The sequence below is a fragment of the Solanum stenotomum genome, chromosome 1 (assembly GCF_019186545.1).
Source record: "Solanum stenotomum isolate F172 chromosome 1, ASM1918654v1, whole genome shotgun sequence".
NCBI lineage: Eukaryota > Viridiplantae > Streptophyta > Magnoliopsida > Solanales > Solanaceae > Solanum > Solanum stenotomum.
The window spans coordinates 13,365,439-13,423,950 of NC_064282.1; the positions used below are offsets into that span (position 1 = coordinate 13,365,439).

At 31.3% G+C, this 58,512-nt stretch overlaps 6 protein-coding genes across 6 annotated transcripts; 3 read left to right on the plus strand and 3 right to left on the minus strand.

The window, feature by feature from the left end:
• The first annotated feature begins 10,896 nt into the window (after window positions 1-10,896).
• On the plus strand, window positions 10,897-13,537 carry LOC125867693 (ETHYLENE INSENSITIVE 3-like 1 protein). The gene is made up of 2 exons (XM_049548263.1): window positions 10,897-11,081; window positions 11,521-13,537. Exon 2 carries the CDS (start codon window positions 11,531-11,533, stop codon window positions 13,343-13,345), a length of 1,815 nt encoding a protein of 604 aa, XP_049404220.1. The 5' UTR covers window positions 10,897-11,081; window positions 11,521-11,530; the 3' UTR covers window positions 13,346-13,537.
• Window positions 13,538-16,571: 3,034 nt separating this feature from the next.
• LOC125867806 (peter Pan-like protein) lies at window positions 16,572-20,892 on the minus strand. The gene is made up of 7 exons (XM_049548387.1): window positions 20,640-20,892; window positions 19,782-19,961; window positions 18,550-18,780; window positions 18,292-18,384; window positions 18,021-18,208; window positions 17,038-17,231; window positions 16,572-16,877 (listed from the first exon to the last, which is right to left on the minus strand). The coding sequence occupies exons 1-7, from the start codon at window positions 20,655-20,657 to the stop codon at window positions 16,747-16,749; spliced, it is 1,035 nt and encodes a 344-aa protein (XP_049404344.1). The 5' UTR covers window positions 20,658-20,892; the 3' UTR covers window positions 16,572-16,746.
• Window positions 20,893-22,180: 1,288 nt separating this feature from the next.
• On the plus strand, window positions 22,181-23,232 carry LOC125856855 (putative B3 domain-containing protein At5g66980). The gene is made up of 2 exons (XM_049536540.1): window positions 22,181-22,339; window positions 22,915-23,232. The coding sequence occupies exons 1-2, from the start codon at window positions 22,181-22,183 to the stop codon at window positions 23,230-23,232; spliced, it is 477 nt and encodes a 158-aa protein (XP_049392497.1).
• A 1,171-nt stretch (window positions 23,233-24,403) lies between these two features.
• LOC125867798 (SUN domain-containing protein 1-like) lies at window positions 24,404-30,696 on the minus strand. The gene is made up of 2 exons (XM_049548376.1): window positions 29,496-30,696; window positions 24,404-24,990 (listed from the first exon to the last, which is right to left on the minus strand). Exons 1-2 carry the CDS (start codon window positions 30,588-30,590, stop codon window positions 24,694-24,696), a joined length of 1,392 nt encoding a protein of 463 aa, XP_049404333.1. The 5' UTR covers window positions 30,591-30,696; the 3' UTR covers window positions 24,404-24,693.
• A 1,599-nt stretch (window positions 30,697-32,295) lies between these two features.
• On the plus strand, window positions 32,296-35,887 carry LOC125867816 (uncharacterized). The gene is made up of 5 exons (XM_049548398.1): window positions 32,296-32,400; window positions 32,492-32,711; window positions 32,951-33,039; window positions 33,929-34,042; window positions 35,395-35,887. The coding sequence occupies exons 2-5, from the start codon at window positions 32,510-32,512 to the stop codon at window positions 35,608-35,610; spliced, it is 621 nt and encodes a 206-aa protein (XP_049404355.1). The 5' UTR covers window positions 32,296-32,400; window positions 32,492-32,509; the 3' UTR covers window positions 35,611-35,887.
• A 1,634-nt stretch (window positions 35,888-37,521) lies between these two features.
• On the minus strand, window positions 37,522-43,945 carry LOC125867825 (protein argonaute 4A-like). Its single transcript, XM_049548410.1, has 23 exons — window positions 43,860-43,945; window positions 42,323-42,488; window positions 41,995-42,200; window positions 41,679-41,894; window positions 41,461-41,597; window positions 41,290-41,387; window positions 41,122-41,219; window positions 40,862-41,024; window positions 40,671-40,787; window positions 40,488-40,595; window positions 40,270-40,332; window positions 40,075-40,188; window positions 39,811-39,979; window positions 39,573-39,685; window positions 39,347-39,484; window positions 39,129-39,259; window positions 38,969-39,034; window positions 38,796-38,859; window positions 38,601-38,712; window positions 38,419-38,492; window positions 38,234-38,328; window positions 38,104-38,135; window positions 37,522-37,987 (listed from the first exon to the last, which is right to left on the minus strand). Coding segments are annotated over exons 1-23 (2,658 nt in total). The 5' UTR covers window positions 43,862-43,945; the 3' UTR covers window positions 37,522-37,811.
• Between the last annotated feature and the right edge of the window lie 14,567 nt (window positions 43,946-58,512).

The window sequence follows — 58,512 nt, forward strand, 5'->3', positions numbered from 1 at the left end:
GCATAACTGCTTATATGTACACTTAAATGACCAATTTGAACCTACTTTTAAACTAAATGGACCATTTTCATTATATTTGTCACTATGACAATGGTTTATTTATACTCTTTAAGCTCATTTTTTTTGCAAAAATAGTCAACCGAGTTCGGTTTGTTTCTTTAATGAAAAATAAAAAATAAAATTGATCGAATTATGTAGATTTCTAAAAAAAAATATTTACATGATATTATTACCATTGAACTCGGTCAGCTTTACATTTTCTAGATCTTTGTGTTGAAATCAAGCCGTGCTTGATCGGTATTAGTAGAAAGTACAAAAATATGACGAATTTAAATCGGTTGTTGTTGGTTAATTTTTACTTTTTTTAATAATTTAAATAATTGTCATTTCTTTGAATTCTTTCCGACTAAACTTTTAGCATTAAAGAAGTTTTTCATGTATCCAAGAGTAAAGTGCATTTTGTATTTATTATTTTTCTTAACGAGAAAAAGAACTAAAACGACATCAAAAATTGAACTCATAAGATATTTGACATATATTAAACACATCTACTTATCACAAACATAAAAGTGAGTATTACCCGAATTAATAGCAAGTTTAGCTAATAATAATTATTATTTTCAACATTTGGAAACGGTTTCTCTATCTCACGAAGTAGTGATAAAATTTATTGTTATAACTATTTCTAACACTATTAAGAAAGATGAAAATGGACGTCTAAAACTAACCGCATTCGTTTAAATTTTGAGAAAATCTATCAAAAATTGATCAAAAATTCTTGATTGCTATATAAATAATAATTGAAAATACTGCTCGATTTGATTGATTTTTATATTACACGGTTTTAAAATGCATCATTGGGGTCAAGCCTTGATCTTTACCACCCACTAAACCATTGTTATTTGTTGGTTTAAGATTTTCATTTTATTTTTATTTCTACTCTTTAAGCTCATTTTTTGTTTTTGCAAAAATAGCCAACTGAATACAGTACATTTCTTTAATAAAAGATAAAAAAGATTTTGAAAAAAAAATGATCGAATTCTCTAGATTTAAATTTACATGATATTTTAAACGGTTGAACCAAATTGATTTCACACTTTCTAGATCTATGTGCTAAAAATTCAATCATGCTTGATCGGAATTAGTAGAAAAAAATGACGTATTAGATCGGTTGTTGTCAGTAAGTTTTCACTTTTTAAAATAATTTAAATAATTGTAATTTTTTTTAATTGTTTCCAACTAAACTCTTAACATTAAAGAAGTATATCATGTATTCAAGAGTAAAGTACGTTTTCTATTTATTATTTTTCTTAAAACGAGAAAAAAAATTGAAACGACGATTAAAATAAAACGCATGAAATATTAGACATATACTAAACATACTTTTCACAAACTTAAAAGAGCATAACTGCTTAAATGTACACTTAAATGACCAATTTGAACCTACTTTTAAACTAAATGGACCATTCTCATTATTTTTGTCACTATAACAATGGTTTATTTATACTCTTTAAGCTCATTTTTTTTGCAAAAATAGTCAACCGAGTTCGGTTGGTTTCTTTAATTAAAAATAAAAAATAAAATTGATCGAATTTTGTAGATTTCTAAAAAAACAAATATCATGATATTATTATCATTGAACTCGGTCGGCTTTACACTTTCTAGATCTTTGTGCTGAAATCATGCCGTGCTTGATCGGTATTAGTAGAAAATACAAAAATATGACGAATTTAAATCGGTTGTTGTCGGTTAATTTTTCCTTTTTTTAATAATTTAAATAATTGTCATTTCTTTGAATTCTTTCCGACTAAACTCTTAGCATTAAAGAAGTTTATCATGTATTCAAGAGTAAAGTGCATTTTGTATTTATTATTTTTCTTAACGAGAAAAAGAACTAAAATGACATCAAAAATAGAACTCATAAGATATTTGACATATACTAAACATACTTACTTTTCACAAACTTAAAAGTGTGTATTACCCAAATTAATAGCAAGTTTAGCTAATAATTATTATTATTTTCAACATTTGAAAACGGTTTCTCTATCTCACGAAGTAGTGATAAAATTTGTTGTTATAACTATTTCTAACACTATTAAGAAAGATGAAAATAGACCACCGAAGTCTAAAACTAACCGCATTCGTTTAAATTTTGAAAAAATCTATCAAAAATTGATCAAAAATTCTTGATTGGTATATAAATAATAATTGAAAATACTGACCGATTTGATTGATATTTATATTACACCATTTTAAAATGCATCATTGGGGTCAAACCTTGATCTTTACCACCCACTAAACAATTGTTATTTGTTGGTTTAAAACTTTCATTTTATTTTTATTTCTACTCTTTAAGCTCATTTTTTGTTTTTGCAAAAATAGCCAACTGAATACGGTCCATTTCTTTAATGAAAGATAAAAAAGATATTGAAAAAAAAAAGATCTAATTCTCTAGATTTCTTCAAAAAAATAAATTTACATGATATTTTAAACGGTTGAACGAGATTGATTTCACACTTTCCAGATCTATGTGCTAAAAATGCAATTGTGCTTGATCCGTATTAGTAGAAAAAAATGATGTATTTTAGATCGGTTGTTGTCAGTCAGTTTTCACTTTTAAAATAATTTAAATAATTGTCAATTTTTATAATTATTTCCAACTAAACTCTTAACGTTAAAGAAGTACGACATGTATTCAAGAGTAAAGTATGTTTTCTATTTATTATTTTTCTTAAAGCGAGAAAAAAAACTGAAACGACGATTAAAATAAAATGCATGAAATATTTGACATATACTAAACATACTTTTCACAAACTTAAAAGAGCATAACTGCTTAAATGTACACTTAAATGACCAATTTGAACCTACTTTTAAACTAAATGGACCATTCTCATTATTTTTGTCACCTATAACAATGGTTTATTTATACTCTTTAAGCTCATTTTTTTACAAAAATAGTCAACCGTGTTCGATTGGTTTCTTTAATTAAAAATAAAAAATAAAATTGATCGAATTATGTAGATTTCTAAAAAAACAAATTTACACGATATTATTAACATTGAACTCGGTCGGCTTTACACTTTCTAGATCTTTGTGCTGAAATTATGTCGTGCCTGATCGGTATTAGTAGAAAATACAAAAATATGACGAATTCAAATCGGTTGTTGTCGGATAATTTTTACTCTTTTTAATAATTTAAATAATTGTCATTTATTTGAATTGTTAGCATTAAAGAAGTTTCTCGCGTATTCAAGAGTAAAGTGCATTTTGTATTTCTTATTTTTTTAACGAGAAAAAGAACTAAAACAACATCAAAAATAGAATTCATAAGATATTTGGTATATACTAAACATACTTACTTTTCACAAACTTAAAAGTGAGTATTACCCGAATTAATAGCCAGTTTAGCTAATAATTATTATTATTTTCAACATTTGGAAACAGTTTATCTATCCCACGAAGTAGTGGTAAAAATTGTTGTTATAATTATTTCTAACACTATGAAGAAATATGAAAATGGACCACCAAAGTCTAAAACTAACCGTATTCGTTTAAATTTTGAGAAAGTCTATCAAAAGTTGATCAAAAATTCTTGATAGGTATATAAATAATAATTAAAAATAATGACCGATTTGATTGATTTTTATATTACACAGTTTTAAAATACATCATTGGAGTCAAACCCTGATCTTTACCACCACTAGACCATGATTATTTGTTGGTTTAAGACTTTCACTTTTTTTATTTCTACTATTTAAGCTCATTTTTTATTTTTGCAAAAATAGCCAACAGCATACGGTCCATTTCTGTCACGATCTAGACCACCGTGATTGGCACCCACACTAACCCTCCGGTGGGAGAACTACTACTACAACCCAAACCAAGCAACTAAACCAAAAACTAAAGCATTTAAGGATACGAAACAAGTTAAATACTAAGGAAAGAAATAGGGAGTTCCCATAAACTCCAAACAAAAGTCTATCAACTAAACAAATGCGGAAGTAACACCTAGAACCTGAAAGTCAATGTACCAAAACATCTAAAGTTCAACAAGTCTAAATAAGAAGGGATACAACCCCAAACTAATGCACTAATAACTAACTAGAAAGTCTAAATCTAAAATGGTGGACATAGACGAAAGAGAACCCATGGTAGCCCGGAAGAATTGACTCACTCTTGAATTCGAACGATCACTGATCTTCTAAGCAAGGTCTGTCACTAGCCGCTTGAAAATGCCCTGTACTCAACAAAGAAAGAGCAAGTGCGGTATCAGTACACAACTACAGTGTACTGGTAGGATCACACGGTTATCCCACTAAGTGTAACATACATAAGTCAATACAACAATATAATCACATGCATATATATTGAACATATACAATATTATCAACATTTACGAACAATGAAAATTTACAAATTTCTCAAGATACACAATTATGACAAGTCATTGGTCCTCTCATGGAATCCAACCCAAACAGTTAGCATACCGGAACGTGGTACCCGAACCAATGATTATGTCGAAACGTGGCAATCGATCCCATAATTATGCCAGAACGTGGCAATCGATCCAAGTTAAGTTAGTGTGTCGGAACACAACATCCGATCCATTCAACAAGCCACAATCACAATTACAAGTATATTCTCAAGATCATACATTTAAGTCATGATTTCATGGCAATTCTCATTTACAACAAGGGTGATCAATAATGCAACATTCATATACATACATGTATCATAATGAAGAAAGAACAAACATACATCACACAATCATAGAATCACAACCATCACCTACCTCGAAACAAGTTTTAAACCCTAAGAAACTTGATCTTTCCTTTTTTGGATTCGTTCCACTTGTTCTTGGTCTACAAACAATCAATATAATACTGGAATTAATAAACAATCACTAATTACCCGAATTACTTACAATTCTAACAACGCTAGATCATACCCATGATCCCACGCACTCAAAATAGGGTTGCTTCCACCATAGAATCTAGATCAAAACCTTCCCCCATCGATAATTACCCATTCTGTTACGTTTAGACGGATCGAAAAATGGATTCGGGGAGTGAAAAACTTACTTTTTAGCCTCAAGAATGGTGGAAAACTGTCACGAGTCGTTTGGGGTTCGTTCCTTAGTTCTAAAAATTGAAAAATGCAGAATAAAATCATTTTGGGTTTATTTACGACTTAAAGTCGCGTCTGGCCCGCTACAACGGTCCTCACCTCAATACAGCGGCCCCGCCAAAGCGACCAAAACCACCGCCAAAGCGGCTTGCACGAAACATTGAGCTATTTTAATAATTCCAAGATCCCTATTTTACAACACACCTTTAACCAATGACGCTCAGGAAATACCGTTCACGCTAAGATCGATTCCAGAAGTTCTACTCATCCGAATTCAATTTCGTAAAGTCGTACGGATTCCTTAATGACTTATCTAACTACTCATGTAATCAAAATCATAAATAAATCACCCGATTGTTACCAAATTTTCCTACACCTTAATGACTTCGATTTCGTCTAAATTTGGACTAGGTTGGAAAAATCCAAGTTACTACGAAAAAGTTTTTCGGCCCAAAAATTTTCCCCGTTAATTTTTCTATAACAACGGAAACCGGTCGTTACAATTTCTTTAATGAAAATAAAAAATATTTTGAAAAAAAATGACCGAATTCTCTAGATTTCTTCAAAAGAAAAAATTACATGATATTTTAAACGGTTGAACCACATTGATTTCACACTTTCTAGATCTATGTGCTAAAAATTCAATCGTGCTTGATTGGTATTAGTATTAAAAAAATGACGTATTTTAGATCGATTGTTGTCAGTCAGTTTTCACTTTTTTAATTAATTTATATAATTGTCATCTTTTTGAACTGTTTCCGACTAAACTCTTAACGCTAAAAAAGAATATCATGTATTCTAGAGTAAAGTACGTTTTCTATTTATTATTTTTCTTAAAATGAGAAAAAAAATTAAAATAAAACGTAGAGGATATTTAACATATACTAAGCATACTTTTCACAAACTTAAAAGAGCAAAACTGCTTAAATCACCATTTTGAACCTACTTTTAAAGTAAATGGACCATTTTCATCATTTTTTGTCACTATGACAATGGATAAGCTCAAGAATTGAAGGATGGGACCAACTTTACCTTAAAATAGAAATACAAGGACCAGTTTCTATTGTAAGGGCCCACCAAATTGTACCTTGCACGTGACAAGGTTAAGTTTGGTGGGTGAAAATATAATAATTGAAAATTAGGCAAAGGTAAAATCAGAATCAAAAATGGCGGCTGAATCCCTTTACTTCAACTTCGTATAGGTACTCAAAGTTTTCGTAATGATACAATCGCCCTCAAAATAATTTGTTACTGTGTCTTTGTAGTCCTAGAGAATGGAAATTTTGGGGTTATTCGATCTTCCGAAAATAATTATTATTATAGAGTTTCAAATTTCTCCTGTGGTTTTACTTTGTATAATATGTAACTCTAGGATAATATCTATTTTTAATTACGAGCGCTTGGAAATGTCTATTTTATAATTATGATTTTTTTGACTTTAAGTATATTATGATATTTGTGTGATTATAGAAGCTTCTTGTTAAGCGTAAAATAGAAGTTTAAAATTGAATTATTTATATAGTTCCTTTTTAGTTAGATTAATAAGATAATTGATTTGTGAACTGACACAACGATATAATATTCACATCAAATGGGCATTGAATTAGCTTGAAAACGAATTCCTAATTAGTAACAAGATGTTTTATGAACAAATACCTTCAGAATATTCTATATTTACTTCAACCCTTTAAACTAGATAAAAGATTTTTCTTGAAGCAGAATCTTTCTTGAACAGGAAATTCTATTAGTATATTAAATTTACTACTACAATAAATACACAAAATCATATTTTTATTATATGTCCATATCCATGTTTGTTCAATATTCTTTTTCGTACTAAATATGCAACAAAAGCTCTTATACAATTATAGAGAAGATGTCCTAAAATATACAAATAGCTTTGTTGGTACAAAATTATCCTTCATCCACCTATCGATCCTAAAATATCCTTGACGTCTACCTTTCGGCTCAAAAATACCCTTATGTCTAACGGATCATACTCATTAGGTGGATGGAGGGTAAAATTGTACAAAATCTCATAGTTTAAGGGCAATTTAGGCCCTTTTCTCTTAAAATAATTTGAAATTACTTAATATATAAGCTCACATGATTGACTTGGTTTTGAATTTCGTAGTAAATTTAAAATTATAAAAAGGTTAGGAATCTACTCTCTACACTTCTCCCTCCCCGGCCCTTCACGTCCTATCTCTTCCATTTTTTTCCTATTTGGATCTTGTCCACAATTTTAATTTTTTTTTAAATTTGTGATAAACAAGAGAGAGAGAAAAGGAGGGAAATAATGATGCATTCATATAGAAATAATTAGTTTAATAAAAGATGACTTAATTAAGAAAATATGTACAAATATTACATTTTTCTTTTGTGTGTACCCAAAATTAAATATAAAAGAATAAAAATAATCATTTCTCTTATCCCTACCCTCATCCCATCATGACAATAATACTAATTAAAGAAATATAAATATGTGAGTTTTATACAAGTTTGAGTCTCGAATATCCTAATTAAGAATAAAAGATTAAAAAAAGGAATGAAAGAGAAAAAATGAACAAGACATTTGGATAATTGAGAGAAAATTTTATATTAATGAAAATAATAATTTTTTTAGATGGACAATCAGTCGAGGTAAGTATGGAGTTTAGTTGGATCCTCATTTATGAGTTGAGTTACGTTATAATAAATTGGGGTTGATTTAAAATAGGCCAATAGGAAGATATCACGAAATTATTTATCTTTTCAATATTATTTTCAAGTGTATCGGGTCAAAATATGAATCATAAGTGGTATTATAGAAAAATAGATTTTTTGAAAATATCATTTTTATTATTTATTTGAGAAGGATTTAAATTTGGACCAATCACATTGAGCAATATAATAAATAAATATTTAATAATTTTACTTTAAGGGAGCTATTAAAAATAAGGGCAAATATGAGTCAAAGGATTAACATCGAGGGTATTTTTGAGCCGAAAGGTGGATGTCAGCGGTATTTTCGAGCCGATAGGTGGATGGAGGGTAATTTTATACCAATTTGAATACTTGAGGGGCATTTTAGACCCTTCTCTGATCTTTTAATTATTATAGTGATGAATTGTTATGTGTCTATAACAATATTTGAAAATTTAAATAATATTTAACAATTGTAGAGAAGTTTAATATCAGATACTAAGCTTAATCTCACTTTGTGAAAAGAAGGAAAATCTTTTAATGGTGAAATCAGATATTAAAATGATTAAATATTCTCTGTCATTAATCGTGTATTGAATTACCAAAATATTTGATCAAAATCTCTATGCGTCATTGATAATCTTAGAGATTTTATCTCTATAAAAATGACTAATTATTATACCATAAAAAAAAAGATATATGTTATTATGAAGGGTAATTTTATAAAGAATGTATTGCTAGAAAAAAAAAATGAATGTTGCATTTATAGGTAAATTTTTTTCTAGAGATTTTCAAAATATATTATAAAAAATTAATTTCAATTTTATTTTGACTGTTATAGTAAAATATTGTTACAAAGGATTCAATTTTATAAGGATTCCTTATTAGTTTTATTTTAATATTTTGATTATCTATTTTGGCTAGTTAAATTAATGACATGTTACCTAATTTGGAGATATTAAGCTATTAAATCATACATAAAATGTGATATACTTCAAGATTTAAAATAGCTTCCAACTTTGTATACTAAAGCAATTAATATTATTACTTTTATTTTTATGGAAATACATTTCAATATTTGATTGAGTATAAAGAGAGATCAAGATATTTTATCGTAATTAATTAAAGACATTTGATTTCGTACTTTCATTGCACACGTTTTATTTATTTTATTCACACTTGGAACAAATATAAATATTCACATGTTTCCTCCAAATTATAATATTACTCCAAATAAAACAGTAAATTTAAAAAGACACCATCAACTTTTTTAAATTGAAAAACGGTTTATTTATTTATTTTTTAAATAAAGAAAGAAATTATATAGTGGAGAATGTGAGATTTCAGGTAACCAAATAATTGAACTATTAAGATTGCAATAAAAAATGAGTTTTAATTCTTGAATATCGATAAAAAGTGATTGACAAATACTCTTTTTTTTAAAAAAAAAAGGAAAGATTTATTTTAGTTTTGAAATAAATAATCGATTCACCGCTCGTAGCGTAACTTAAATTCAGATATTTAAACACACATGTTATTTGTAAACAATGAAACATTATTTGTAAATCGATGATGTTTTACAATTTTACTAGCCTTCAAACTTAAATCAGAGAATTTAATTTGAAGCTAATAAATTGATTTGAGGAGTATTTTATGTGGAATGATGATTTTCGCTTATAAAAAATAATTCTTTTTATAAAATTTATGCCCAAATATAGTTTTATTATTTTTAAAAAGTTATTGACAATTGTACATCTTTTTTATAATTTTTTTTTAATTTTGAAATAAATAGTATGTTCACCGCTTGTAAAACACTATTAACTTTTAGTACAACTAAAATTCAGCTATTTAAACACACATGTTATATGCAAACAATGAAACATTTGTTTATAAATTGATATTGTTTTACAATTTATTTTTCAATCTTTAACTTAAATTAGAGAATTTGGAGCTGTTAAATTGATTCGAGAAGTATTTTATATGAAAGGGTGATTTCCACTCACAAATTTTCAACTCTTATGTTAAGTAAAATTTATGTTCACATACAATTTTTTATTTTTTTAAAAATATTGACAACTACACATTTCTTTTAAAAAACTCGGTTCAAGCTTGTCGAATAATATTAACGTTTACTTAAATCAGACTTTTGAACATGCGTGTTATTTGCAATAATAAAATCCTATCTATAAATCGATATCATTTTACAATTTTATTTTTCCACTCTTCAACTTAATTTAGATAATTGAAGCTAATAAATTGATTGAGGAGTATTTTATAAAAAAATAATTATTTCACTCCCAAAATTTTAACTTTTTTATAAGTAAATTTATGCATGAATATATTTTTATCATTTTTAAAAAGTTACTGACAACTGTATCCCTTCTAATTTTTTTAAGTTTTGGAATAAACAATTTATACACTGCTCGTTGAATATTATTAAATTAGCGTAATAATTGAAATTCAAATAATTAAATACACGTGTTATTTAAACAACGAAACATTGTTTTTGTTAATCAGTATTGAAGCTAATAAATTGATTTGATAAGTATTTTATATGAAATAATGATTTCGATTGACAAAATATTGACTCTTTTTATAATTAAAAATTGTGTCCAAATATATTTTTATTTCTTATTAAAAAGTTTTTGACAAATGTACTTCTTTTCCTTTACAAGAATGATTTTTTCAAATTTTGAAATAAAACAATCGATTTTCCACTTATAGAATAATATTAACTTTTAACATAACTGAAGTTCAAGCATTTGAACACATATGTTATTTGCAAACAATGAAACATTGTCTATAAATCGATACTATTTTATAAATTTATTTTTTCAAGTAAATTGATTTGAGGAGTATCTAGGGTATATTTTAATCATTACAAACTAGTTGGGTAAAAAAACAAAACATATGAAACTATAGGGACTAATTTGATAAAATTAAAGTAATGAATACGTCAGCATGAGACTCTTTAGGACCACAGTTAACTTAACTTATCCATAGTTAAAAGAAGAAGGAAAAAAAAAGTTGTAACTTATCCTTTTAGTAGTAAAGTATTTCATTTGCATTTTCCACTTTGTTTTACTTTAATGTCTTTGCACCTTCCTCTCTTCTTCATATTTCTTTCTAACTTTCCAATACACAAACATCACTTCAATACACCTGACATTCTTCTCAAACCCCTTCTCTCTTTTCCTTTTTTTTTTGTTCAAAATTAGATTAGTATAGCCATAGATATAGCTTCAACAAGCTGTTTTCAAGAAAATCATGTAAGTCATTTTCTTGATTTTTTAATATATTTTTTAATTTGTTTTATTTTTTTGAGTGTTGGTTTGTTGTGAAATATGGTTCTTGAAGGGGTAGGTAGATCAGAGTGTATGTGGAAATTAACAGGGTGTTTTTTTTTACAAAGAAAGAAAAGTAAAGATTGAATTTTTAATAGTAATCAGTAGAAAAAATGATGAAATTCTGTTTTATGGGGTTGTTATATTTATGTTTGTTTGTGTTTTTTTCTCCATGGAGTTATATTTATATGATGATGTGGGAGTAATTTTTTATGATTTGTTTCTGTAGAAAGATTATCTGGTTTTGAGGAATTTGGAGTGTTTTGTTTGATCATGTTAGATTAAAGATCATTGATTTTGGATTGAATTGGAATTGATTTTACTAAAAGTTGAGTTTTTTGTTGTATCTGAATTGGTGTTGCAGAATTTGCTAAATGGGGATATTTGAAGATATGGGGTTCTCTGGAAATTTTGAGTTTCTATCTGATCCTATGGGATGTGGAGGAGATGTGGCTCAAGAAGTTGAGGATAAGCCGGTTGGGTTGGAGGAGGAGGACTATAGTGATGAGGAGATGGATGTGGATGAACTAGAGAGGAGGATGTGGAGGGATCGAATGCTTTTGAGGCGTCTCAAAGAGAAGAACAAGAATAAAGAGGTGGGGGATGGTGTGAAGCAGCGTCAGTCGCAGGAGCAGGCTCGTAGAAAGAAGATGTCGCGTGCACAAGATGGTATACTGAAGTACATGCTGAAAATGATGGAAGTTTGTAATGCTCAGGGTTTTGTTTATGGAATTATCCCTGAGAAAGGGAAGCCTGTGACTGGTGCTTCGGACAATCTTCGTGCTTGGTGGAAGGAAAAGGTCAGATTTGATCGAAATGGCCCTGCTGCCATCGCTAAGTATCAGGCTGATAATCAGATTCCCGGGAGGGTTGAGGAATCGAGTGTGATAGTTTCCACTCCCCACACTTTACAGGAGCTGCAGGATACAACTCTAGGATCCCTTTTGTCTGCTTTGATGCAGCACTGTGATCCTCCACAGAGGCGTTTTCCGTTGGAGAAGGGGGTATCTCCTCCTTGGTGGCCCTCTGGTAAAGAGGACTGGTGGGGTCAGTTGGGTCTGCCAAATGATCAAGTTCAACCTCCATACAAGAAGCCTCATGATCTGAAGAAGGCCTGGAAGGTTGGTGTTCTGACGGCGGTAATCAAACACATCTCTCCTGACATTGCTAAGATTCGCAAGCTTGTTCGTCAGTCAAAGTGCTTGCAGGATAAGATGACAGCTAAGGAGAGTGCAACTTGGCTTGCTATTATCAATCAAGAAGAGGCTTTGGCTCGTACGCTGTATCCTGATAGCTACCCACAGGGATCTTTAGCTGTTGGTAATGGTTCCTTTTTCATCAGCGATGCTAGCGATTACGATGTGGAAGGAGTGGATGACGAGAGAAACAATGAAGTGGAATGTAAACCCCATGACATCAATCTCCGAACTGGAATCATGTTACCTAAAGATAGGATCTTGATGCCAGGTTTAGCTCCAGTGAAAGGAGAAATTATCGATTTAACTTCTGATTTTATCCAAAAGAGGAAGCAACCATGTTTTGAGGAGTCTGTTGATCAAAAGATATATACTTGTGAGTACCTTCACTGCCCATACAGCAATTATCAAGCTGGATTCCTTGACAGGACTTCAAGAAATAACCACCAAATGAGTTGTCCATTCCGGTTCAATTCTGCTCAAACACATAGTACACCTAAGTATCAGATCAACTATGAGCACAACACAGTTTTTCCTGCACAAACTGCTCCTTCTAAGCCAGCGGTCTCATCAGTCACTGCTTCCTCTTCGATGAGTGCCTCTGGGCTTGGACTTCCTGAAGATGACCAGAGGATTATTTCTGACCTCATAACATCATACGACAACAACTTTCAGCAAAATGGTAGCATCTGTTCCGGAATTTCTGAGATTCTAGTAAATCAAAACCTGCAGCAGCAACAAACAGTTGAACGTCCTATGGATGGCAACTTCAACCTGGGACATATGGAGACCTCAGCTCAAGAAACCAGCATGCCTGCTTATCGTTCAACAGAGTTTCAATATGATCAATGCAAAATGCCCTTTGACGCCCCCTTCGGTGGAAACATAAATGATATTACTGACTACAGATTTGGTTCCCCGTTCAACTTGGGAGGAAGCGACTACGCCATGGAACAGCTGACAAAGCAGGATATATCTACATGGTACCTCTGAACTAGTACTAGTATTAAACTGTCTTATTTCCTACATGAAGGCTTGATAGGTTGTATATGTTTAGATAAGTGATCAACTTTCTGTCCTTTATATATATACAGGTATTGTAGTTTCTTTGTGATTTAGTTGATGTTTTGATGGTTGTAAGTGCTAAACACAGTATTATCTTTATGCAATTATGTTTTAAACTCAGCTCTTATTTATACCATTGATCATGATTCATGCGATAGGAACAACTTCATGATTGATAATCGCGTTTTAAGAATATCACGCAAGCTCTTTTGAGGGCACCATGGTGGTGAAACAGGTTTAACATCCATTTCCCAGTTAGTCTGCTAGTGTACATCATGAAGTTTCTTCATGTTTTTTTGACATGCAATTGACTTAAGTCCCAACTATTAAGAAGTCCTGTGAAATGTATGGGACAAAACCTTCTAATAGAGAAAAATCTTGAGTTCGAGCTCTGTGGGTAGAGAGATTCTTGGTAGGAAGTGTTCATCCCTTTAGTGGTTCTTGTTGCAGTGTGAATCTAGATTAGTTGGACCAGTGAGTTTTCGATACCGAATCGTCAAAGGTCTATAGTCCTACCTTGCCTAACCCTATGTTTTTTTCTAACGAATCACATGCTTCATTCTTGTAATAATAATGTAATAAGCTCAGCTGCAATGTTTTGTTTGGTATAGGTCAAATCTAAGTGTCATTCTGGTAAAAGTCATTAGTGCCTACGACAAATGAGGATAGTTGGAATTCCATCCCCAACCCCACCCTGGGACATTTTTTTTTATGACCGATATTCGGTCCGGCTTTTGCGTACCTCGACTAATTTCACCAAATATCTGCCACCTTCCACCAATAACAGGTATTACATAACTCTATCCACCACGACTAGGACAGATGAGAAGAATACCTAGTGCCTTTTATTCTACTGTTTTGTTTGGTTTAATGTGAACAAATGGAATTGCTTTTTAGGTCAAGTACCTAAATTAAATGTGAAGTGAGAAAATGGTGTGTTTCTCCTTCATCCTCTTTAGATACAGAATTTCAATATTTNTATGACCGATATTCGGTCCGGCTTTTGCGTACCTCGACTAATTTCACCAAATATCTGCCACCTTCCACCAATAACAGGTATTACATAACTCTATCCACCACGACTAGGACAGATGAGAAGAATACCTAGTGCCTTTTATTCTACTGTTTTGTTTGGTTTAATGTGAACAAATGGAATTGCTTTTCAGGTCAAAGTACCTAAATTAAATGTGCAAGTGAGAAAATGGTGTGTTTCTCTTTCATCCTCTTTAGATACCGAATTTTGTTGGGTTCTAAAGGGTGATTAGGGCGTCATGCGGAAGCCTACAATTGCAAATAATATGATTGATAAATTAGATGACAAAAACTTATACTAAAAACTAATATTATTATATGAAAACTAATATAAAGAAAAATATTAAAACTGTTGAGAGATTAAATCTCCCCATAAACAAAATTCACTAAACGACTACATTGTGGATTCTATTATGTTATGCTATGAGAATATGGATCTTCAATTTATAGATCTCCAAACTATTCCTCTAAGGAAAGAATAAATCAAATATGGAAGAAAATTATATTTTCCTTTCAGAAAAGTTCAAGTATTTATGGTAATACTTGACTTTTCTTTAAGGAAATAAATAAACTTCAAATAAGGAAAGAAAATCAGGGCAAAATTCTAACAAATTTTAATATTTAACGACTTAAGAGTTGAAAAAACATTATATAGGTTCGATCTATATTCATTAGAGGTCTTAAATAGTTCAATGAGTTGTTCCAATAATTAAATCGACCAATTATTAATGAAATTACTTATCGATTCTTCGTACACTATTCATCTAGGCTCTAGTCAATAGCTTAAAATCACAACAAGCTAAACCGTTAATAAGAAGAATATGATTTTTGATAAAGCTAAACCGTTAATAAAAAAAGAGACTTCCAATATTAATTAAGAAAAATAAATAAATTATTGCCACTTGACAGTATATTCCTGAGATAAACTATTTAAAGATGTTTTTTTAGTACCGTTTACTTTTGAATAATTCTTTTTCATTATAAATAATTATTGGCTGTATAAAACATTAAAACCCAAGACAAGACACATGTGCTTTAAGTTCAACTATTTAAAACATCTTCTAGAAGTTCTTTTTTTTTTTTTACTTTTTTAAAAAATGTTTTTTTTTTTTTTTTGGATTCTTCTTTTATGGGTGGACAAAGAAAAGCAGTCAAATTACGTGTTTGAGATGGTTTACTTGAAAATGAAACGTTCAACTTATTGTTGAGAATTTTATGTGTCATATTTTTCATTTATACGTCTTTAAGAAAATAGTTTTTTATTTATACGTCATTAAGAATATATTAACGACGTTAAAAAGGTAATTTGATAAAAAAAATTATGTGATTTTAATTTTTTTTTCATCATATTAATTTCTTCATATATTTATTAAGTAAAGGTAAAGGTGAAAATTAATAATTAATTATATTTGATTTTCTAAAACAATAAAGTACTTATTTCAGATCAATTATTTTTAATAAGAACGACAATTAAAATGGACCGGATTCAAAATTAAGTACGTGTAAATCATAGACTTTCTTGTTTGAAAAATTAGTTTTGCTTTTCGATATTGGTACCATTCGTGCATCATGTCACATTCAACATTCATTATACTCCATAAAAGAGAGACGCTATTTGAAAAATAAGTAAATACTTTAACTTATGGTAAAATATTTTTATTGCCAAGTTCTCAAAATATAAATTTATAGGTAAAATCTTTCATAAAAAAATGAGCTTTGTTATCTCGAAAACAAACTCATTGTTATATGTTACACTGCTATTAATTGATATTTAATATTATATCTTCAAAAATAATTTGGAGAATAAGTAATTAATGATAAAAGTAAAACATGGATTTTTTTTATATGTTTAAACTTAAAATAAATAAATAAAAAATTGAAAATTTATTTTTGAAATAGTAAATAGAGGAAGTAATTTGAACTCCGTAAAAGAGTTTAGTTCCTTTTTGTCAAGTTAATGTCAAAGTATTAATTACTGAGTATTACTCAGCACAAAATTTAACACAAGTAACTTTTTTTTAAATTAAAAATATGTCAATGCATCAAAATAGCATTTAACCTTGTGGTAACATGTTACATGAAAAGTTGCCAAAAAAAAAAAAGGAAGTATTTTTTTAAAACGAACTAAGAGAAACAAATTGAAACGGAGTTAGTAGGTATAGTTACTACTTACTATAGTATAGTAGCTCAGGAGAGCAAATTAAAATATGAAATTATTTCCTCTTCCAGCATCTCACCATATATATTGGCAAATACAAGTTAAAACAAGAACAAAATAAACAAAATTAAAGAGCCAATTAATCCTCTTCTTCAATTTCTTGCTCCTCTTCATCTTCAATTTCTAGCTCTTCATCTATATCCATCTCCTCTTCATCACTTTCTTGTTCATCCTCTTCTTCATTTTCCGATTTTTTAGCATCGACATTACCTGAAGGCAACAAGCATGACACTGAGAATAAATTGAAGTAACGTCGCGAAGATTTCTGTAGTTGGTATAGCTAATAAACCAATGGCAAGCCAAGTAACCAGCAAAATAAAAGGAGTGTCTTTTGCTTCATGTAAGAAAAAGAGGTTATAGAGAAAATTACCGTATTCATTGAAAAGGAGTCCACCAGTACATAGGCCCTCTTCAATCTTGACAAGTTGAAGAGTCATTCTAGGTCCAATCTCTTGAAGTTTGACAGCACTTTTCGTAGAAGCTCGATTAACTCTTCCAATATCAGATGACAGATTTACGGTTGCTGCCTCATCATCCCCTTCACTTTCAGATCCATAACCAGCTCTTCATTGACAAAGAAGAGAGAGACAAATGAAAATTCAGAGAACAACAATAGCAGGACTACATTACATTTCATATAACAAAGGAGAAAAATGTCAAATCGTTCACACCCTAGAAGCTTTCTTTTCCCATAGTGACTGAAAATGGTATTTGCAAAATTACCAAGACATACTAAGCAAAGCAAAAGCCAGAATAGCCTATAAATGGAAACATATAACCCCCATCTACTTCAGTTACATCTTCCTCTCTAGTACCGCGGCATCCTTAACCAAAGGAAAATGTTCTAAGATAATAAAAGGGTCATCTTGTCAGGTAACCCTATTGACCATGTGCTGCATGCTTATTATCATCACTTATATAATAGTAATGGAAATGGATATGTGTGCAAGGGTGAGGGGAGTGAGTAGCAGGTGGGAGATAGAATAGAACAGGGTTTTTTGGATTGATACAGTAACAGTCGTACAGAATTCTTCTAAGGATACACTTGGCTAATAATCCAAATAGTAAGAGGGTTTGTAAAGGTAGTAGCGGTTAGGAAATAGGGAAGAAGTAAGAATAGAATCTCTGCAGTAATTCAACGATCTCAGTTACACACAACCTGATTCCGGAAGGATAACAAATGCAGATAGCTATACTAACTCTAGACCAGCTCCTCGGCTGATAAGAAATAGAAAGGCCTAATTCACTATGAAAAAAATGATAATAAATCAACCAGATAAATGAAGGAAAACTATAATCGCATCGAATGCAATCAAAAAAGCCATAGCAGCACTGAGAGACATTGAAACGTACTTGGTTACAAAGTCACTAACATCTTGAAGACTTCTTAGATCAGGCACTTGATGGTTTTGCACAAATTTCCTGATTCGGCGAGAAACACCCACTGGCTGTAATCTGATAGAGTAGTGCCGGAAATCAATAAGCTTTGTTTCTTTGTCGTAATTAAGTAATACAATCCTTTGGCATGAAGACAGCTTGACCTGCAATGTGTAACAATTTTCCATTAACAGCTGGTGAAACAAACTATGGCCAGAATAGAAATTTAGGTATGGTTCTCACTCACTGTATTTATGTCAATGGCAGGAAAAATGTTCTGGAATATAAACGTAGTGAGCTTTAGGTGTTCTTCCCCTGTCCCAAAACCAGATAGCACAATCTGCAAGCATAATTCTGGAGCTCAGCTGACCAGGTAGAGAAAAAAAGATAATGCCAATACAAGACAACCAACTTTATAAAATGGCAACATGAGTATGTTTTCATAGGTGCATCTACATGTCGGGAGGTGTGAAGTAGTCATCTAAGATTCAGCAGAAAAGATTACCAACGGTGGGTTTTTGAAAAGATCCGGAGGGCATCTTGGACGGAGTTGAGATTGAGCAATGTCAGCAGCCAATGAATATTTATGTATTTTAAACGTTAAAGTTGGACCGTGCTTCATTTTGGCAACCCTCAGGTACGCTGCAGAGTCAGTTTTTGACAATATGAGGAAATGTGTGACCATCATACCATTAGCAAGACTCACGAAATCTTTGAGATTATTTCGTTTTGATTCCTGAAATTAAATTGAGGAAACATTATTTGGTCAAAAGGTATGAAAAATACAGACAACAACAGATGTATATTGTAATATGCAGAACCACATAGGTACAGACAAATATATTCATGTTTCTAGCTTATATCACAAGACAAAATCATGTATTGCTGCAAAAAGCTACAGAGCTCATAAGTCTAGGAAACAAAAAGAAGCCAGAAGCACTGAAAAGATCTGTCCTGCCAATGACGTACCATTTTAATTGATCATTTTTGCTTTCTTTCAAATAGCAGGAGTTCAGAAGCCAGGAGAATAACAGGCATAATGTCTAGTCCACAAGTTAAACGGAAAAAAGCTAATACATTGTACCAGTAACAAAACACACCCCCTTTCCCTTTCCAAATTAAACAAGCTCCTACTTGACTCTCTTCGCAATGTCCAAAGGCATTGAAGAGAAATCATCTCTTCGAAAGTTCACGGGTCACAGTGCAGAAAAAGACGTCTAACCCGTTCTCACTCTTTACAAACATCAACTAATTTTTGTTCCTTTTCCTTTTCTTTAAATTTGTAGCTGTAAGCATTAAACCATGCAATACTGCAGGGACAAAGAAAATGACATGCTCCATTTCTGTTGTCTCACTCCAGTATTTGAGGATTACATTTATCAGCTTGCATCTTAGCAACTGTTTTTTTTTATTATTTTAGCAAAAGGTAGGAGAAGTTGTAGAAGCTTTTCATAGGGTTAATTTTCTCAGTTTATGGGGTTCTGTACTTCATTACATATAAGATGATTTGTACTGTTTCTTTGCAAGAGTGGGCTTCGTGTATTCATACAATGTTAGTCTGTTAGCCCTATGGATCAAGTCCCAATTTAGAAGAAGCCTGAAAAATATCCATAGCAAGAGGTCCAAATCGTATTAACAACTTTAGATAGTAAAACAATTAGTAAGAGTCAAGACTGTCAAGCAAAAACCAGATAAGCACCCGAATGCACGAATAAACATACTATGTTAAGGCTTTACCTTGAGCTTGAGAGCAGTATAAGGAAGCATCAATTTTCGCAAGTCCATTTGCAACTGTCTGAGAGGACCAGGAATCTTCCCCCTTGAAAACACCAAGCTCTTTGGAATCTTGTCTCCAGTAACATGGTCGACCGTTGGCGTCTTCTTCGCAATTTGCTTGACAAATGGCTTCCTGTTTTTCTGATTAAATGAGTATTCAAGAATTCAGCTCAACCACCACCACAATAATTGTCACAAAGCTTACAAAAAATCAGAAAAATGGAACACATATCTATCTTCTACAAAATCATTGTTTAGTTAATCATCATTTCTTGTTTCTGTTCAAAAAAAGGAACCAAAGGCTACGGCAGTGACTCGTGAGTAACTTTGTTTTCCTTTGCTTTCAATAAAACCAAAAACAGATAAACAAAATGTGACATCTTCCATTCATACAATGGCTTCCTCACAACAATATTAAAAAATTCAGCTCAGGTGATTAAACCCTTTTTTAATACGAAAAAGGGTTAAAAACCAAATCTTTTACTCATCATTACTTGTTTTACGTATAAACAAGTTACGGATATTATAAGCAACAGCTAAAAGTAGCTCAAAACTTCCATTCAGTCAAATCATCTATTTATGTTTCTGGGCAGAAGGGCCACAAATAATTGTTGCAGCTATAAAAAAAAACATAAATTTTCTGTTTACACCTAGTTTTTTACTTAATGCACCATTTCCTAAACTGCTCATCACATCTCTCTTAAAACCCAAAAACAATGAAAAATGTGAATGAACTAAAAATCCAGTTAGATAAATCGAAAACTGCAATCCTGAAAAAAAACAAAGTAAACATAGAATAGACAAAGCAGAACTACTTACACTTTTGAAACGACCCATAATCTACTAATATGTACGGCACTCCAAGTTTACTCTGAATCCTGCAAATTGCGAGCTATAAATTTTAGGGTTTTTTAAAAGATTCCCCAAATATATGATTTTGAAATCAATCTTGAATTCACGTTATACAAAACCAGTGATTTAGCAGCCGTAGGGTTTTGTGACAATGGAGGAGAAAGAAGACAAGTTACATAAAACCCTAGCTAAACCCAAACTAGTAGATTTTTATTTTTTTCCTTTTCTTTGCCAATAAGTAGAATTACTAGTTAGTCCCTGTCAAAGTGAATGTTGTGGGGGTATTTTTGACTTTTGCCAGAGAAAAGATTATTAAGAAAATATTAAACTTGTGATTTTGTAAAACTTATTTAAGAGGTTGTAAATAATTTATTAAAGTAAAAAAAAAAGTTAATTATTATTATGTTATTAGGACACTTTCTTCTAGTCGATAAATATAATTTCGAAATGCTAATTATTAAGATTGATGAATTAGTAGTTGTTTTGATCATGAAAATATAAATTATTTATTTAAAATTCTCAAAATTCAAATTGTGTTGGTCATATTTTTTATTATAACTATTTATAATTCAAATGTGTTTCTTGAAAAAATATACGCACAAATGAGTTATTTTATCCTCCCTCGTCCATTTCTATTTATATGTCGTCTTTACTAAAAAATACTAGATGATTTTAATATTTATCATTTAACAAAATTAATACTAATATTCTTTTTATTTTACTTTTGAAAGTTATTAACCTTGAAAGTATGAATTTCATCAATGATTAATTTATGTTCACCGATAATAATATAATAGTAAGCTTATTTAATTTCTTGAGAGACGTGAAATTTAAAATGATTACAATGATGTAATCAGTTTCATTAAAACTAATCAGACATATGGTGTAAAGCATGCATATACACAGACACATGCAGATATATGTTTAGAACTATTGAATAATCAAATTATTCAACTTTTTACTTTGCACATTTCAAACTTACCATTTTAAGCTTTCTTCCCCTTCCCACTCCTGCACACATTAATATTTTATTACATAAAGTTTAATTTATGTTTATTTGGTAGATCAGTGTATTAGAAAAAAAAATGTATGTATTAGTCTTATATATTAGTATAAATTAGTTATACATTTTATTGTGCATTAAGGTGTTAATTATTAATATTATGACAATGCCATGGTTTTAATACATGCATTAACATAATAGATAAAAGATTCAATTGTCCATCACAATCTGATGTAATAAAAGTGGAGAGTATCTATGTAAATAATTTTTTTTAATGCAAAACATACTCCTTTTAAAATAAGCCTAACTAATACAAACATTATTATTCCATATATTTTATTTAATATTATTCTTATATGTATAACGACCCCTTAAGCGTCAATAAATAAATTGATTTATAATAAGTACTAATTCGTTCGTGTTGTTGGTGAGAAGTGACATGTATTTATTCTCTATATTGATTTATAATGTAATTGAAGTTAGTAGTATTGAGTAGAAAGGAAGAATGGAGAAACGGAAAAGAGGAAGACCCACGAAGAATATTAAGCCTTTGATTTCTGAAGAAAAAGGAAAACACGCCGTCGCCGGAACTTCCTCACCGGTCAGCCGGCGGCGGCCGGAGTTCTTCAAGCTCTTCCTTTCTGATCGGAGCTCTCAACAACTTGTACATTCTATCTCTCATCACTCTTTAACATTTACACTTTTTCTTATACAAATCTCAAATTCTTTGAAGGTCTGTTCGATACAAAGGAAATTATATTTCTCCAGGAAAATAAAAATAAGTGAAGTTTTTTTTTTTACTTATTTGTTTCTGTTCGATATATATGCAATAAATATTACTCTTTTATCTTAAAATGATTAATATATAATATAGATAAATATTACGGGGTGTGAGTATGGGACTATAGGAAGTGGAGGTGGAATTGGAGATGAAGATGAGGCAGGTTGAAGTAGTGGCGAAGCTAGAAATTTTGTGTGTTCAAAATTTTACTAGTAGTTATTTCTAAAAAGTACAATTTTTGGATGAAGGGTGTTCGATTGACCAGACTGAATTAATTAATATAGTTACGCTCTTGCCTGATTGGAGTGTGAAGGGTCACATAAATGTGAAATGTGATTTGTAAATTTATAGTATTTTCTTAGAAAGTTATTTTTGCTCATTTTCACACACTAGATCATTATACTTTTTTAAAACTATGCGTTTAGATCTACTTAAAAAAAGAGTCTGTTTCTATACAGGTTTTGCCTAAGGACTTTAGTAGAAAATATGGGGAGAATATGAAAGAAAGAAGCAAAATTAAGGACTTGTGTGGGAATGTTTGGGATGTATGTGTTGAAAAGAGTGAAGATGGAGTTGTTATTTTCATTGGAAAAGGATGGGAAGATTTCATAAAATATCAGTCTCTGAAGAATGGGTATTTCTTGATATTCATATATGATGATGAAGGGGACTCTTCATTTACTGTCAAAGTATTCACTACAAATGGCTGCAAGAAATCAGTGCCTATGACTATACAAAAAAATCAAGGAAGAGACCATGTCATATACAAGTATTAGCTACCTACTTCTTTTTATTATACTAGTGGAGTTTTTGTGCACCTCGATTATAATTCCAAGGGATACATATACCTTTATTCATGTTTTTGTGGACTTCATGTTAAAGTATATTTGAAGAGTAGTAGAGTATGTGTTTGATTAAATAATTTGAATAGCAGCTGAGTTAATATTATATCAACAATTAAAGTTTCAGCAATGATTCTAGAGAAAAAACACTCTTTTCAAAATACTCAAAAAACAATTGCTAATTTTTTCTTAAAAACTTTGTCAAATATGTACCTTAATTATTTAAAATAAACATTTTTAACATCTCTGGAATTTGGTATAACAGGCTATAAAATTCAAATCTTTTCATAAAAATAGGGAGTCCTTCCTTGCTAGGTTCTTTGAAAATGTCGTGTTTGTGTGTTATTATTATCTTTCAGTTTTATCCATTAAATAACTGACGTAAATTAAATATTTGGACATTTGATTGAACACCCAAATAGTGAAATCAGATCAGCTTTTGACCTTTCATATGTCAAACTTGCTATGCTACGTACCAGTTTTAGCTTTCTTTTCCTTCCCCACAATCTGAAAGGTGCTCAGCTACCCATATATAGGCTCTGTTCTAGTTGCTACAATTTATATGTCATCGTTCAAATTTAGTGCATGAAACATATAAAAAGTACTTAACAATAATTGGTGATTTAAAATATATGAAAAAATTATGGCGGAGGGAGTAGTATTTAATATAGTAACCCTCAATGTCAGTCTTGATACCTTACAATTGTTTAAATAGGACAAGTTTGAGAGACTAGGGATGTATTAAACACTTTGGTTGAGTTTCCATGTAACCTTTAGTTGAAGAATTATACAAATTAAAAGGCAATCTTATGTATTCGGCCTAAATTTAATGGACTTACATTAGCCTATCTATCTAAACACAGTTCTTTAGTTCTAAGAAACCAAAAGGTTGATGTCTGTGAGATTCAAGATTTTGAGTTCACAATTCTATAAAGAAGAGATGAATTTTATACTTGGTAGAGTTCGTTCTCCTCTAGTATTATACTAGCAGGTCGGAGTAATCCAATCGTTCCACCCCATCCCACCACCAAATAAGAATACGAAATGGAATGTTGTAATGCTTTATAAAGCATAGATTTGCATCTCTACAAAACAAAGATTGTGGAAAAAAACAAATAATAAACTGGAGTTTTACAGGACAGTCATCATCTTTACATCTCATAGAAGGGAATAATATCATCAATTTTACAGCAGTTCAGCAGCTGAAACGAACAAGACATTTTTACACCTAGCCCCAACTCGGTACAGGTTTAATCACAGAGGGCAAGGATCTCAAATCCACACACTTAGCCAAAAGATTATAACTCACATGTAGGATTGGGTTCTACCAGAAAGACACAATAGCACTACATTGTTAAGGAGAGGAATGTCAAAATAATTTAAATCATTTTACCATCAAGACTGCATTACCAAGGAGTTTGGTTCACGGCCATGTACCCTCAATCTATATATGCATGTGTGTGGCTGCCCATGGTTTGATGTGAAATCAAACCTGATTGTGTTGACAACATTAGAGCCTGCAGACTCCAAAACATCGAAAGTCTGTGCATTGCTCTTGTCCAGATCATAAATGAACTCCGTCAAAAGAAACATTTTCTCACTATCAGCTGCTAGGTCAGTCCCCTTTTCCTTGTGGAGCCACCCTGATATCCTGCCGTTCTTTGGAGCACTGGACCTATCGTAAGCAACACTCTGTTCAAAAAATCCGGAATTGTTAGTTTTTTGGATACAGAAGTGTAACCACATAGAACCAAAAATCATTTTTGACAAGGTTGTATCCAACCAGCTTATGCGCCAGAAATCATTCAACATAATATTTTTTTTCAGAAAGTACGCAGTAGTATGAATGGAGTCCTAATCACAACAGAACTGTTAACAGTGAGTAGACAAATCTAAAAGTCATGTCATGCTGGGGAAGAGGAGAAGTATTGCCATAATATACTTGCCAGAGCGCATCTATTTAAGCTTTATAATGTTAATGACTCGATTATTCAAGGATTGAAGGCTACAGCTCAAGAGGATAACATAGATTGCTACAGCTCAGAAATCCATTTTTGCCATTTGACCTTTTTTCATCAAGTAAAATGAATCATTGCAGTTGAGTTTTTCAATTTAATTGTTGGGGAAATTATAGTTTATTTGGAGGGGGAGGCTTGCAGAGTGCTTGTAATACTGAAATTGTTCAATGTTTTCATACCATGATAAGCGATTCACTTCCCAAATGGAATAGTTCTCATACAGTTTCATCCTACATTAGCCATTAGGACCTTCACTAAAATATCTCCAACAATGTAATTTAAGGGCCTCCAGCTGTTCAAGCAAGGTCAACATGCATGTTACTGCAAGCCACCCTTTTGCTTATGATCTTTTCCTAATTTTCTTCGGATAAAATCATTAACAGCTTTGCTCAAGGTATGAATATAGTTCTAAGAGGACAGGCACAAAAGTGCATCGTAAAGCTATGTTGCTCGGACTCTTCAAAAATGTCAGCAGGAGCATGTCACATCCTCGAAAAGTAAAGCACTTTTGGAAGATCCGACATGGGCATGGCAACACTTTTTGCGAGTCCAAGCAAGTAGCAACATAGCCATAAATGCTAGAGCTCAAGACTCAAAGAGTGAAGCATCGCAAAAGTAGTTACTGAAAACCCAGAAAGTTCAACATGCCAAATATAAAATTAGCACTTCAGAAAAAAGTACACATTAGTCATTACCACATTCTTTCAAGGCCTCACAATCTCTAGCTTTCTATGGAATTTTCCTTGGTTGCTGTGCTATAAGGCATTAGACACAAACTAACATCTTCATCATTCACAAATGAATGCATAAAGGGGCAGTTTAGACAAGATTCTAAAGTTAAGGAAGCAGTTTAACTCCATAGGAAGCACTGCCCATCATCCTAGCCTTTGAACAACCTGACTTAAATGAGAAATGGTTGCAACACGGACTTCTGAAAACTCAAGTCTTGCTGGCAACAAGCATATTCATCTAAGTTATACTTTTTGTTACATACCATTGGAAAATGTTTTTTATGACCGAGAAACTCGTCTAGGGCCAACCCATGGAAACAACCTCAGACTTCGAGATTTGGGGATCATTTTAGGCACGCCTCTCTACTCTTCTCCACTTAAACATCAGGCTTAATTCAGATGGAGTGGAGCTCAAATCTGTAACCTAAGTCACTAAAACCTCAACCTTCCCCACTTGAACAAAGGTCTGGGGGCACAATTGGAAAATGTTCTATTGGATGAATGCTCAACAACATAAATCCTAATGGTCATTACAAAAGAGTTGCAAGTCTAGTAGCAGCATGTGATCACATACACTATATCTAAGGATATTAAATAAATAGCATTCAATTACTTAACCATTACTGCTCACTAAAATAGGCTAACGAGGCACTTTAACAATGAGAAAGTAGAAAGGTTAAAAAGGCATCTTGAAACCTTTCAATGTGTACGCCAAAAGGTAAAATGTACAGTTGACCTGTTCGAGAACTGGGGGGATATAAACCTTCAATGATGTTATTACTAGTTCAAAGCAACAAAAGGAAGGGGAAATAAAGAGAAAGGGGGGAGGCACTTCAACAATGAGAAATTAGAAAGGCTAAAAAAGGAATCTTGAAACCTTTCAATGTGTACACCAAAAGGTAAAATGTACAGTTGATTTGTTCGAGAATTGGGGGGATATAAACCTTCAATGATGTTATTACTAGTTCTAAGCAACAAAAGGAAGGGGAAAAAAAGAGAAAGGGGGGCAGTCTGTAATCAAAAGGTGATATTTATAGTGATGCTACTGATCAATAGACAGTGAAGTAAGTCCAGACAAATATTCAAACAATATAGACTAGCAAGTATCATTTAAAATTTAAAAGGTAGAAACTGCCATAAAAATAAAGTCCACTTCAACTAATGGAAGAGATCGAATGATGAAGCTGTTCGACAAGCAAAGAAAAAACAACGATGAAATAAAATATAAGCAAACAAGAGAGAATATATCTTGGTCTGAGTGGTTTTGGTCCCTTGACCCGATAAGAACCTAACCAGGAAATTCTCAGCAATCAATAACCATGATGTTCCTCCGGCTAGGATAGCAGCAGCATTAAGCATTAGAGCAGTTATTCGGTTTTGTGAGCAGATTAAAGGTACAATGACTCTAGAAACTGAAACGAACTCTGGCATTTAGAACACAAACAGACACCAATTTTAATGATGATAGTTATGGAAAGGAAAAATAGAGGAAGATCAGGAATTTCAGGTTTATGTGTGAAGACAGAGGTAAAAGCCTAAGAGAGAGATGTCATGAAGGCAAATGAGGAAGTAAAACAGAACTTGTGTTCATGGAGAGTTGGGAAGTTCATAAAATAAAATAAAAAATTGACAAATGGTGCCTGCCTCTATTTTTTGATGCATCTGGAATGAAAGAAATCATAAATTTGGTGGGATCTCAGCTCCATTTCATGTCCTTAAAGCAAAATGTTTGCTTAATCTTTTTGTTGGCTAGACCAGACCCCTGATAACTTAGTTGTGACTATTCTCTGGAATGTGTCAACTCCCTTGTGTTAGGCTAGCATAGTTTTGTTTTACAGGAGCTATCCCATTTTATCACTCTTTTATAACGTTTGATGCATCTTCTAGATGCCTTTGATGAATTTTTCTTACTTCATTAAAAAAGGGAAGTAAAAGACAAGAGTAGGATAAATAAGAACGACTCTAAAAAGGGAGACCAAAACACCTCTGGAACTATTTTTGGAAGGGGGATATTCCTACAAAAGTGAAATGTTTCACTTGGCTAGTGATAAAGAGAGCTTGTTTAACACAAGAAGTACTTCAGAAGAAGGGTAGACAGCTGGTCCCTAGGTGTTTTTTATGCAATTTGACAAGTGAAACTAACAGCCACCTCTTCTTGCACTGTAATTACACTGCTCAAATCTGGAATTTGCTCCTTAGCATCTCAAATCTGAATTGGACAATGCCAGAACGTACATCAAACGTGTTGAAGAGCTGGGTAAGGAGAGGAGGTACCAAGAGCCAGAAGAGATGGTGGAGGTTAATACCATCATGTCTATGGTGGGCAGTTTGGAAGGATAGGAACAGTAGATGTTTCGACAATAGATCCAATTCCATACACAAGGTCAAATGGAATTGTATGGTATCTCTACTTTTTTGGTGTAAACAGTTGTGTATAGTAGATACAGATCAAATTGTAGATTTGATAGGAAGTTTGTAATTGACACTTTTTGGTGGTGGCCAGCATGCCCTTAATGCTGAAGAATACAACCTTACTAGTTTCAAAAAAAAAAAAAGAACGACTCTAAAATATTACATGTCACCGAGTATGTTGTTGTTGTCTCAACTAATACATGTGTATCTAGAGCAAACTTGATAGTGCCAGTAGACTAATTAGTATGAACATCGCTCACATGAGTTTTATCTATCTTCAATCAATTTTCCAGACAACAATTGTTTTTTGTTAATATATACAATCACTATTGTAATGGATCTCCACAGAAAGCTCCAATTATTAAGACACAAGGCATATCAATTGTAGATATCCCTCATCATTTAAAGCACAAACATGAGGAAGGACAGGTTTGCCTCTTCTAGTTAAAGACTCTTACCCAAAAAAATAACCTCTTACTAAGAAAGAGAAGACTCAAAAAATCCAGCCTAGCCCAAGCCTACACTTTCTAATTTTGAGTCCATAAACTTAACTAATGCATTAATTGGAGCCCTAGGTGAGTCTGTGAAGCACACAAATCATAGGCAACCCTAGATGGAATATACTTTTGATCTATTAAAACTGGAAAAACAATTTTGTTGTACACATTTATATGAAAGCTACTTATGCTTCTTTTTTATATTCTCAATTTCCAATATGTTGTCTATACATAAAAGAGATCAATTCATGCTGATACTCCTAACTCCCACGGATCGATTTCAATTGACATCAAAATGCCAAGCTCAAACTTAATTGTGCTCATAATGACTCACATTAATACACCTAGGCAAACATTAGAAGTCATCACAAGCTTTATCATCAGATAAAGAGTTACTCATCACATGCATAGTCACATATACATGTGAAGCTCAAATAAACACACCATACTAAACAATCAGTATCAGTACCATAACAAGCAAAAAAAGAAAACATGATCTATTAGAATCATTATATGATCCAATAGAATAAAAGTGTTACCTTTGCAACATGTTCCAAGGTGACAGCTTCAGGTATAATAGCTGCTCGAAGCCGAATCTGGACAAACCCGCTATCCCCTTTAAGGGGAAAACACTGGCCAGGTTCTCCAAAGCTGGGTGTAAGTATCTTGTCAGCATTGTTACTAACCGCATTCCGGTTAGTTAACCAACTAAAAACATCACCACTACCAGATTTCGTAATAAATGGCTCTGAGTGCTTCACAACACGAGCCCCTCCCGAGGCCAATGCATAATCCACCCTCCCTAATCCATCTGCAGCATGTTTCTCTATCTCTTTCTCCACCATCTCCCTTGCATATACCCGAAATTCATCCAAACTCTTATCATCAATTTCACTGCTACCTTTCATCTTCCTGTATTCCTCCAACATATTTTCTACCTCATCCCTGGACACCCAATTTTTTTCTCTAAATTCACCCATCAACTTCTCCAGATTTTCACTTGTTCCACTCACTTCCTTCAACTTCAACTGCAATTCCTCCACTTTATCATCCATCTTCACACTCAATTCATCTCTCACATTCCTAATCCCCGAATCCAGTTTTTGATCAATCACATCAATTTGTACTTGCATCATTTTCGTAGTTTTCTTAACAAACGACTCCATTTCAGCGAATTTCCCGTCGAAATCCCCAGAAATTACAGCGAGACCATCAGAGTCGCTCGTTTGATAGGAATTCGCAACAAGTCTACGAACCATCTGAACTAAACCAATTAACACAATCACCAACAATAAATTCTTAGTTACAACACTAACCACAGTCAACCACCTCGGCTTAGGCGTCTTGGTGTGCTTCTTCACTGTTGATGCCGAACCGCTAGGGCGACGTGTAGAGGATGTTGGAACATTGGTATGGGGCAATGTTTTCTTCACCACTTGAATCGCATCTCGGCTATCGCTTCTGTAGGAAACATTGGGGGTGGAGATTGGATCGGCTGCCGCTGCTGCTGCTGTGGCGGTGGCTAAGTTGGAGTCGGCTAAATCTAGGGCGGTGGGTTGCTTCTTCTCTACGGCTCGGCGACGGGTTGAAGCCGTGGCTGGATTAGCCGAGATAGAGACTGTAGACGCTGACATTTGGGGGAAAAATTCAGAAGAAAACCCTAAAAATTGAGAGGGAATGTGGAGAAGAAATGTGGAGGGATGTAAAAACTTGAAATATAATGGAAGTGGAATTCGAAAGAACCGATTCGATCCCTATTCCCTTTTGACTTTAAAGCGTTTTAAATTTGAATTTTGAAAGTTCTAAAATTTGCAAACTACCTAAACTACTTACTTAGGGTCGTTTGGTAGAAAAATAAATAATGCAGAGATTAGAACGCAAGAATTAGTAGTGCTGGGTGTATTTTTTATCAAGTGTTTGGTTCACATTGCTTCTAACCTCATTTTGTGTTTAAATTAAAATTCTGCAAAAAACTTCTTTTCAATTATATCCTTGCATTATTGTGAGATTTTTTATTTTTTGTACTCGGTCAAGGTAGATAATTGCCGGACAATATTATATTTTATGGCCTTCTAACTAGCTAGGAGAAGAACAATTTTGTTGTCATGTTTGCTATTTTCTCACTTGGATTATTTGAGGGTAAATAATTGTTAATCTTAATAAATCAATCGCTTAAAAACATTAATTTTCAATTTAAAATAGATAGACCATCTACTTTAAAATTGAAAAGACGATAAAAATCATCTATATTTACATATAAAAATTGCAAGGTGTAGTTTTAATATGTATGCAATTTATAAATTGTTCAAAATACAAACAATTAGGAACCACATATAAAACAACAAATAAAATATTCAATTAAGATCACAAATGTCATGTGGTGATATATTTGTCTTTTCAATTAATAAATGTTAAACAACTCACATTTTAAATATTGTATTGTATTTATTTATTAACAAACAACTCTCTCTAAACAATAAAATATGTAAGCTAATTTATTTAAATAAATTTACTAGTACAAATATAAAACATAAAATCAAGAAAATAAATGAAATAAGTTGAGGGATATTTTCGTCTTTACATAGATAATCTCATGGTATTAAATTCAATGTATTACTAATACCATCACATGGAAGGTATTAGTTATACCTCTTATAATACCATGTAGGGTGTATAACTAATCCATCGATTAGTTATGCTTAGGCCTAAAAATTCTACCAAACATAGTACTAAATAATGCCATACATAATATATGAATTATTTCTCCTAATACCTCCTACCAAACGACCCCTTAGTGTATTGGATTACCATTAGGAAATGTTGCCTAATTTGAATTGATGTGATTATTAGGGTAATAATTATCAACCTAATAATTACTCTCTCTGTCTCTAATTACTTGTCCATTTTTCATTCTTTCGTTGTTCCTAATTACTTATTCATTTTGACAAATCAACAAAGGATTTTTTTCTATCTATTATACCCTCAATTAATTACTTTGAAAAATGTAGAACTTTTTGAAAACAAGTTTTTAATTCATCTACTTCATAATTAATAGGGGTAAAATGGTAAACTGACTATGTCAATAATTATTTTCTTAATAAGTGTGTCAATTCAAAAGTGGACAATTAATTACATAATATAGTAATTATATTTTGAAATAAAAATTAATTATTTAAAAAATTATTCAATAAGAAACTATAAATAAAATAATATAAAAAAATTCATTATTAAAGTAAATATTTTGCTAACAAATTCAAATAGAATATATTTTTGCTTGTTTGTGTAGCTTTTGCAAAAGCAATTATATCTACAGTATTTATTTATTAAGTCAATTTTTTTACTAAAAAAACATAAATTGAAAATCAATTCTGGAGCCCTAATTTCCGACCCGCCACCATTTCTCTTCTGCTCCCAAAGCTTTTTCTTCCGGCAAAAACCCTACTGGTAATTCTCCTCCAGATGAAGATTTCTTAACTTAATCTCCCAATTGACAGGCTGAAAGGATTAAAATTACGACTCTTCATTGTTTTTGCAGAAGCGAGGAGGGTTTAAAATGGACGGTAGCAGCAGCAACGCACCAGTTCAGCAGCTGACGGCGGAGGCAGCTGCACAGCTACAGGAAGGCATCGGTTTGGTGCTATCTAGATGGACTGCTCTACAGATGGCTGTCGAGAACGAGTGGGGTGGCCGAGATACTCGTGAAAAATCCAATCAACTCAATGTTGACATTTTTTCCGCTTTTACACAATCCAAAGGTACTTCTAATTGATTAATACGCCATCAGTTTATTCAATTTATTAGGCGCTAAGTTCAAGAATTAAAAATATTTTTTTAAAAAGCATTACTTTTGGAAGAAACTGAAAAGTGAAATTGAAAAGGAGAGAGTAACATATTAAAGCTAATCACAGTTGCTAATATTGCTTTGTTTCCTCCCTTGTGTTATTTGATTAAAGTATTTGTTTTTTTGTGGGTTCCTCTTTGTTTTGTTATGCAGAAAAAGTATACATGGATGATATAGAAGAAATTCTAGATGAGTTCATGATATCTCTAAATACTGAAGTCAATGATGGCAGCCTTGAGGAGGTATGGGAACCCCTTGTCGGTGTAATTTGAATTATCTCTGTTGTGCTTTTTGGCTGTTAGCCTAACTCAAAATATTGTTAGGAGTGATTTCTTGTAGACAGGGAAATTAAGTGGAATAGTTTTATATATATATATATATATATGTATGTATGTATGTATAGTTGTTTTAATTGTTGTTTTCATGAATGTTATGAGTTCCTGTGTTTGAACTTGGATATTTCATCTTTTTGCTTAGTTTAATTATATATTATTTGCAGTCAGAAGTTTGAACAATAAAAGAGAAGGTATGTATTGAAGTTCGGCCTATCATTGTTGAGCATTGTAATTCTTTGAAAAGATATGTGCTCATCCAATGAGAAACCAGAGTTTTGCTTTGTAGGTTAGAAGATTGAGGCTCTAAGCCATCTCTCTAAAACAAAGAGGAGAAAGATTGAGGCTTTAAAAATGCCGATTGGTCTCTCCCTCCTCAAATGGCTTTTTATGGTTCAATTTCTCATAAGGAGCAATCTGTAGATATTGAAATAACTGTTCAAGCAATCAAAGTTCTTAGATGATGCTTGTTGGGTTCTAAGGCCCATTTACAGTTTTAGAAATTGTGGCTATCAAGGTTCTCTTGAGTCTTGGTTATGACAAACGAATGATGTTAGAAGTGCCAAGACCTTTTTGTTCCCAAATCAATCAATAAATTAATTATTTCTCTATCTTGGACAAAATTGGGGTCAGTTATATGAATCATTTGTAATCGCTCTGCTATATTTAGACCTAAATCATCAAATAATATCTTGTTTAGAGATTCTTTTTGTTCAGTGTGATCATGCATTTCTGTAAGATTCTAGAGTCAAGTCTGATGTATGCTTCCATAACAATTAATATTTGTGATCTCTATCAGGTAGCAGAAAAATTGATGTATATGCATGAAGAGTGTCTGGAAGGGAATTTCAATTCAATCAAAGTGCTAAGGGAAACAAATGTTGGGAGGAAACCTGCTACATATGTCAGACAAGTAAGCATCCCTTTTTATAGGCATAAGGTTGCATAAGGTTCACTGTATCCTCTCATCTGCATAACAAATAGTGATAAAGAATAACTAGTATGTTGAGTGAGTTATTTCTATAGAAGTATTTTAGGCCTCAATCCATATTCATTACAAATGAAGTCTGGGCATATCAGGTATTTGACAAAAGTAACTGTATGAGAATTGAGATGAAGGTTTGTGGGTAATGCACTTGTGTTGCTCGTTCTTAGGAAATAGGAACTTGAGAAGAACTAAAAGAGTACCTTCAAGATATGCAACCACTTTGTAACATAACAACGACAGTTCTCATTCTCACATATGAAAATGGTTGTTAGGATGTGCATGTTACATAACATGGGAGTATATTGATCAATCTACTACTCTTTGACCCCAAATTAGTTAGGGTTCACTATATGAAAATTCTATCTGACAAGTCAACAAATCATTTTATTAATGTAAACCAACAGTAGAAAATGCTGAATATGTTCAATGCGCAAGAGGCAAGGAATTCAATTCCATATCTTATTCCAGTACGGAACTGAGAAACTCCAAACAGTGTGTCTACATCATATACATCAGCCATTTGCACCACAAATATATCAAACCAAACATTTATATTTCACTTAAGGCAGTCTCTTTTTCCCCGTCAAAGTATTTTTGGTTTCTTTCACTACTCACCAGCCACTAAATACACAAAACAAGCTCTGTGACGATGTAGTTGTTCTTGGAATACACTATTTTACCTAAAACATATTCCAGATCAAGTCCCACTGCTGGTTGGTAATCTTGCAGTGAATGAGAACTCATTCGTATATGTTCATCCACGTTCGAATAAAAGTATATCTGCAAGTGTGCATACAAGTAACATTGTTAGTGTTACTTCTTAAGTTCCCTACTTTTCCAAGAGGAAATATAGGGGGATTTGTACTATATGTTGGAGAAGGTAAGGTGTATTTTATAAATAATACGGCATGAAAGCTGTACAAAATCAGCAATGGAGCACCCAAAAAAAAAAAAAGGAGACTCAGGTTGTTCTGTAGTGATTCTAGAACCTGTACCACTATTTCAACCTCATTTATATACTCCTCTTATATTATTTTTAGCAGCCCCAAAATATCTCAGTATGATTCCTGTCATATCTTGACCAATATCATTCCCAAGTGGAAAGTGCCTTGTATTGAAACTATTGCTGTTGCCTGTGTAATTCATCTTTCTTCCTAACAAATTATTTGCAGGCAAATATGCTGTTAGAAAATCTCTATAATAAAGAAAGGAAATACTTTGATAGATTTAAGTGAAGAATGATTGATTTTATTGCTTACTTTTCCAAAACTTTCCAGGATGCTAGTGATGACGATGACAGTAGTAATGATGGGGGTGACAGAAATGAGAACTTGGGCAATAGTTCATCCGATATGGCAATTGATTCAATGGAAAGCCAACCAAGTTTGGGTCAGGATATGATAGTTGAACCCGTGAGAAAGCAGCCAGCTGAAGTGGATCCAGACGGATGGACAACAGTATCTACAAAACGTAACAAAGGTAGAAGGAATTAAGCACTTTAGACCCATGGGGGTAAAACGAAAGGAACTACTGCAGTCCTATACAAATTTTTTTGTCCCCTTGCCTTAAAATGAAGGAATTTTGGAATATTAGTGAAATAGTAGTCGTAATTATTGTGATTGTAGTTTGGTTTTGCTTCCTTGTTCGTCAGCTAATTTTCTTCAAAGATACAATTATGTTATAGTGTAACAATGAATTTTTTGTATTTGAGTGTTACTGGGGCATCATTGATGTTGCTTGATGTAATTGGTATTCCAACTTTTTTCATGACAGAGTTAATGAATGACCCCAAAAAAGAAAAATACTCCTTCAAGACAACCAGATTGTTCTAAGCCATGCCATATGCATGCTTTGAAGCTAACCAACTTAACCAGATATACAGAAGTTAATGGCCAATCTTAATAGCTTATTAGCAGTTCCCTGGTGCTTCAAAATGAAGATTAGTTTCACTCTATTAGTCGTCAGATATTCATTTTTCCATGAACGAAGATTGATGCGGTTGATAATTTTCATATATGTGTCTGGTACTGTGTTGCTTTTTTACCCAAAAATAGAGACTAAGAATTGCACCTGGTACCTAGTTCTGACCGTGTAACTTAGTAGGCGTTTGGCCATGCGATCCCATATCACGATACCAGATAGAATGCGATTTTATGCTGATTCCATCTCATGATTCCATATCATGAGATGTGATTTCATATTCTCCAAAAACCATGATATGTGAGATATTTTTAATACAAAAATTGATCCACAAGTTTATATTTTGTTAAAACAACCCCACATTTATATCTACTAACAATTTATTTCATATGTAAATAAAATTTATAATCACATCATTACTTTTTAAAATTTATTATTCGCACCTACATAAAATTTATTATTCTCACCAACATATAGTCACTTTAACTCACACCAACCGATTGTTAAAGTGATGAAATATTTATGGTCTATGAGCATGAAAATATAGTTGCGGATGATATTGCCCAACAAATGGCTCAAAGTAACAATGTTAGTTCGTCTTCTCGGTCAAATGATCGAGAAATGCAAGTTCAACGTGAAAAAATTGTCCGTATGTGAGAGGATTATATTAAAGACTAGTACACTATAATTTATGTTCAATTTTTTAAAAATTAAATTAAAGTTAGATGAAACAATTAATTAAGTGGAGAACAAAATAGCTTTGTAATAATTTATTATCCGATTTTATAAATTTTTGTTAATTTGATAAGATTGAATAAACAATTGAGGCTATTTTAATAGTTTTACAACTTANATTTTAATAGTTTTACTACTTATGAGATTTTTATGTTTATGAGAAAATATACAACATAAAATTTTTATATCGCATGTCCAAACAAAACTTCAATTTCATCTCATGATTTCATATCATGATACCATATCATGATTCCGTATCATAATATCATATCGCATGGCCAAACGGGCCCTTAATATCCTGAATACTCTAAAACTTTTTACTTTATAGTTTTAGTGTTGATAAACTTCAAACAAAAGTCCATCTTACATTGTGTGTATTTCCATCAGTTCTTATAGTTTTCGCTGTAATGACTGATGGATTTAGCTGGAGTTCAAGTGATAAAGTACAAGTCTCTGCTTCCACCAGCAAAATGGCTGAGAAGTTTATTATTCGAAATAGAGTAAAACAACCCAAAATCCTAGGATCTAATCTAAAATCACCTACACGATTGAAGCTTTTTCTTCTTGTGCTTGTTATGATCATCTAATGCTTCCTGAACATTTCGATGATCAACATCTCAAGACTGGTTTTGGCAGAGCTGAGTATGATATTTTGAGGATCACATCAAAGAGGAAAAACATGAAGATTGCAAAGATAATTAGATAACTTCACATGTCTCATAGCAAATCTTGGGTACCTACCAATGTAGATAAATATTTTGCTGAAAGGTCTAAACAGCAAAACAAAAGCTCCCAACAACTTCTATCCTATAACAATGCCAATGCAATGGCATACGGAAGGGACACAACACAAAAGCACAAAGGACTATTGCTGATTTCTGGCATTCGTCCCCAACATAACCAGAAACTAGCATAAGTTAGTTTTCTCCACCAACAGTGGGGCTTAGACAAAAAGTTGATTAAAAAACAAAAGACTTGTAGTGATATACTACATAGTTTTAAAATTCATCACATTACAGAACCAGAAATTTCCTTTAGCTTAGCAGAAGAACATTGAACTGCGAACATTCTTGTGAAGCCGAGGCAATGGAGGGACTAGAACAGTACCGGCTGTTGAAACTCCACCATGGCTCGAGGTGGCCTCTGAAATTTCATCAAACTTGATAAACTGTGCCACCTGTGCTGCTGCCAAGTGGGCATAACATATAGGTGCAACTGCTCGGAAAAAAAAAAAAAGTTCATCAGATCAGCATAGTAGTAGTATGTTATGATATTCTATATCTTTAACACCTTAAAGCCAGTAAAGAATCATAATTCCAGATTATTCTTACCAACAGAGATGGCTGTGGTACTTCTCTGATACCTGCAGTCAAGTAGTAGAAAAGATAAATAAAATCTCTCAAGGAAGGATTTAACAAGTAGTAGCATACATTCATAGAAGGAGATTGCTTGCTTGCTTACACATAAGACAATGAATGGACCAGCTCTTGCATGTCATCTGCTGAGAATCCAATTTCATCATGCAGAATATGGTAGTGTGTAGGTCTTGTTGTTCCCTGAATAGCAAAAAGATGACAGAAGCTCATCATAGAAGCAACTAAATATGAATTGCAGAGCAGACTCAGAAAAGGGATTTGCAAACTCACAATAGGTCCAGCATGAGCACACATGTAGAAGTCATTGGTCTTTGGATGGCAAACTGCATTGTCAATCACAGTCCCTGGCATAGGAAGATATTTCAAGGAAGTTTCTACAGAATCAATCAATCAATCAATCAATCAAATCATACTCCACTAACAACACAAGCTAGGTAGCTAAAACTACAAACCAGGAGGAACATTATCCGGTGAGTTGGTCTGGAAAAATCTTGTGTGGTGGTTCTTTTGTGCAACAATGACAGTGAACTTTGGAGACCAATCTTCTTCCAGATGATTACAGGCCTAGAGAATACAGTCGTATTTTGTGATCAGAAAGAGATTAGGTTTCAGGGAAAAACTAAGCTGCAGTTACTGCACATTCAAACCTCGATAATCTGATTGAGCTCAATGTTAATGACTTGGTTGAACTGGGACTCACTTACTCCATCTCTGTACATCAGAGACAACTTTATCATTAGCAATGATTACCTTTTAATGTGCAGTAATTAGAAGAAACCAAAAAAATATTACATAAGAAACAGGTTTACTGAAATTATACCTGAAGATGATGATATGCTCAGGTTTCACATTTTTTGAACTAACATAGAAGTCCCTGAGCAGCTCCCTGGAAACAGGACAAACTTCTTAAGCAACAAAATGTATACAAAAAAAAATGTCTAACCACAAACAACTACATTGAGTCAGCATTCAGCAACTACCTGAAAAGGCCCTCATCTTCGGTATCTGATACTTTCTTGAACAGAGAATCTATCATTTCCAGCTTTGGTGACTGTGTACAAACAGCTGCTCGATAGCGTGAAATAAAGGGCCATTGTCTAGAGCTGACCACCTGGTGATCTCAAATCCATAAAGTCAGTGACAATCTAAGACCAAGAGAAGTAAGCAGAGTATAAAATGAGCAATAATCTTTTACTACCGCTGCAATGGATGGAGCATCTGCTCGTCCAGGTGAGCCATGAGAGACATCCATCCCAATAATGATAGTGGCGACTTTGGAAATCTGAGGTAGTGTAGGGGAAAGCTCTGTAGTCAAAAAGGAATTCATGCCGCCCAGCTGCAAAGAAGCACCAGATATGAAATAAGTGTTTAATCAATCAGGAGTCCCTAATAATTGTTGTAAAAACTGTCAATTCAAATCTTGCCTTTGCATTGATTTTCAGGAGCACATTGGTAAGGTACTGATCATTGATCTTTGTAGGAGCAATGCACTGTGTAACAATTCCAAGATCAGCTAAATTCCTTTTCTTCCAGGGGCCTTCAGTATGGAAAATTACCAGGAAAAAGACAATTAAAAAAGATATTCCAACCATTATTATTAAAAATAATAATTAAATATAAGATCCTGAAGAAACCAAGATTAGTTGGTTCTAAGGCAACAACCATAAAGGTCAGAGTTCTTTCTCTCTGGAAGAATGCATAGAAGGAACTGAGGTGGAGCTGGAAGTTTTGATTTCAATTCTTCTAACATTTTCTCAACTCTCACAGGAGCAGGATTTCGCCTGTACTGCTGATTCTCCTCAAAGATATGCTGAAATGGTGGATTGATGAACTGCATTGGTGATGTAACACGTTAATGATGCAGAAAAATAATTTTACACAAACACACACGCATATATTGCACCCCAGAGTTGGAAAGGTACTTACAATTCCTTTCATTTTCCCACACCTTTGTAGATCCATACAAAGCTTACGAACATCACAACGGGCAGAAAAGTTCACAGCTGCCCAACGCTCAAGTTTGACCGGTTCAACCAATCGCTATATTGGGAAGACTCAAATTAAAGGATGAGCATCGACTAATCATGAGGAGAAAGTAAAAAATGATGAGCAAGATACTACCTTCTGGTTAAAATTCCATCTTCCATTTCTAGGAAACAAGTCTTGATCGTCCCCCACCCTCAACTGTAGTAAAAGTAATAAGAAATGTGAAGTCTTGTCAGTCATATATACTGTACAAACTCGAAGTCTATAATCCACAGTGCAACCTGAGAAACATTTAGCAATTCAAAGTGGCAAGAGAACAACAACAGCGGTACATTGAACATTGACTATGTCACCTTTGGAGTTGGCAAGATACGACCATCAACTTGAGTAAACTGATCATTGATTGAAATTCCAGCAGACCCAAGAAGAGGGTCAGCCTTATAGTTGCTGGTCTTTAGAGCCTGCATGTTTACATGATGGTGAAATGCATAGCTTTTATGAAATGAGGACAAGCTACAATTGATTCAAGAGCTTACATCGGTCAATGTTCTCATCCTTTCTTGGGGCTTTTGTCGGGATTTTTCTACAAGGGAAGCTCTTTGTAGATTGGACAGGGCCTTGGTGTAGCGTTGCAGAGACACCAGAGAGCATAACTGACAAGACAAGGAAAAACTGTGATGTCACAACCTTAAAAGTAGCATATTAGCAGGTGTTAGTTGTCTAGTACCTCAAGAGGAATAAATGTTGGGTGCTTTGGTTTCCCAACGTTAATGCAAGGAAAATCTCCAGAATATTGTAAAGGAATACGGCGATGATGAGTGAAATAATCATAAACAGACGTCTCAACCTCTTGCATTCCCCCATCCCCATTTTTCTGCTTTAACGTGAAACTGAAATGCAAAAAAACTCAGATTGAATATGTGCTTGATATCAAATCAGTCCAGAAAATGTGAAAAGGCAAAATGGATTCATAATGAACAAACTGACGTCTGCTCTCTGCAAGGCTTATCACTGAGGCCGGTGATTTTGTATTCCCTATTTGAAGGGCTGGCCTTGATCCTCAGACTCTTCAGCATCCTCTTTGCCTGGACAGAGGAGCAAATATGAAAATTTAGAAGTTACAGTTGCAAGGAAAAGAGAATAAGTACTAGTTACCTTGGACCAATCAATCTGGTAAGGATCTTTTGCATTTTGATTGGCAAGAAGGAAATCTATCACTGCCCCTGGCTTCACAATCATTGTGGTTGACACATCTGCAAATTAAAAAACCATAAGATAGTGATACGGGGGTGAGAAAATGTAGTGATTTTCTGGATAACAATTTACCCATGTTCAATGAAAGGCCTCCCTGTGTGGCCCGGAAGCTTGCATGGAAACCTCGGCATCCTGAAACTCCTCCACCAAGATCAACAAAGTTTCGAGGCTCATTGTGAAAAAAAGACTGGCGCACAATAAGGCAGCCCCTGTAACGAAAAACCACACGAGTTTTAAAAAACCAGAATAAGTTATCACTTATCAAAGCAGAAAAATAAGCAATTCCATACCGTTTGGCAGCATGCTGCCTCAGAATTATGTCAAGCACTCTCACTGCCTCTTGATACTGTTCAGAATCTTGTCCCCGGAGTGCATTTGCAATGGCTTGCATTGGTATTTTTGCAGCATACTTAATAACCACTTTGTATGCCTTTGACCATGGCTGGTTCTTTGATCTTTTCCTATCAACATCACTTGGGCTCCCTCCAGGGCTGCCTCGAGTAGTTCTGTACACATGAAACAAACTTTAGCTGATAAATACCATTGGATTATTTTACAACAAAAGCATATAATAGAAATGCACAAAGAAATTTAGCACTACTGCACCTAGATGAAGAGACATCCTCCAGGACAACATCAAACTCAAACTTGTTCCCAGGCAGTGCACCAATAGTGAACAAGCTCTTCTCCCCATCATAAGCAAAGTCTTTGCCAGCTAGCTCCATTGAATAAGTTTGGTGGACCTTGTCAAGGATTTTTCGTCCAATTCCTTTCACCTCTACGGGGTTTCCATCTTCATAATTTATAGCAACCTGAGGCAATAATGATCATTATTATCTAGTGTAGTTTTAAATATATCAAGTCAAACACATAGCATTGCACATTGTATTTAGCTCAATGAAATTGAATGCAATGTGAATAGATGAAAGCTTACACTATAGTGGAAGAAGTGCCCATCAGAGTTGTTCATCCCTACTCTGAAATGGTTGGTGAGTAGGCGAATCTTCTGTCCCTTTGACCCAGTTCCTTGTCGAGCCATAGGAAGACGGTCTGATTTTGTTGCTGTACCTTCATCTTTTGAAGAGGCCATTTGTAATAACCTAGGACCAAAGGAAATATACTCAATTCATTGATTTATTCAGAGAAGGTTAAAGCAACAGTAATGGAATTGTAAGTGCCATTAGCTTTATAAAATGTTACAGCATCATCTTTCAAGTGGGAAAACACATAGATATAATCAACTCTGCTTTATTTATCCGGTCACTCAGCATACATACACGTAGAGGCACATAATATAGACCAAAGAAATGAAACATGAATAACAGAGGGACTTAAGCTGAAATGAAATGAGAATAGGACATTCAAACATGAATAACAGACTATTACCTACCAATTAACCATCTATATGGTTGATCATTAGCATACAAATATACATTGGCTAAAGAGTGCCACAACAAACAAATTATGAAAACCATACTACAAATATTTTTCCTACTTTAATCGTATATCTATAAGAATTATTCACATCAGTGCAGAATAATACCTAGTAAAGAATCATGACAACATCCCCAAGAAAAAACAGAAAGAAGATGCTAAAATAAAGAGCCAAAAAAGGATTTAGACTTTGGGGAAAAAAAAAGAGAAATTAGTAGCATAATGATGGTTCTTTGAATAATTACTAGTTGTCATCTAGGTCTCAGGAAATTAACTGCAATAAATCTGGAACTACGAAATCTCTATAGAACATGCTACAAATGGTTCTCTATCATATGCAGCTCAAGCTAGGGGCAAACTGCAGATAGTAAATACAAGAAGAATAACATCGTACAAAGTACACTATTGAATTATATTTGGATTGTGGAAGGCCTTCAAAGAGTTTAATAAAGGTAGTGGACTATTCCACTAGTCATGTTAAGGTTTTGAGTTTGATCCTTAGATTCTTCCATATATCCACACGCGAAGAGACATGATTATACATTCAAATTAACAAAAATGCACCATTTCAAACAACTTAAACTTTTAGATTAGCTAGGCACATCTTGCAATATTGTGGTAACAGAAAGATTCAAATGACACACAGTAGTATCCAATTTTCAGACAAAGGGGAAAATATTAAACCACAACATACAGTAAAACTCCAGAAAAAATGACTAGAACATAAGAAGAGTACAACTCTTTAGACCCTTTATCCAAAAGAACAAGTAAATAAAAAGACCATATAAATGAGAGTTTAGAAACTAACAAAAAGACTCCAGAACATGAAGCAGCAACTACAGAATACCTCATGAAGTCATACATGCATAGCAAACATGATTTGCCTAAACAGCATTTTAATTTTCCTTATGATTCCATTCAACAAATACAGTATATTCCAACTCTTCAACTAAAGATTATTAACACATACATGTAGAGTAAAAATAAAAAGTATCTCAATGTATTAATAAGGAGAAACAGAGAGGAAAAGGATATACATTGCAAGTAGACCCTCTTTTTCACCTTCTAAAATCAGACCTCAAAACCTCTGCAAACAGCTAAGAAAAATGAATTATTCAAATTTTATTTGCCTTTGTAAGTAAAGATAAAACCATATCCCTAATCCACTTTTATGCAAAAAGAACTAGAGGACAAATATATCCTTTTTTTGGCAAATCTTTTAGTAAGTGCACCTTCATTTTACAAATGACTAGTATAATTATTAATTTGTACAAAGAAAACAAATCAGGATGCATTGCTACTTAGGGGGGTGGAAATTATCTTTATTGCTGGAGTTGCAGTAGTGGACCAAAAAGAGCTAAGGATTTCATTTTTGGCAAACAAACTCAGAGCACATGGGCTGGACTAGGAGGTTGACTAAACAGATACTCCATTAATGAAGAGCTAAAGACACACACAACTCAATATGCAGAAGTAAAATAAATCAGATCATATGAATCAAAGCAAGAAAAAACAAATATTCTTTCACCTTACAAATACTGTGTTATATACATATATGAATCAACATAAATACCAAGAAACACATATTCAGAGAGCAAAACAAAATCACCATACAGAAGAGAGAGTACTTTGTAAGTAATGGTAGTACAAAAATCTTTTATAAGGATAAGCAGATGGCTAAATACTATAAAAGGCCACAAAACTTTACTACAACAATAAATAATGTAGAAATATTGAGATTGATAACAGCTCCTAAGAAATTAAAAGCACTTTTTCCTTTCATGGCTGATTAATAATGGTTTCTTTTCAAAACCCTCTTACCCAAAACGGAAAACGAAACGATTTCCAATGCTATGGGTTACTGTAAAAGTGAAACAGACATGGAAGACCAAGCAACAAAAGACCAAAAAACCATTATATTCAAAACCTTCACATACATACAGTGATATCTTGCGTAACCATAAAAAAATCTTTCTTCAAAACCCCATATTGTATACAAAAAAAAACAGAAAATCTTTCAAGAAACACAGCATATTGTAAACAAACTAAAAACAAGAACCTCAGACGAACAAAAAACAAGAAAAATTATCAAGAAACAGAGCATAATGTGTACAAACTAAAAACAAGAAAACCTATCAAGAAACAGAGCATATTGTATACCATCAAAAAAACAAGAAAAATCAAGAAACAGAGCATAATATAGTATGCAAACAAAAAACAAGAAATTTATAAAGAACACAAAAACCCATATAAAGAAACACCCAGCTCATGAAAACCCATATATTGTATATACAAAGCAAGAAAAACCACCAAAACACATACACAAAGAGAAACAGAGCATAATATAGTATACAAACAAAAAATAAGAAATTTATCAACAACACAAAAAACCCATATAAAGAAACACCCATCTCATGAAAACCCCATACATTGTATATTCAAAGCAAGAAAAACCATCAAAATACATACACAAAGAGAACCAGAGAAGGAGAAAAAACCTTAGAAATCTCAGAACGATAGAAAAAAAAAATGTTGCTTACTACAAAAGGTATGCAAGGTATGTATATATGTATATATAGCGGTTGTGGGGTAGCAACAGAAGTACCCTATTGGCACACACTGCGTCTGCTGCTGCTGCTGCAGCGACTAGTAGTAGTACTAGTATTATTATACCGTATTTTGAGTGGTGAAAAAGCCGTACGGACGAGGCCCACCTCTCTCTCTCTCCATGTCTTTTTTCCTTATATATTTCACTGAATAGGTTATTATTGTTAATGAGTGTGGTGTTAATGTATCTTGAATTAAAATTTCATTAAAAAAAAAGGATATAGTTTAGAAAGAATATTATAAGTTAAAGTTAATAAATTTATTCTAAAGTTAAACTTTCCTTCAAGAAGCTAAGTAACAAGTAATTTAGCTAAGGAATACATACTTATCTACGCTCAATATTTACGCTAAATCAAGTAATTTAACTTGAGAAGTTAAAATAAAAGTATATGTGCACACCATTTAATTATGATTAAGTGATAAATGCATGTATCACTAATCTGCTGTAAACATTTAGATCATGTAGTAAAATATGATGCTATTATGCAAAATCACTTATTTCTTCACCAAAAAATAGACCAAATACTTTTATTCTCTAAAATATTATTATTATTTTCTCAAAAGTACTTCTGAACTCTCAAAAGTTTTCCCAAAAAGAATAGTACTTTAACTTCTTGGGGTTTCTTCTTGACATAAAATAATGTTAGAAAGGACAAAAAAAATATCACATCTTAAATAATTATTTGAAAATCAGATAAGTCTGTGAGTTGGAAGAAGTTGCTTAATTTGGAAAGAATTTTTTGGTAAGATAATTGGGCCCTTTAGATAATGTGACATAAAATAGCTCAAAATCACATGAAATATTAAGAGAAGTGCATCCAAAAATAAATCAATAAACACTTTGGAATCTATGAAGCCCAATATCTCAATAAGTCATACAACTAATCCTTTGAGAGTGTTTTCAAACTTACTTCCAATCTAGGGAAAATGGGATTTTTTTTAAATAAATAAATAAATACCCCTTAATTATATATAAAATTATAATTTTGATTCTTGTGATATTTAATTAAGAATGTTTTTTTAAGACTGAACTGGAATGTCATCGAAAGAAATTCAGTATTTTATAACGAAATTAATACAAAAATTGAAGTCAATTTTTCCAAACTGATAAAATCTGGTTGACGAACTTTCCACTTCCAAGAAAAAAACATTTTGATCTCCTATCCTGAATGTCAAGTATAACTCATAACAATCTATCTTTTGGGGCGTATAAAGATTCTACTCTCCGGGATGGAAAGAAAGGATTTTACCTAATTGAAATGAGTTTTTGGTCCCTTGTGGCTGAATGAGGATGGATAAGCAGGAGGGAATTCTTATGGTTAGATTAATTGGCCAAGAAGGTTTGGAGATTTCTACTACGATGATTGAAAAATCTTTTACTATGGTGGAAAAAAGACAAGTGGGATGAGAGCAAAGTAAATTCTATGCGTAATATTTCAAATACATTAAACATGATATTATCGATAAATATGACGTATAGGCAATTAAGTAATGAAATAATTAATATTATGATAAACTTGTAAATATTCTCAAGAGAATTTACTAATAGTTGACGGATTTGGGGTCGTTTGATTGGGAACAAGTTATCGCAGGATTAATTATCTTGAGATAACTTATCTCACCATGTATATGAGATAATTTATCTCATCGCTATGGTATAAATAGTGGGATAAGTTATCTCAAACATGACAATCAAATAAGACACCAAAATTTTATCCAAAACTATAAAATACACCAAAATTAGTAATATATAAACAGTTTAAGGAGTAGATTCTTAATGTTAGATTAGTTAGAGAAAATTATTAAATTTCATATTTATACTCTGCAGAAGTTTAAGAGACTTTATAATGATGGATAAGTCAAGTCAAATCAAATAAAGGGCGGTGGAATGACAGTTTAATTTGTCAAAACAATTACTGAAATCACTGAAAGAAAAAATAAAATTTGATTTATTTATATTTCAAATTCAAATTTTGAAAGAAAAATTGTTTTTTTTTTAAATAAAAAAAAATTACTTTCTCTATCTAGTGAAGCAACCATGCTATTAAAATTGACTCTTATTTTACCTTTTTACCTAATTTGACCCACTCTGTATGTAACTTGAATAATTTCCATTTCTTAGACAATATTAAAGACTTATTTCTATTTTTTTTCTTTAATTTCTTATTTAGTTTTATGCGGGGTAGAAAATGAAATAACTAATACTCACATAGTTAATATCTGCATAACTAAAACTTGTTTACTAATACCTATATTATTCTAACAAGCTATCATTAGCGACAAACACCCGAACTAGCTGAAGAAAATTTCACGTCTACTATATTTACATAAAAAGTAATTATAACCAAATGTAAATAATATAATTTTTCCCTCAACTTCACTCCGCCCTAGCTACCAAACGACATTATTTTCACACCAAATTAAATTTCATTGTCACTATTATTTGTTTCACTTCTAATCTAAAATCTTTCATATTTAATTAAACGTTAACTAAGAAGAAAAGTTCTTCTAGTTTATTAGTTGTTTAGATCGAATGTTATAACACCAAGAAGAGTTCAAAACTTAGATTTGAGTTAAATTTCATAAGAGACTCAAGAAAAAGACTGAGTGAACTTTTGTATATCAATGTATATATGTGTATCAACACTTTTTATATATTATTATACACATTTTTACACCTATAAATATATAATGTACGTGTCTTGTATATAACTTTTTGAGATTCGGGATAAAATAGAATATCTAGGGTTAAATCTGAGATTAGATCTATACTAAATTTGGTGGGTTAAATTAGCCTAGGACTATAATCAGAATAATTTAGTTCGTGTGTCAAATGATGATCTATAAGTCTCCATGGATAATCTCCTTCTATAATTTTTATTTCCAAATCTTATTAAAAAATAAAACAATCCAAATCACTATTAATCGATTTCAAATTCTATTACCAATCTACTTAGACTATTTCTAACAAATTTAAACGCCCCCTTCAAATTTCAAAATCAAATTCAGATATAGAATAAACGATTTTTTTTACTGTACATAAAGATAGAAACAAATCTATTGTATATGATGTATATACATATGAAAAAAAAAAATTACAACGAATTGAGTACCTTTATATAATTTTATGACGATACAGCTCTCGAAGAACAATCCTCTCCACCACTAGAGAAGAGAAGTTAAGACACCTTTTTAAAGAAAAGAATTATGGATTTGAGGTTTTTTTTTTTCCCCCTTCCCTTCCTATTTATATATTTAAAAAAATGTTGCTCATATAATGTTTTTTCCTATTTTGATTTTCATTCATAATATTGATAATTTTGTAATATGTAAATATCATTTATTAATAGTGTTCAGAGCCAGCTAGATTTCCATTAAGGGGTTAAAATTTTCTTTGAAGAATATATTAAAAAAATTTAATCATATTTATCCTTGTATTATAGAAAATAAGTTAAATTTACCTTTCATTATACATTTTTCATATACAAAACCCTAGCATTATACATTTGACTAGGGTTGTTCATGGTTATGGTTAAACAACCAAATCAAACCGCAATCCGAATCAAACCGATTAAAAAAACCGATATTTGATTGGATTTGGTTAGGTTTGGATTTTGAATTTTGAAAACCAATACTATTTGATTTGGTTTTGGTTTTACAAAAGAATATCCGCAAAAATAACCAAACTGAACCGTTAAATTATATATATAAATTTTATAATTATTTATATATTATTCATAAATAAATTTTAATTAACTCAAGTCTTTAACTTTATTATTTTCTTAAGCCCAACACTTAAATTTCAGCCCAAGTATTAAAATCCTAATTCTAACTCAACCAAAAATTTATTAGGAAAAATTCTTAGTTGTCACAACATGCAAGATTCAATATGTTATATATTTATCCAAGACAGCTCTGCTAATATTGATTTTCCACTACATATATACATTGCTTTCTCTTTTCAGATATAAGTCTTCTAACAGGGTAATGAGTTTTTTTAGTCTTGTTTCAATTGTTCTATGCTAGTATTGCTTAATAAAATTTACAATAGCTTTTCTGATTGTTTATGTACTATGAATTCATGTCTATCGAGATGCATATGCCCTAAAAAACTATATACTTTCAAACCGAAATAACCAAAAAAATTGAACCAAACCGACGGTTATTTTTTTGATTTGATTTGGTTTGGTTTTAGAAATTTAAAAACCGGTTAATTGTAGTTTGGATTTAATTTTAACCAATAACTAATCCAAACCGAACCATGAACACCCCTACATTTGACCATATTTGGTCCCGTCAATTAATAAAATTCACCCTCACATTTTTCTTTATACACCTGACCCATCCAATTAAATTCAATTTTTTTCTTAAAATATACTCCCTATAGTCCAATATAAATGAACTATTAAAATATTTTATATAACTTGAAATTAATGAATTTTACAAATTTTAAAAATGTATTAATTTATTTTTCTTCAGAATAGGCCCTCTTTTTAGTGAGATTTTCAACTAATTGTAAATCACAAATAATGACTATCCCTACTTCAAAAAAGTGTTTGAAAAAACCAAAAGGGTAATATTGACAAATTAATTTGTGGTTATAATGTCTTTATTGTTTTTCTGTAACAATTCATTTATATTGGACTTGAGGGAGTATTGAGTTAATGTTTGGTTATATTTTGGAGAATTTTTGTAAAAAGTATCTTCAATATATGTTTGACCATAAAATTTGATTAGATTTTAAAAATCTGAAGTTCAACTATTTTTCAAGTAGACAAAAACTTGTTCAAAATTACAAAAACTCAAAATTTCAAATTTCAAATCTATGACCAACTTAGCTAAGGTGATTTTTTGTGTGTGCATGAGAAAAATATTATAGACGATGAAAACTCAAATTTCATACAACACCATTTGAGAAGTGCAAAAGCAAAACTATTACTGGCAAAATATATAATTAGTAATTTGCACCCCTAATGTACGCGTTTTTTTATGACTCACACCTTATTCTATTATTTTTAATGACTTGCACCCTAATCTCCTTAATTCTTTTCAAAGCCATAAAGAGTTCACGTTTTAAACTATTTACATGGCTAAAATAAAAAAAATTAACAAATTATTATATTTGTTAGGATTTAAAAATATAATAATATAATTAAATTACTTTTTGCGAATAAAATAATTGAATGTTCTAATCTTACTTTCTTATTATTTAAAGATTCAAATCGAGATTCATTGAAGGTTTTTGTTTTATTTATTTAACAAGATACCATCGAAGGTTTTTGTTTTATTTATTTAAAGATTCAAATCGAGAGTTTAAAAATAAATTCACTGGAAATTAAGTTTTTCAAGTTTATTAGTTGTTTGGTATACAAATTAAATTATTCTGAATTATAGATCTGGACTGATTTATTCCACCAAATTCAATATAATTATAATCCCAAATTTAATCATAGATATATCATTTTATCCCCAATCCCAAATGGTTATATACAAGACATGTATATTATATACTTGTAAGTGTATACAAGTGTACAATAGTGTATAAAAGATGTTTATAAACATGTACATTGTTATACAAAAGCTAACTTCGTCTTATTTGAAATTTAACTCAAATTCTACTTCAAATCAATTCAAACAACGATGTATAAGTCTCCATAGATGATCCCCTTCTATAATTTTTAAATTCAATTCTTGTTTAAAATCAGCCCAACTATTAAACGACTTCAATTTTTGTAACCAATCTCCTTAGACTATTTCTATCAAATTTAAACAACACCCCTTTTAAATTTTTCAAAAAATCAAATTCAAAATTTAATGAGTTGATACGAAAAAAAAAATTGTACCTAAAAATAGAAACAAATCTATTACATAAGATATATATATATATACATATGAAAAAACAATTAATAAAGAATTGAGTACCTGTGACTATGCTGCCTTCGAAGAACCATCCTATCCATCACCAAAAAAGAGAAGTTAATGCCCCTTTTTGAAAGAAAATAATTATGTGATTTGATTTTCTTGCTTTTTCTTCCTATTTATATAAAAAAAAATGTTGAAGAATTTCTTTCCTAGTTGACCGTATAAAATATTGATAATCTTGTAATAAGTAACATACCATTTATAAATAGTTGCGGAACCAGCTAGAAGTCCACTAAGATAGTTTAAAGTAAGGCTACTTTTAAATATATACAATAAATTAATTAGTTTATATTAAATATAACCATGTTTTATTTACGTAATAAATAGCCAAAGGTTATAAAATAATATACATTGACTACAATGTATAACTTGTCAAAAGTTATAGAAAGTATACACCGACTATACAATATAACTTATCTATGCATGAGCTATACATTGTGATACACTCAAAAATACGAGTAATATAGTTTAACACTGACTATTCAACCTCGATCAAATCAAAATCACCACCAAATAGTCTTAAATCTTAGATATGAAATTCTCTTGATATTTGAGACTTTTGATAAATAATTTGTTCAAAACGATTCACAATTATGTTATGTCGATTTTTAATTTTTTTTAAACGGAAAGAAGAAGAAGGAGAAGGAAAATGAGAAGATGCCATAATGTAGAAAGGAGAACAACACAGTGTAAAAGACAATAGCTTCGGCTGCAAAAGAAGAAGGCCCAATAGCCCTTTTTTTGTAAATTTTGTAGACTGGGCTAAAAGGATGATAAATAAAGTTTATAGGAATATAAAGAAATTAATTGTTGTTCTCATTATATTATTACGTGTGTTTATAGATAATAGTTCATTTTATTGTATACAAATTAACTTTGTCATTTGAAAATAATATTTATTTGCATTATTTATTAACATCATAATATTCACGTTTGTTACTTTGTTCAAAAGCTAATTATTCACTCTTAGCTTCTTAGAATTATGATTCATTAAGCTCGTATTATTGGTATCAGGGTTTTGTAGTCCTTGAACGAAATTATGCCAAAAACAATAATAGGAAATGAGAAAAAATATGGCGACAAATGAAAAAACTCAAGGAACAAATTTGTGTGATGAAGACCAATATGAGGGAGCTTTGACACAAAATCATTAAGTTTTCAAAGCAATGTCAACTAATAATCAAACGTCGTTAATTATTTAGATGGAGAATAATGAATTGCATGCTAGAGGAAGTTTGAGTAACATGTATTTTTTAGTAAATTAAAAGCAAATTAGATGACAATGATTTACAATGGTGAAATTAACTTCTCTAGAAGTCGATTCAAATTAACCAACGGAATTGATTATTGAATTTGTTTCAATAAAACTGTAAAATTTATATAAATATATATCTAGTCGAATAAACAGGGTAGAGTAAATTTTTATATAAATCTATATTGAGTTGAATAATTAAGATAGATTGATAGAGTATATTTTATACATGTATCGAAACTAAATTATTTCAACTATATTGAATGGTAAGCCACATAGTATTTCAACAATTTTAATCAATGAAATGGTCATGTTTAACCTTATACTATAGAACGAGGGGTATATTTAAACCTTTTCAGATAGTTGAATGGTATTTTTGGCCCTTTTCCGTAGAAAACAAGTTATATCTACCATTCATTAAATGTTTTGCATAGATAATAGAGCAACTTTCACATATAGCAAACATAAAAATCATATTTGTATGTTATAACTATAGTTTGCATAATTGCGTTCCATAACAAACATAAATATGTATATTTCGTTATACATATACAAAGAAAGCAATTGTATATTTCGCTATACATATACAAAGAAAATAGTTGTATAATTCGCTATACATATAATTTGTTTCGGTATACATATACAAAAGATCAATTGTATAATCTATGTTTGTATAAAGCGAGAAAGAGAGAAAGACAAAAGAAAACTGGGCAGGGGGAGATTGTATTTGTATAATCATAAGTGTATTGGATGAAAATATATGCATTTGTATTTGTATATACAATTTTCTCTCGCTTTATACAAACACAAACGCAATGTATACATTTGTGTTTGTATATAGTGAGAGAGGCGAGTGAGAGTGGCGAGCGAGATTTGGAAAGTGGCGAGCGAGATCTGGTAGAGGGGAGAGAGGGGAACGAAAATATATGTATATATACAATTTTCTCTCGCTTTATACAAACATAAACGCATTTTATACATTTGTGTTTGTATAAAAGCGAGAGAGGCGAGCGAGACTGCCACCAAAACGAGAGTGGCGAGCGAGATTCCACAAAGGAGAGAGGCGAAAATAGCAATAGTTTGTTATAGGGTACAATTAAATCAAACTATGTTTATATCATTTAATTTGAATTAATAGTTTGTTATTATATATAATTTTTCCTAGATAATATCCTAATATTGTACACGTGGTTGTTGATTTAAACTTGAAAAATACACCCTCACTTTCTTTATACCTACCCGGCCATCCAATTAAAACTCAATTCTTCTCTTATAATCTAGATCCAATAGCACGGGCTCAATATATGTTAATTTATTTGTCTCAATTTAAATATTTTGAATTATTCATTATTATGATTATAGTACTTTTTATGTAAATTTCAAATAATATATATGGTATTTTTTGTCCCAATTTATGTGAGCACATGCGAAATTTCGACCCAAAATTTTAATATGTTTTTAGAATATTTTAGGTGGTTAATTATTGTAATTTATAATACAATTTTTTCATAATTTTAAAAAATAAGTTCCTCTCTCGGTAAATTCTAAAAGTTTACCCTTGCTCCCTATCCTATTCCTTTTTCGTAATTTTAATATAATAAATATTTTTCACTCTCTGTATATTCGACAACTTGATCCAAAGCTCCTCTTCTATTCCCTTTTTTGTAATTTAAAAAAAAAAACAAAATTCACTCTGTAAATTCTAAAACTTGATCCTCAGCTCCATTTCTATTCTCTCTTTTTTTTTTGTTATTTGAAAAAAAAATCACTCTGTAAATTTTAAAATTTGATCCTAAGCTTCTTCTAGTCCCTTTTTCGTAAATTTTAAAAATAAATTCCCATTTTGTAAATAATGAAACTTGACCCTGCTGCTCCTTTTCTCTCTTATTATATAGAGTAATATTCCCTCTAGTCTAATATATAAATGAATTGTTAAAATATAGATTTTATGATTTGAAATGAATGAATCTTACAAACTGTAAAAAAACAATTTTTTTCTTCAAATTTACCCTTCTTATTAGTGAAATTTTCAACTAATTGCAAATCACGAATAAATAACCTCTCTCTACTTTTAAAGAGTTTGATTTAAAAAAAATAATAATATTGACAAATTAACTTTCGTAAGAGGTGTAACAATTCATTTATATAGAACTGGAGAGAATATTGAGTTAACTGCTTTCATTATTTTTGAAAAAATTATCTTCAACGTGTTTGACCATAAATTTTGATTAGATTTTAAAAATCTGAAGTTTAAATATTTTCAAGTAGCCAAAAACTTGTTCAAAACTACAAAAACTCAACATTTTAAATTTTAATTTAAAATCATGTCCAACTAAGTTAAGGTGATTTCTACGTGCGCAAAAAAGACATTATAGACGGTGAAAACTCAAATTTTCTAATTTTAAATTTAAAATCAATACTATTTGAGAAGTACCAAAAATGTTACTACCGAAGTCGATAATTTGTGATTTGCACTCCTAATATATGCATTCTTTTGTGAGTTACACCTTATTCTATTACTTTGAATGATTTGCTCCCCAATCTCCTTAATTTTTTCAAACCTTAAAAGGTTTACTTTTAAAACTATTTACAAGGTAGAGAAATTAACAAGTTATTATATCTGTAGAATTAAAAATAATAATAATAATAATATATTTAAATTGCTTTCTGCCAACAATATAATTGATTGTTCTAATCTCTCTGTCTAAATATACGTATATACTACCAAGCAAGAAAAACAAACATTCTCATAGACTTAAAAAAATAAAAAAATTACCCCAACAAAAAAGAAAGAAAGAAAGAAAGAAAGAAGAGGAACCCACACTATTTTGAATTTGATTTTAATAACTTGCATAATCAGAAATACCAACAGGTTGGAAGAAATAATTGTTTAATCAAAATAAAAGAAATTTATCTCCCATACAAGAGATATTAATGTTGAGACTAAAGCATAAAAAAAATATACTAAAAACGAAGGATTGTTATTTTCATGAAAAAAGAAGAAGTAAATGACTTGTATTCAATATTGTTTTTGTTTTTAAAATCAAATCACTCTTTATTTTTCTTTATATATAATCCCCTAATTTATCTCAGTAAATAATTCAAAATTAAATTCTTTATGATTTTGCAAAANATCTGAAGTTCAAATATTTTCAAGCAGCAAAAAACTTGTTCAAAACTACAAAAACTCAACATTTTAAATTTTAATTTAAAATCATGACCAACTAAGTTAAGGTGATTTCTACATGCGCAAGAAAGACAATATTGTTTTTGTTTTTAAAATCGTATATATATAATCTCCTATTTTATCTTAGTAAATAATCCAAAAATGGAATTCTTTATGATTTTGCAAAAAGCTAAGAAAATTAAAATGCAAATCACTAAAAATAAAAGAATAAGGTGTAAATCACAAAAAATTACGTATAAATTAGAGACAAATCACAAATTACTCAACAAAATCTTTATTTGCATGGATTATTTTTAACATTCATTGAATTCCATTTTTTTTAATCTCAATTTGAGTACATGGCAGAAATATGAAAAGACCCTACCAAATGTGGAAGGCTTTATGGTAAAAATTGAAATTAGTTTCTGCGAGGAAACTTATAAAGACAAATTAAGATTAATTAGTGAAGTGGATTATTATAAAAATAAATTCAAATTAGTATAAGTTTTTTGCCTACCTATAAATCTTAAACCTCTTTAAATTAGTAAATCTCTTTAAGGTATTTTTTTTTTTTATTCGATTATGATCAATAGAAAAAATCACCGATTTTGATAAGAAGAAAAAATATATTTTCGAAAGCCCTTATATAAATACATATATGATCTCATTAATGTTATAAATTAGTGATTCTGTAAAGACAAAATATTTAAGATAATTTATTGAAACATGATTCTACTATTTTATTTTTATTTTTTTTGTTTAGTTAAAATTTAAATCAAGTTAGAAATTCATCTCTAACTTCTTTATTGCATCCAAAAATTCTGATGTTGTCTTCTCAAATTGCACCAAAAAATTATGAAGAGTTTTAAACGTGGTAAGTGTTTCCTTATGCCTTGAGGAATACATCATTACCTTTTTCTCAAGAAACAATGACAGAGGGTAATATATATATATAACTGAATAAATTTTGTATAACAAATTAGGGCTCAAAATTTAATCTAAAATTATAAATGACAGGTGTTTTTTATAAAATATTAAAGTTTGAATATATTTTTAAAGGTCCCACCATCTGATAGAGTTACTGAAAGCTGGTTCGTCTTCTATTATAAAGGTACGCACTTTAAACTTTATAATAATTGATATACTGATCCCACATATTTGAGAAAATGACCAAAATAGTCTTTAATGTACGCGTAGTATTTTATTTTGATCTTTAATATATTTTATTTTATTGACATAATTCTTAATGTAGAATAAACATATTTATTGTGATCCTTAATATATTTTATTTGATTGAAATGATCTTTAATATAAATCAAAAGATATTCATTTTGATCCTTTACCTTAAATCTAGTAGATAGTAAAAAAAAAGTGTTAGTAAATTTAACTATAAAACCTACGTAACTAATAAGATCAAGTAATGAACCATTGTTATATTTTTTGTTAGCTCCAAAGAAGAAGGCCATGCAATTTAAAACAAAAAAAGGATATAAGATCAGTGGAGTAATATTTTAAAAAAAGGAATAGTAAATTTTGTTGGAGAATAAGAGAAATGGTATTAGATTTTATGGAATTCTTTCTTTGACGCTAACAAAGAAGACAATAATTATAGATTTTTAGTAGCCAGTAGGATTCATAATTTTTAATTAATTAAAATATATTAAAGATCAAAATAAAGCATTACTATATATTAAGGACCATTTTGGTCATCTTCTCCCAGACATTTCAATCTTTTTTTCCAAACTCTTCCTAACTGATGAGTAGGTAAAAATGTGTTCTTTATCAAAATATTCAGTAACTATTTTTATAGATATTTTAATTAAAATTGTGATAAGAGAAAGTATAATAATATTTTTATATAAAAAAATTAGGAAGTTTTTCATATATATTTTTAATAAGTTTATTTGGTGAAAAATAAATTGAAAAGAATTTTTTTTATTCTTCTAGGTACTCTAGTATAGTTAGAAACCTTTCCTGTATCACATGTGTACTTGACAATAAATGAGAGGGTTTAATTAGCATTTTATATTATTTTTAATTGAATTAACTCACACATACATACCATTGTGGAGAATTATATAATTTCAAATATTGATGGGCATTTCGGTCAATTCATTTTTATTTTGAGTCTTCCCACTTTTTATTTATATTGATAAATATGTACTAAATATACTAAAACATTTGATTGTATGTGCAATTACTATTATATACATTAATTTGAGGTTACTATTTATAAAAATTTATAAATTTTAAATTCTAAAGTGGCTCTTAATACATTTTACCCTAATAGTGATTTTTTTATACAAATTCAAATTAATCGAATCATAAACGAAAAAGGAACATCGATAAAAAACAAACAAAACAACATTCCTTTGCTACTAAAGGAAAAATAGCAAGAAAAGAAAATGGGGTTTAATTAGCATCAATCTAAATTAAATATGAAATCAGAATTTAAATTTAATGGGTTTAATGGTTGGATCTTTTCCATTAAATTCATTCAACTTTTGAAATTAGCCAGCATTAAATTATATTAATTCGGTCGAGTTTTTTGAACATGCAATTTAAATTTCAAAAATTATAAAAAAAATTCATAAATTATAAAAACTATCAAAACTTTTTTTTACTCTTATATAATCTTATCAAATATACAAATCATTATTTATAATTGAAATATCAAAATATCATAAGATGCCATATTAAAATTTTTAATATATATATATATATATATATATATATATATATA

Coding starts and splice junctions, on each gene's coding strand:
- LOC125867816 (XM_049548398.1), top strand. CDS start 32,510: ATGGACGGTAGCAGCAGCAACGCACCAGTTCAGCAGCTGACGGCGGAG. Junction 32,712..32,950: donor CGCTTTTACACAATCCAAAG/GTACTTCTAATT, acceptor TTTGTTATGCAG/AAAAAGTATACATGGATGAT. Junction 34,043..35,394: donor CTGCTACATATGTCAGACAA/GTAAGCATCCCT, acceptor AAAACTTTCCAG/GATGCTAGTGATGACGATGA.
- LOC125867798 (XM_049548376.1), bottom strand. CDS start 30,590: ATGTCAGCGTCTACAGTCTCTATCTCGGCTAATCCAGCCACGGCTTCA. Junction 24,991..29,495: donor CCTTGGAACATGTTGCAAAG/GTAACACTTTTA, acceptor TTTTTTGAACAG/AGTGTTGCTTACGATAGGTC.
- LOC125867806 (XM_049548387.1), bottom strand. Junction 18,209..18,291: donor CTGCCATTGACATAAATACA/GTGAGTGAGAAC, acceptor TACACATTGCAG/GTCAAGCTGTCTTCATGCCA. Junction 16,878..17,037: donor ACTCCTTTTCAATGAATACG/GTAATTTTCTCT, acceptor TGTTGCCTTCAG/GTAATGTCGATGCTAAAAAA.
- LOC125867693 (XM_049548263.1), top strand. CDS start 11,531: ATGGGGATATTTGAAGATATGGGGTTCTCTGGAAATTTTGAGTTTCTA.
- LOC125856855 (XM_049536540.1), top strand. CDS start 22,181: ATGGAGAAACGGAAAAGAGGAAGACCCACGAAGAATATTAAGCCTTTG. Junction 22,340..22,914: donor ATCGGAGCTCTCAACAACTT/GTACATTCTATC, acceptor GTTTCTATACAG/GTTTTGCCTAAGGACTTTAG.
- LOC125867825 (XM_049548410.1), bottom strand. Junction 38,713..38,795: donor AGCTCAATCAGATTATCGAG/GTTTGAATGTGC, acceptor TGTATTCTCTAG/GCCTGTAATCATCTGGAAGA. Junction 38,493..38,600: donor ACCGGATAATGTTCCTCCTG/GTTTGTAGTTTT, acceptor TTCCTATGCCAG/GGACTGTGATTGACAATGCA.